Source organism: Elaeis guineensis, chromosome 6, assembly GCF_000442705.2.
Source record: "Elaeis guineensis isolate ETL-2024a chromosome 6, EG11, whole genome shotgun sequence".
NCBI classification, from domain to species: domain Eukaryota; kingdom Viridiplantae; phylum Streptophyta; class Magnoliopsida; order Arecales; family Arecaceae; genus Elaeis; species Elaeis guineensis.
In genome coordinates, this window is record NC_025998.2 from 130,147,977 (window position 1) to 130,220,065 (window position 72,089).

Here is a 72,089-nt window from a genome sequence, read left to right on the forward strand (position 1 = left end):
GCTGGTTGCTTGTGGACAAACCCGGACCAGGGCCAGATAAGGTGTTTGGCCCGACCGGCCTAGTTTCGTCAAGAGAAATATTTTGTGCATTATGAAGAGTGCAATTCCGCACGCATTGTCTGCAATGATTGACTTCTACATGAAATCGATGAATGAAAAAAAAAAAAAATTCGCACTGTACGTGACTCCACACGTGAGCCAATCATCACAGGTGGTGCAGCACATCCCTACGGTGCACAAAATATTTCTCTTTGGTCAAAGTCCAAACATGTCAAGTCTCATGAGACTTGCCTCAGGTAGATATACGAGACTAATGTCAGGTAAATAGATATACTTTTATCATTCATGAAAACTGATAGATATACTTTTATCTTCGGTTGGTGCACTTGTTTAGTGGTGAAAACAAGAGGGGTGGACTTTATTAAGTATGATTTATTTGTAAAAGAAGTGAGGAGATGAAGATGAATTTATCTGATGGTGTTTGCATTGTGATTTAAAGAAAGATTTTAAGGTACTGGTTTCATTTGAAGATGAAAGCATTTATCTGGTTCCTTGTTCTGACCGGATCCATGTGGTTGAGAAAATGAGCCAAGACAAAGTTCCAAATATGAGGTATGGATTTCTAAAATTTTTATAAAAGATGGTAATTAGTTCTCTGAAGCTGATCTGATAGTTGGGAAAAGACTAGACGGTCATGTTTATAGCTATTGCATACGCAACATGGTAATAAGAGAATGATATAGGAGCTAATCAATGGTTTGAAGAACAGCCATCTTGCAGTATTGACAGGTCCATTAGATGCTCTTGTGCATAAAACACATATTTTTGAATGTTAATCATTCGCGCAAACCAAATCGAAGAGGTTACTTAGCCATCAAAATGATACATGGTAGATTTTAATCTGTTTTAAAGAAGATATAACAAGCAGCATTAGCATTATAGATTGATGGAGATTGCCACATCCAGCCTCTTGGAAAAGTAATGCAAATATCAGCTCAACATTGTTACATATATAAGTATTGTCTCAAACAGCAATTTGAAAATCTTTTTTTTTTTTCAGGTTTTGTTCATTCAAAATCAGTTGAATATTTTTGATAGACTGCACAATCATTAACAAAGACTTAATGCAGATCCACTGAAATAGATGAAAACTTTTGAGCACATTTTATGAAAGACTGGTAATTTCTTACAAAATCAGAAACGCTCTACACTAGTTCTGGATGGAGGCTAATGCAATTCACCTCATTGTGGTAGCTGCTTCAGTGACTGCTCTGCTGGGTCTCTTAGAGGTACTCTTTCAATTTTTGAAGCTTGCTCATTGCCGTCAACAGATGGTTTAATGATTGCATTGAAAATTATATTGTTAAATATGGTAAGTATGAGAAGTGCAACTGCAACATATGAAAGGTATGAACCAGAAATTTCAGGCATTTCCTCAATCCTCATGCCGGTCATCCGATCTCTATCCAGATTAAGATCTGCTGTTTCACACATTGAAATTGCAAAATATATTAGGTAAACTGGTAAAAGGCAAACAAAGTACACTAGAAGACAGGATATTGAATTTATCTGGCAAGATGGAAATATATAATAAGCAGTTAGATTTTGGAGTGCTCATCTGCACTTCAGCATGCAACACACTGCCAATTTTGATTTTCTGATAGTCTTGGTGAGATGAGAGGATTATATGGAGAAAAGGAATATATTTTCTTAAATAAAAAAAAGAACCAGTTAGCTACGTAATATCTTGCTATTCTGAATTTGCTGGGCCTTGTACTGTTGCTTGATAAACTTGCAGTATCATGTGTTGTTCAAGCAAAAGATTTTTTTTTTTTTTTTTTTTTTGAGGAGGAAAAAAAAAGTGGTCTGCCCCCTCCTTTTCACTCCAAGGTCCACACCTGATGTGCCAATCTCATCAGAAGGCATCGTCAGGTGGCAAAATTAGCTGGGGCCATGCTAGGCACATTTTAGATAAGGCATGTTTTATAAGATGAGCACAACGAGAACACAAATCTCATGTAGAAGAGCTTGTTCAATTCTGCTATCTATTACCCACTGAAACCACAGTCAGGGGAATGGGCCCAGTATAACCAATGGGAAAGGAAAAAAAAAAGATATTAAAATTTATTAGAGAATCTTCATTGGTTTTATTGGATATGAAGAAAAAGAATGACGCGCAGAGATTGCAAATACACTGCTTGAGAAAGTTCAGCACTAGCAGTGGTGAATGTGGATGATAGGAGGAAGAAGAAAATGGGAGACTAACAATCCAAGGGCAAGCAGAAAAATGATGTATCAAGCATTAGAAATAAGATCAATGAAACCATTGGACAATCTAAAAAGTGAGCGATAAAAACTCGGTGGTTGAATTGCATGGCCAAAGGTCATCAATAAACAATTGTCCTACTTCAAGGAATGGCAGTGAAAATTCAAGGCAGAAGAGCTAGTATGGGAAAGTATGCTCTTGACAAGAAAATGAGGATCCACCATGAACAATCTCGGTAATGATATGGCCAACTGAAAAAAGGGATTCCTAATATTGGGGTAGACTAGAATTAGCACATTTTGGAGGAATCATGTTACTGAAATAGATCAACTAATTAATCAAGATCTGGTTCAGTTTCATTGCTTATTTGGCTTCAATCTGATAACTGCAGAAACTGGTGAACCTCCTGTACTGCATAGGTTTTGGCACACTCATTTTGTTTTCTTCTGTTATTCTGCTCGTTTTGTGAGAAAAAACATGGATCCACTATTTGATGCTTGGATCTTGTAGGATTGTATAATTCCACATAGACATGGCCTTCGGGTCTCAAGTGCACACAACACTGTCGATTTTTCCAATTTCACCCACCCAACAAATAGATATGCACAAAGTCTCTAAGTTCAGCTGAATTAATGTAAAACAATGAACAAAATAGGTTCTTTTCAGTTTTTCTCTTCTTTTTAATTAAAACTTTGGAACTGCACATTTAATATGTATTAGGATACTTCAGATTATCACAGGATACTCAGTGCATCCCCATAGTATGGAAATACACTAGAGAAACTCCACTTTGCCACTTCTTCCTCTCCCCCCCTCCCCCACGTAGTATGGAAATACACAAGAGAAACTCCACTTTGCCACTTCTTCCTCTCTCTCTCCCTCTATCTATCTATCTTCTTTTTCCCTCGCGTTCATCGTCTTTCTTGAACATGAAAGCTAACAACAACTCAAACAATTGTGGAAACCCAGTTTCTTCTTATAGATATTCATTTGTCCAAGTAAGAAACTCTAAACAAACAGGAATGCACTTCTTTCCAAATATAAGCTGCCATTTTAACTATCACCATCTTATCCTATACTTTGCCCAATATTTCAATTTATTGATAAGTAGAAGCTTTAAGCCATCATTAACTCTAATATGGCACTTTCTTGGGTTTCTGATAGCAGACCCTTTAGGATATATGATCAAGCTTACTACAATTTGTTCCAAGTTACATGCAAATAAAGGTAGCCCCCTGTTATTGACAATTCCATGCCTTCCCACTCATCATCATCATCAATTAACACTGAATTTCTTGAAATTTACTCACAATGCTTTGTACTATATGATAAACCAAAAATTCTTTTACTTAGACGCCTAAGTTGTCCTTTCTAGCTATCTTTTAGATAAAGTCCACCATTGTTTTCTATATTTTTTATGTAACAAACACCAAACAATGATAATAGTAGCACTAACTATGACAATGATGAAACCATAACCATAGGCATCAATCTTGTCCAACTGCTTGTGGTCAGCCTTATGACTCCCCATTTGCCAACATTTTCTATGTAGGGCCATCCCTGAAGTAATAATGATGATATAAAATCATAGTAAAGAATATAAAAATACATGAACTATATAATATCAAATTCTATATCCCTAACACCGTATTATCATCATCAGCATCATTGTTTTCTTTTTATACCATCGAGATTGTAAAATTTTATACTTCTTTTATAAAAAAAAAAAAAAAAAAAAATGAAAGTTCTCTAGGAATTTGAGTACAGAATGTAACCATGGGCATATGTCTTGCTCATATTCTTCCTTCCCTCTGTTCCAATAAATTTCAGCCTTACAATCTAAAGCATCCAATCCAATGTCAAAACTAACAAACCTCCCCTCTCTTTACCATACAAAGATAACACAAACAGCTATAGAGCAACTCCAAATTCCAGCATGAATACTGCCAAAAATCAGATGGATGGACTATACGTAGCAAAAAAATAAATATCCCAAATTTTTTTTTTTAAAAAAAAAAGCAAAACAGAAAAATAACGTTCCTTAAGTACTCAACCAGGCCAAGACAAGTAACAAAAAATTAAACGTCAAGAATTCAGCATCATGAGGACTAACTTCATAAGGTGAGAAACAGAGGATATAATAATGAAACAGAGAAAAGAAGTTCAAAAAAAAAAAAAAAGTACCGGAGAGGGAAGGGGAGGAGGGCCGCTTCTTCGGAAGGGATTCCTGCTGAGAGAGGGTCTGGAGCTGCTCGTCGAGCTTCTGAAGCGCTTCCCGAGCCTTCTCCCTATCGATTTCGAACTGGGTTTCTTCTTTCTCCACGGCACCACTCGGAGGAGGAGAAAGCCTTCTGCTGCTCCTTCTCCATGACAGACCAAGCCTTGTGGTGTAATTATAGTGGCTCACATCAGCATCTAAATATGATGAGAAGGCTGTGCATTTGGAGTTGAAGAATGGAGAGGGTGGTGGGATTGCGCCGCAGAAGATGTTTGTAGCATGGTGGAAGCAGCATCGATTACGTTTTGCAGCGGTCCACAGTTAGTGGCGCTGCGGGCTGACAACTCTTGAGTGGATATGGGTGAAAACTGATTAATTCTTGTCTTTTTTTTTTCTTTGTTGATATAAAATAAAGGTGGACTCAGTCAAAGGCTGGGACCAGACGTCCATCCTTTTATCCAGTGGCAAGAAAATACCATCCAATAAGCCAGGCAAGGCCTCGGTGGTGCCACTAGACTATTTGACGAGGCAAGTCCCAGGGAATTTTGCATTTCGGCACTATTTCTATCAGCATGTCATTAGTCAGATGAGTTGATGGATTTTTTTTTTTTGGTAGAGTTGATGGATTCAACTGATACCATGGTATACAACGTCAACTGACCTGTGCAACTTCGCTTCGTGAAATGGTTTACCAGGTCAAGTCTTTTTTTAAGCCGTTCAATGGAACCAACCTGCATCCAAGTTGAGACGGATTAGCTATGATGACTGATGAGAAGGAAAAGTTTTTATTAGGCGCATGTACCATATAATGTGAGTTTGAGATGTCTATGTGATGCTTGCAATCGATTGAGTAGCATGTATCGGAAGAGTGTGCCTGTGTCTCTCAGCTAGCATACTTTTCCTTCCAAGTTTCATCCAAATGCATGTTTGTTCACCCATCCAATTCACTAGATTTTTTCTTTTATTAAGATTTTGCTGTCTTTATGGGAAAGTACAAGTAACAAAAATACATAAAAATCAACATAACTAACAACTATTTTATTGGTCAAGTTGATTGTTTTTTTTTTTTTTTTAAATTTAACTTACACGCACCGAGGCTGGTTCTGGTGGCCTCGGAGGACATGACCGACTCCGACAGCAGAAAGCAAGGCATGTGGACGTTGAGGATCCGAGGAGAAGGGATGGGTTACAGTTTTGAAGCTTAGAATATTGAATCAATGTATAGAGGACGCATTGGTGGAGGGTGAAAGCTTTTAGGTGGCTTTGGACAAACACGAGGCCCGCGGTATTTTTGGAACGAGATGGAGGCCTGGGGGATAGAGATGAAGTCATCGTACGGAAGTCTTAAATCTTCATCCAAACCTTGACATCAGTGGAACAACATCATTTAAGTTACCATACAATGCATCCAAGAAGAGTTATGCCATATTGCTAACGAAAAAAATATGCAAATGAAAATTTCTACTTCTGGTACAATTTTTTGAACTCATGATTAATTTTCTCCAAGTGTCCTAATGAAAATTGGAAATTGACACAAATGCACATCTTCATACAAAGTTGATGATCATAATTAGTTTATCAGCATCTTCTGCCCTTCTACCAATTGCCAATGGTTGCTTCAAGGTGTAATCATTACTTGGCTAAAAAAGGATATCAAAGGATTCAGAGGTGCTTTCTCATTTTTTGATTTGCATCACAAATATGATCTTTGAAAGACAGACAAAAAAAAAAAGATAAAAAAAAAAAAAAGAAAGAAAGGACAAAAAAGAAAAACCCTAACATAGAGCATTTAACATGATTATAGCTCCAAAATCAGAGCGTGGATCTAAGATTCTCAATAATTACATATACACCTTGATAACAAGGCACCAACCTTATGACAGTGAAGCTGTAAGTAATGGCAGATTTTAGATAAGGCACCTGTGCATGTTGCTAACAGAGGACGTTTATATAGAATCTGTGGAGATCAATTTAGGATATAAATAGTGCCACAGAAGGAATTGGTGTCACACCAGATGTGCAAAGTTCATAGCAGAGCAGCACAAACTATCAGACGAAGCTTCACTTTCTCTTTGCAAACTTTGGATTTTTGCACATTCGAACACTTAAAGGAGTGACCTCTACCAATTCATCTTCTTCAATGTATTCGATGCAGTCATCCAAACTGTAACTTAAGGGTGTATCTAGAACCACTGCATAAAGATTAAGGAAAAACGAGATCAATTTAGCATAATTTTAGCAGACTGGTCTACCATGAGTGCTGGTGCATGACAATAAATAAAAATATGCAACAAAATATAGAGTTTTAAACATCATATTTAACGTTTGTGGTTGGAGAACATATTTAAGTTGGTATTTAATATATTAAGCATATGAATGAATACTTTGGCCAGCCTCTTCCATATTGATTATAGTATTTGCACCATTTAGCAAGCATGCATCACATACATGTATGTGTGTGTGTGTGTGTGTGTGTGTGGGCTTTATCATCTATGTTGGAAGAGCTCTCCATTCACCATTTGTACAGGCTTTCTGGTCGCTACGTGTTTAAATAATGTGAAGTCATAAAAGGGGCATAAACAACGGTAGTCTCGACCCCTGAGGAACGAAAAAATAAACATACAGAGAAGATGCCTTGATTCATTGCCTGCCAACTGTCATAAAAATATTGATAGAATGGTAGCTTCTCGATCCTAATTCCCAACTAACATGCTTTGTGGTCCAACCGTCTCTAGAAGCCAATTTATTTACAAAATTGCCCCTTTCTAGAGAAACCTGACTGTTCAAAGGCAACGAAAACCGAAAAAGACCCTTCCTTTAGAAACCCTCCCTCTAAAGGAAAAGATCCTTTTCCATATCTAAAAAAGATTCAAATAATTTCCTCCCTTTAAATGATTTGGTGCAGCTGTTTACTAATTGAAACTAATAATACTTTAGTAGTCATAATAAGATTAATGATATTAATAATACTAATAGTATTTTAATAAAAAATAATAAGTTTTAGTAAAAATAATAATATTTTATTAATAATATTTTAAAATATTAATAATATTTAATATCAATACATTAACAATATTATATTTTATAAAAAATCTAATAAAAATATTTATAAATAGAATAACTATTTTATATCCTAATATAAATATATTATTTTCTAAATAATAATGTAATTAGTAGAAAATAATATTTTAGGGTTGGTATGTTTCTAGATTTAGAAAAGATATCCTGTACATCATGCAAACTATATGCTAGTATTTGTCTTATTAAACGATGCATCTCTTACTAGTATTTACCATACCGACTGATGCCGATGCATACTGACACTCGGTATGCCAAACTGAATACCATATCGGGCATAACGACACTATTAATAGGGTATCGATACTGGATCCGGTATCGAGATGACAAATCTTGCATCTTACATATGGGATAAATATTTACAACTTTAAGAGAAATATCCCAAATTCCTTTCCTCTGCCTTTTTCTTTTAGTTCTTGTAAAATGCTCTTTACCTTATAAATTGCTGTGTGGTTATTAACCTCATACTCATCTATACCAGTGCCTATGATGGCTGCTACCCCCATATTGCATCTAAAATAAGCAAGATAACAAGTGACACCCTAGAATTAATTATTTTAATAATATCCCCCCTTACAAATATTGTGTTGTGCATCAAAAAAATCCATGCGAACCTAAATATGTGACAATGGAGAAGAATATAGATGGTCAGTTATCGCTTCTTAGATTATGCCGTTACTTTATAGGCATTCACTTATTGCCTGTAAAAGCTGAGATAAGAAGAAACCAGCCAAAACAAGAATACATGCTGATAGGGGTTAAGGTATATGCAAGTTTGGCATGTTTAACAAGCACCAGAACATTTACAAAGAAGTTTCTGAGCTGTAAGGTGAAAATTTCGGCCTACCTGTCTGTTCCTTGTTGGACCGTACATTTGTTGCAGCCTTCTTTTTGCACACATTAAGAGATAAATCACCAGGTCGTTGATGGATACCTACTATCTGACCTTTATATACTTCCACACCAGGACCAACAAACATTTGGCCCCTTTCTTGTGCACTAAAAAGAGCATATGAAGTGGTAGTTCCACTTTCAAAAGCAACCTGAAATTCAATTTTCATTTCTCAGATATTTTTTTTTTTTAAAAGTGCACACCATCTTTCAGCAATTTAACAATTCATGTACAAAAATAATGCAACTCATTATCAGATAGTAGCATTTACCAAGGACCCCTGATCACGAGTGCTGATATCACCAGCCCATGGTCCATAGCTATCAAATATCGTGTTGAGAACTGCTGTGCCCCGAGAAGCAGTTAGGACTGCATTTCTCAGTCCAAGAAGGCCACGTGTGGGAATCTTGTATTTAAGCAATGATGTTCCCTCCGACCTAATGAAAGCAAAGGACTGTAAGGATAACTCCTGAAAGTAAGGAATGGATAATGAACAAAATTTCAGAACACCAATCTTAACAAAAGATTAAAATTAACCAAACAAAAGGAAGATTCACATAATGAGTTAAATTTCTGTTTAATTCTTGTAAAACAATTGGAATGTGCTGGTCTGTAGGATTTATAGAAAATAAGGTACAAAGCCGACAAAATTCAAGTAGAAGTCAAGGAAACAATTCTCCGCATATCAAGATAAACCTTTGAAGGTCAATCTGAAAACCAAAAGAAAGTTACTAGTTGCCACATTATTGTCTACTAAGCCATCACATTTTGACTAATCATAAACCGATATCTATGGTAGATATTTTCAGTTCTTTTTTTTTTAATTACATCTTATTTTGATTCAACAAGCAAGTATTTTTATGAAAAAATAATGAAATCATAATACTTTAATTGACTCTGAATTTTGTAATGAAAGGATAATAGAAAATTTTGAAACAAACATTAGTAATGAAAATTATTAAAATACGACACATATAGTACAACATATAAGAGAAGTAAGTTGTTTGAGTGAATAAATACATGGAATCATGATCAGTAACACAGACAACAAGGATTTGGAAAATCTACCCAGATGGCATTTTAGAAGTAACTAGATTGCAGGTTGGATACAAACCCAGCTCCTTGCATATCAAACATTTGCCCACGCCTTTTTCCTAGAAGTTCCACTACAGGTCCCATGTATTCCTCTGGTACCTCCACAGTAGCAATCTGAATCCAAGACATGGAATATGGGTGTCGCAAATTGTAATGAAGTTTTAATAAGCAGTTGGAAGGCACACCGTGCATGTAACTTATCAAATTGGATTTTGGCTTTTTTGGCCATTCTAAAGGAAACTTTACCTCGAAAGGTTCCAGCAACTTATCATCTACCCTTTTATTTATGACCTTTGGTGGCCCCACCATAAACTCATATCCCTCTCTTCGCCTGGACAGATTTATGTAGAGTAAGTCATAACATGCGAGTCATACCATGTGCAAAAGGAACTCGTAAATAACACATCTATGCTCACATATTTTCAATCAAGATGGTAATATGCAGCGTGCCCCTCCCACTAACAATAAATGTGTCAGATGTTTCGCCATCTTCTACTCTCATAGCCAAATTTCTCTCAAGCTCACGAGAGAGCCTATCTCGAAGATTTCGGCTTGTTACATATTTCCCCTGAGAAAAGTGAAGACAAAACATCACTGATTATTTCACAAGTAATGCAAGATACCCGAGTAACAAAATAATGCTATACACTGTAGTTGCAGGCATGGCAAACATGCATGGGCATCCAAAGGAAATTGTGGTCCAATGAAATAAGCAACTCATGAATGCAACTAATATATGCACCAGAATAACTTCCTTATCTGAACATCAGTCAATTCCAAGCTTGAAAACCAAACATGTAGACAGTAATATACAAATTGCAGCATTCAAAAAGTTGCACATGTGATACATGGGTATCTGTCTCATGCACACAGCTATTGACCTGCTCCAGCATGTATTGCTGAGCTAGTGGTAAGAGAAGAAAGCAACAAGTGGGCTGCATGTACCACCAAATTTTGACAAAGCAAATAGACTATTAAAGGAAAATGATCATGTAGAGAGATAAGGATTAGGTCAACATGCTGCACATGTCACTGATGGTTCAATCAAGTGCAAGGGGATAAGCATGAAGGCCTATCTAGCTGACAATCTTATAGAATGCATAGACAGTAGAGTTCTAGTGAGAAAAAAATGATTGGTCTTTATCGACAAGAGCAAAATGTTATCATACATCGAAGGTCAAATGCATCTGGAGACAACAGGTCGAAGGAAACAGAAATGATAGAGACATAACATTCACCAACTGCTTAAACAGCGTGTTTACAAGGGATCTAATTATCTGATCAAGTGGTCATTCCTATCACAAGAGCAAACCAACCAAAGGCTGCTTCAGCCCAAGTGTTCACCATAGCTAGTGGCAACATACAAGGCCTATATCTGTAAGCATTGTTAGTCATCTAGAGCCATCACTCCAAAGGCTCAAGCAAGACAACAGCATCACTGGAAGCCAGTTAATGCAGAGGGGATTCGTTAAATCGGGAAAGATTGACCAGCAATGTTATCAAGGCTTCCTTTAATCTCAAGAGGAAGTCACTTTTTTTGCTACAAGCCTACAAGTCACTTGTACTATTAGTTGAGACAGGTCAATTTTGCATGAATTTACAATGCAGATGGTTCAGTCGAGAGACCAGAAATGCAGAGACATAGATTGTACTTAAGAGCTTTATAGCTTGCTTTTCTAGTTATTTGCATTGATTAATTTTAATTCCCTTATTTACCTGTAAAATACTTTGACTTGCCACAATAGCTTAAAATCTTAACACTCACTTCTATAAATTTGATATATCCATGACAAATGCTTTGCATTTCAATATTGACATTGATACTTTGTATAGCTACTTCTTATCCATGTCTTAACCTATGAGCTTCTCTCTTTCAAAAGGTATTTACACAATTATTATTCCATCTAGCCTCCTGGCTTAGATGCCACACCAGTCATGAACTATTGCCAACATGACTGAATGCAATCAATTCAGATAATATTTGTTCAAATATTGTTTATAATTAAACTAGTTTTTAAACACCATTCCTTAACTTATATGGTATGTCATTTTACACAAATACTTCTAAAGTAGTTCCTTTTCCTATTAACCTTCAGGATCACTCTTCCAGCTACTGCACCCAAATCTGCTCATGCATCAAGTCTCCATTTTGGGTGAATATAAGAACCTTTAGTCAACTTGCAGGCATGATACACATATAAACTAAATCATTCTTGACAAAACCAATCATATAACCATGCCAGATATTTTGCATTTGCAAGATAATATATAACAACTGTCTTTTATCAACTATTGTATCTGCGCATGTGTCTTGAATATTATACTAATTACATTGAAGATTTCCCAATTAAGAACCATACCTCTCGGCCAGCAAAAGGTGAGGTGTTGATAGAGAATGACATTCTCACTGTTGGCTCTTCCACTTTAATGGTAGGTAATGCCTTCCCAGAACTTTTATCAGCTATAGTTTCCCCAATCTGCAGATGAAGAAAAATAAAACAAACTACTTCTCATCAAGAAATCTAACTCCCAGCTTGAAAATTCCATATGTAATTCTTAAAACAATACTTGCACTTAATTGAAGAAAGGCAAATCTAAGGATGCTAACCATTATGTCACTAATACCGCATACAGCACAGATATCACCAGCCTCCACATCTTCAGCTGGAATTTTGGTGAAGTTTTCATACACAAAAAGCTCACTAATTTTTGCAAGTCTACATGTTTCATCTGATGTGCATACCTGCAAAAGAAAGTTGTATAAAGGAAAACTTCATAAAAATTAGTACCAAGAACACTTAAAATAATCACCATCAGGTGACTTGCATTTGTTCCTACTTCCAATGTGGCATGTCTCTAGTGATGCCTTACAAGTGCTATAGGATTTAACAGAAGCACTTGATGATAATCACTTAGCTGTATACATATGTATCCAAAAGATTTAATATGAACTTCTATGTTTGGCAACTACCATAGTCATACTACAACATATGACAACATATGATTATCTTATGCACACTCACTGGAGTTCAAGGGCAATAAACGGTCTCATACAAACCATAATCCATATGAACATCAAGGAAATCAGCTTACCTCAAGATCATTGTGCATTAGAAAATTGTTGCTTTAAGTTGTGCTAGATTGAACTTATCTACCAAAACTATTTAGGAAAAAATCCAAAAATTCTGTTATTGTTACTTGTAATAATTATTAATCACCTATCAAAAAAGAAGCCATCATTTGCACTAAAAGGTTCAGAATATTTTATGGTAAGAATGTAAGATGGAAGAAGAACTATGGCAAAATTTCTCCAAATCATGTCTAGTCCAATTTCAGCAAGGACCATTGCTTGGTGCAATGGTAAATGCTTGGGTTAACAAGCACAGTGGCACACATTCAATTCCTGGGATAGCCACTTTGCACAAAAAGGAAAAAAAAAATGCCAAAGGTCAGTTCTCTTCCCATTCTGCCCCTCCCACGCCCCAGATTGTCTAGATCATAACCAGGAAATGGTCCTTTTTATGTTTAGTCCATATCTAGCACATATCCATTTCATGTCAGGTACCAAAACAGCTTTTGTACAATAGGCAGATGCATGCAAAATGTATTTGCGACATGGAGGGTCATATTCTAGATGTGTCCATATTGACGATGTCAAACACTGGCGGCACAGTTCCTCTAAGGTGGCAGTCATGCTTTAATTGTAACAAATATTAATTTCACATAACTAATAGATGATTATACTTGTCTAGAATATGGTTCTGAATAATCAGATAAAAACAATTGAAATATCTTCACCTTCACTTCCAGTCCTCGCTGCAATACTCCAGCATGCAATCGTCCAATTGCTATTCTCCCTTTATGCTCATCATATTCAATATTTGTCACCTGTAGTATGTAGAAGTGAAAAATTAACCAATAATTCTGTATCTATGAGCAGAGACATGAATAGAAAACCAAATAAAATCCATTCACTAATACATTCTGTCAAATGACTGTGAATGGTGTTCTTCCACACCATTATGATTGCAAGCACTTCCAAGCTAGTAAAAGATGTCATTTCTCAAGCTTGTCATGAAACGTATAAGCCTAACCATACAAATGACAAAGAGCAACAAAGATATCAAACTATCGACAATGTTTCTCATAGGGTTTTACAAAATGATGTAACTCCTAAAGCAATCTGAGCCGATGACTCATAAACATGTCTACCATCTAGAAACAAAAGAATAATAAAAAGACCAATATATCCCTTTATCAATAGATTGAATCATTGCAGAAACTTGGTCAAATGTTTACTCTTTGCCGTATTTAACACTCAAATAATCTTTTTCTTGTCAAGCTACCAGAAAACCTATGTAATAAAAACTCATACATTACAGAAGCGAATGTGGCAACAGCTAATGGCCACCCCACCACCAAACAAGAGGAGGTTCCGCATTAGAGTTTTGACTCATGCACCCCCCCCCCCCCCAACAAAGTAATAGGAAATGGATAATCAAAACACAATGTATGTGTCCCCTCCCTTTTTCTCGAAAAAAAAAGAGAAAAGGTTGTATGTTGCACACATTTAAAATTAAACCAGACTCAGTTAAAAAAAAAAAAATGAATCAAAATTCAATCTCAAAAGCAATCCTGATGTTACTACCTCTTTATTCAAAATTTGGACTACTCAATGCTGCCCTTTGATGGCTAGGTTAAAACCATTTCAAATAAAATCAAGGTAGGCAAAAATTTCTGCACCTGTATGAGACCACTTGTCACTAATAATAAATTTAGAAAATAATAAACACAACATAGTACTCATGACAGAAATATTTTGAAAAGAAATTTTCCAGTATATGGCATCAACATGATGCCAAAATAAAACAAAATTCTGCCAACTAGAGAAACTCATCAAAATGACCATTCAGAATGACCAAAATGTTATTACTGAACGAAAAACAAGGAGAATCAAAAGATGATTAAACCCAAGTAATTCTCCTTTTTTTATATATGGAAATAAAAGAATATTTACTTGGGTTTAATCATTTTTTGATTCACCTTGTAAATATTCAACTAACAAGTTCAAGTACATAAATGAATAACAACACTGACAAGCATCTGTAATGCACCGTCTTTATCAATACTGGGCTCTGGTATGCATCTAAGAATAGCCTCAAAAAGAGGTCCAAGATCATCAGCCAGATTGTCTGGAGATAGTCCTGCCTTCCCTTTGATGCCACTTGCATAAATCACTTGGAAATCACACTGCATGCATCCAGAAAATAGTTAAGATGTCTCAACCATAAAGCAAATACTCTATTATGATTTTCCATTTTATACTCTAAAAGCTAAAGAAGGCATCAATTGAAGGATAAATTGACAGCTTTACCTGTTCATCAGTTGCATTTAATTCAATAAAAAGTTCAAATGTGGAATTGATCACAAAATCTGGACGAGCTGAAGGTCTATCAATTTTATTCACAACAACAACAACAGCATGTCCATATTCTAAAGCTTTCTTTAGAACAAATCTCGTCTGCGGCATTGGTCCCTCCACAGAATCTACCTACAAAAAGAGCATTACTCCAGGTGTCAGCCGACAAAATAAATCAGAAATCAAGAGTGCCAAAATGTGGTAAACATAGAAATTAAGCATGCCAGATTTTGATAACCATCAAAAGCATTTTCAGGAAGAAATGAAAGCACAATATGCTCTATGTGTCAATGCCCTTGTGATTGGGATTGTGATGGATTTTGAGTCTACAATAAGTGAGCAAAGAAACATCCAAGCCCTTGGATTAACTTGGATGAATTGATGCCATCACAAATATCATCAAGCATTATTGGAGTTTTCGTGAGTATGGGGTCTTAGTGTCATTTGTTTTTTTATCTCATTTATATTTTATATTTTACCCATGTTTTGTTTAGTACATTGTCGAAAAGACTGAATTTAAGTGACTAATTTAGTCAAATGTGTTATTAAAGAGTCAAGAGGGCATTTTAGAAATTAAATAAGAGGTGGGTTACCGTTTATGGTATTGTAGGGTGAAAGAAATGCTACAGTACCATATCTTTTAAGGCTTCTTTATTTTAGAGATTTTCATGAGCACTGTATTTAGAATTTTTCATCAATGAACTCATTCTCTTTTCTTTTTCTCTATGTGTGAGGCATGGAAACACCCCTCTATCCTTGTTACTGTTCTCTCATAGCAGTCACTTTACACCCATCAATCAACACCTACTCTAGGCCTTGATATGTCTAAACTCTGACCCATGAGAGTCCACTAAGATCTGAAACTTCCGCAGATCTGTCAGCCCTCTTTCTTTTTAGAAACTCTGGCAGTAAATCAGCAATCTTAAACCTAGTCCCTGGAGTGCATCAATTCCTACTATAACTGAAAAGGTCTCGGATTTTGGGCTGTTGTACATGATTTACAAGCAGGAAAGGGAAAAGACTGGATCTGGATGAAAATTGGAGTGTATCCACCAAGGCCAACAAAGATCCATTGCGTTGCATCCTCCAAAGAATTCAGGTAACTCTGAAAATTTTTTGCTTCAAGATCATACGCTTTATTCATGAAAAGTTATTGTCTGAATCTGATTTCAGCAAGTGGCATTAGGCATAGCTATCAAGCATCTTCTTTACATTATAATAGGTTGTAATTTGAGTCCTAAACCTGATAGTTTCTTAATTTTAATTTCAGATTGCTGTTTAGTGTTGCACAGAATCACATTTGCAGATATTTACATCCATAGAGTTTAAGAGTTTGCATAAGTTTGAGTTAGGGTTTATTATATTTGTAGCATTAATTATTAGGTTCCCTAGTATTGTGCTGCATCACCTTGATATGATGGCTTCATGTGGTATACACATGGACATAAACTGAGCATATTAAACTAACAGATAAAACTCTTTCTGCACTCAAGATTAGCTTATTCCACCCTCTATTCAACACCTAGGATAACCATACTCTAATGACAAGATTGCTGTCATAAATGCTCAACATTGGAAAATGATCTTTTAAGTTGCAAGAGTTTGAATCTAGAATGAAAGTTCCAAGAAAAGTTTGAAAGAATATCCATTTATTTCAGTTGCTTTGCTTGTTCATTCTGAAGTCTTAACTACAATAAGTAGCATCCTAAAGTTAAACAAATAATAAATAAATTAAGTCAATATTCCATAACAATGAAGCATCAAAAGACAAGTATAACTGGATACTACCACCCGGTAAACTTTGTCAGTTTGAGAATCATAAAAGCTCTACTTCATTGTGAATAGAAAATGCTATAGATATGAGTTAAAAAGTAAGTATTTTGCATCTAGTACCACAAGAAGTACTCCTTCCACCATGTTCAGGACACGCTCCACTTCCCCGCCAAAGTCAGAATGACCTGGAGTATCGATGATATTTATCTTAGTACCCTTGTAGGATATTGATGTATTTTTGCTAAGTATCGTAATTCCCCTCTCTCTCTCCAGATCATTAGAATCCATTATCCTCTCTTTTACAACTTGGTTATCACGAAAAACCTGGAAAATAAAAAGGAGAAGATTTAGTAGTCAACATCAAAGGAATTTGTAAATTGACAGTTCAGGCTAGGGGTGTGTGTGTGTGAATTTACTAAGCAAGCACTATGTTGGTTTTGTCACATTTGCTGTACTGATTCTGGAAGGTAATGAAGCATTGTTGTTTGAAATGTCTTTGGGCTCCAAAACTTATTTGGCTATACATCTTCTGAAAAGATCAAATCCTTTGCTTATACTATTGAAGGTTAATTCATTTTATCAATATGATGATAGATTATTTCTAAATTTACAAATAATGGAACAGATATCATCCTCATAATATTAAAGAGAAAGCAGAAAGACCCTTGAAAAACAAAATGTATCTTGATGGTCCCATGTAAAAAGTTCAATAAGCATCAAATGATGAAGTTAATTGAAGATGCAACCAGTGGTTGCATGCTTTGATGCTACCTTCGCTTGCTTCAACATTGCATCCACCAAAGTTGTTTTCCCATGATCTACATGAGCAACAATCGCTATATTCCGTACATCTCTTCTTGTCCTTAGCTTCTTTTTCCCTACTGCATCAACAAATCATATAGGTTACACTCAGAAATTGCCCACTATATAGAACAGAAGATCCAAGCTATCGCAACAAAACATATTTTCCTGACAACTACACACATATCAGGCCAACTAGACTCCACTTTTTCATTGTGACAAGAACATATGTGAATGAAAAGGAATTATTTTTACCAATGGTGGCATTGGCTCCCTACATGATTATGAGAAATAGTACATCATGACAAAACAAATGGTCAAACTGAAACTGAATAAACAAACAAAGTCGTGTGACCTTCATGCCAGAAATCTCAGGGTGCTAATATTTTTCAGCATTATGAGGGACAAAGACAAGCTTAACACTTGAGATACATCCTTTGATGAACAACTGAAGAGAAAAATTCAGATTTACAAGTACATGAATCATGACAAATTCATTGATGTTTGTCAATTCTGGGAATAGAGCTCCAGAAAAAGAAAAAGAAAATGTAGCACCCTGCAGGACAAATACATATTCTGGAGGAGGTGACCATCATAGAATGACATACAGAGTTTCACATCTAATCTTGTTCCTATTTAACTTGGTTTTGCTGCTGCAGAAAACGTATAGACCAATTACCTAAAATTTGAATATTTTTTCCCCATCATGAACCGAAGCCCAAACACTTTAGGTACCTTTTTTGAAGAAATAACAGACAGTTCCCTAGTTTGAAGGTTGTGCAAATTAAATATGACTAAGTGAGGCAAAAGTGAAATGGCGGTGGTATCCTTTCTTTGTTCCTTTCAGTTTTTCTTTTAATTTTTGTGGGAGAGTGGTGGTCTTCTTATACTCGAGCAGCAGAGCGTAAGTACTGAAATTAGGACATTTCTGCTGACATGAGCAAAGAACTTTATAGGTAGCTCAGCCACGCCGGCCAATTCCATAACCCGGGGAGTAAGAGCGAGCTTGAAATTGGAGAGGTGAAAGAAAAAGATTGTCAGGGATGAGGATGAAGCAAACCTTCTCCAAGAATATATCTCTTGGTAACAATATATATTGCTGACATTTGTTACATCATAAGCAAACAAAAATATTTAATAAGAGGCTTAAGATATTGCTCTGAATTCAGTCTCTCCATCCAAGAATTACTTTCTTTTCATTTTGTTCCCATAAAATAATAATAATAATTCTTGAATCGATCTACCATGATTTTCCTGCAAAGTAGTAGCAACAAAGAAAGAAAACTCTTGGTGACAAACATTACAAACTATAAGGCTATAACTGATAAATGTTACAACGTAATCAAACCAATATTCTTTAAGAAAAGGGCTTAAGATATCGCTCTGAGTTCACTCTTTCCATCTAAGAATCCCTTCTACTCATCTTTTTTATTTTGCATTTCAATAACTGATTCTTGAACTGACCTACCACAATTTTCCTACAAAGGAATTGGGACCAAGAAAGAAGCATAAGAGACAGAATTAGACAAACAAGAATCCCAACGATTCTCTAAAGATTGGAAAAATACCGGAGGTGGTTTCTGTTGTCGATGAAACCGAGCACCTGGTAGCTGTTCGACCCGAGGACCTCAACTGGATGCTGGGATTCTTCCGTCCTTTGATGGCTAAACATAGGCAAGGGCTACCGCCAAAGATATCTTTAGCGAGGCGGAGAGAAGGAGGAGCTTCTCTAGGGTTTGGAGGGCGAAAGGTGAGAGGAGAGCGGGAGCCCATAGCCAACTCCATTGCTCGCTCGTTCGCTCGCTCTCACTCGATCGGCGAGAGAGATAAAGATTAAAGAAAGCGGGCGGCTTAGGCAAGTGTGAGGCTCTCATCGGCGGAGGGTTAAAGGGAGGCGTTACTTTATATATAGGTTAAGTTCGGTTATGGTGTTCCGTCAGAACCGGTTAGAAAATGAAGATGGTGGACGTCTCTCAGGAAGATGGGCGGGTCGGTGATGCTTTTTATGGAGCTGTTAGCCGATTCCAGAGGTATATTGTCGTTGCAACTGACGTGGCGGCCGTGTGTTTAAGGAGATAAAAGATAGGCTCGGCTCCTCCCGCCTGCGCCTGTGGTTGGCGCGTCGCAATGGGGTGGCCAATACCTTTTTTTTTTTTTTTTTTTTTTTTGATATGCAGGTGGATGTCCATTATATTGTAATAATTTTTACTTGTTTGGCCGAAGATAATTTAATATGAAAAAATAAATCATATGTTAAATTATCATATTTATTTAATATGACAAAAGAAAAAAAAATGATAAAAAAAATGATAATCCATACTTATTTTCTAAAGAGAGAAATTAAAATAAATATTATAAAAAAATTATATTTGATTTTTTTTTTTTTGGTATGGAGGTGGCCAATACAAGGCCCAATGTAGCTTTCTGTCCCCATGGAAAAAAAAAAAAATCAATATATATGAGATGTCCATTACATTATAATGGCTTTTGCCTGTTTGGTTGAGGATAATTTGATATAAAAAAATAAATCACATATCGAATTATCATGTTTAGTATAAAATAAGGAAGAAAAAGATGGTGGCCTCATGCTTATTTTTTTAAAGAGAGAAGCTAAAACAAATACCATAAGGAGAATTGTAATTGATAAATTTTCAAATGATAGTAATTCATATTTGATGAAAATACCTCAATGAAACTGCTATGTAATCATTAGATTTATTTGATATTTTTTCAAATTCACTCAATAGAGAGATTTTGCAAAAAAATTAAGATAAAGATGGTATTATGCAAAGGGCTATATAATGATAATCATTATATTAAAACTGATGAAGATGATAATGCTATTGTAGTATTAAAAAATTATTTTATTTTGAAGGATATATTGATAAATTTTACTATATTCCCATATAGGATTACCTTCAGTCAAATATAATATTTTTTTTCAGTATTATTTTTTAGAGTAATTTTTTCATCAATCAAATATAGTTAAAGTTATCTTATTTGTATTTTTTTTTCAGATAAATTATTTTTAAGAATCGTTGAAATATCCCATAATCTGGACATCCCAACTAAATGGATCATAATTTATTTGGATGATTAGATTCAAAAATCTATAGGATTCGTGGGTTGAATAAATAGAACTAATAAAAAAATATTAAATTAGAGGCTATGCTAAATCTATGTCTACAATCATCGAAGACTATCTTTTAGATAGACTGGTTCGAATGCTATAGGAAGAAAAAAAATAACGTGTTGAAATTAGTTTTTTCTCTCTATAAAATTCGGACCAATCTACTTTAAAAATTTTTGGGATATTGAAAATATAAGCTTAACTTAGGTTTTCTTTTTTTAGTTGCACTACTCCAAACTTATGAATTTCATGGAATTTTGGGCTTGAATATCCAAACAGGAAGGAAAAAATTACTAGATTGTGCTTTGTAGTTTTGGTTACTTTAATTAAAAAAGGGAGTGGGGGTGGGCTTACCTTTCACCCAACCATTCAAGTACAAGTGAGAATTAACTTAATCATGACGTAGGATGGTTTGGTGATTTTATATTTCTGTTAGTATGCATTTACAATCATTAAGAATACTTGAATGATGAATGTCTTTAAAGAACAATGGTATGACAATTAGCAATCCTAAAAGATAATCATTAAGAAATATGATTAGTGCTAAAGCAATAATAGTTAGGGTGAAGGGCTATCTGTTTGGGCTTTCGTATTACTGATATTTTATTTGGCTTAACTTTATTCTATATTAAAGTTGTTGTTTTGCATCATTTTTTTAACAAAATATTTACTATTTTTTTGAAATAAAGGAGGACAAGATATGTATAGGAGATTTGCAATTTACACCGTAGAGGAAGGAAGGTGTCTACAATTTCAATGAGGATATTAGGCTTAGGGTATAGAAATAAATAACAAATTAATCAGAAATGTGTAGCGTGAGAAAGGGCTACATATATTTTTTGCAATCAAACTCTATCTAGTTAAGACTAATTAATGTTCCCTATAAGAGTATCTATAGCTGACAAAATACCTTCTTCTTTTCTTCTTCTTTCCCTAGTTGCAAGTAATAACCTTTGTTTAGGCAAAATTCTATCCTTTACTAATATGTTTTTTCTTTCTTTGGGAAATGATAACAATGTCTTGATTGGCATGTCGGACATATACTCAACCATTTTACTTTTTTTATTTCTTTTGAGAGAATTGGACCAGTCAAGTCGGTGATAAGTTCCAGAGTTTAAAGGCTTGGGCTTTTCTAGCACATAGATAATGTACTATATATTAGTGACATCACTGATGCCTATGCTTATATAACATTATATTCTGGATAAACTTTAATTAAATTTGAGGTAAGACACATCACATGCTTGTTTGTCACCGAGCTTGACGTACAATTATTTACCATATTGTGAATGACTATCTTTAGTGTGATTTTCAAGAAGGCAAAGTTTATAGCATAGTTTTTTTTTTTTTTTTTGGTAGAAGTTTATAGCATAGTTTTAACTTCATATCAACATCAAGGACCACATATAGGTTGGTAACAACTACCAATTCATTTGAGAATCCATAAGGAAGAAAAGGAAAGAAACTACATAAAGAAATAAGTTAGATACAAATTACATCAAGCCTATGCATATACTATTGTATATCAAAAATAATTGTAGAAGATATTGATCAAGTTTCTTGTTAGAAGTGAAAAATTGAGTTTTCAAAAAAGACTTGTCACACATTGGTAGGATCATAGGATGTTAAACTAAAGGCTGTTGTTAATTAATAATTAGTAGTTCTAGTGTCCCGTACAAAGGATTTGGGTAAAGACGGCAGCCTACCCACCGGATTCAACTGCTTAATTAATTCGCGTTGGAGCGGTACGTTGTTTCTAGAAAATGGCATAATGCGCATAACGTTCGTGGATGTCATGAAATCAATAGGTCTCCAACGAACCATGTCGAATCTGAGTCGTAAATTTCTTTACCTTCGCGAGACAACCTACCGGCTGCTGGAAAAGTAGCGCCGATAGTTCCCCGCTAGACTCCGCCCCCAAAAGGGGGTTTCAATTTAGATAAATTAAACTCAAAGGGGGAACCTGTAGGTAGTTCTCGCTCGCACTAAATTAAACTAACATCGGCATTCTATTCGCCGACATCCGTTGAAGGCAAAAATATTTTGGTACTGGTAGTTATCTAGATTTATATTTAGGTTCCTAACTTTTTGTTTATAAATGCTTAGGAAATATCCCTGTCGGTTGCGTAAATTGCGATAGTACCCTTGCCAGCGCCGGTATAAAGGGAGGGGATCTAACGTCCAAGAAGGCCCAAGCCAAAGAGAAGAGCCAATGGATTTGGGAGCGATGGAAGCAGCGATGGTGGGGAAGGAGAGCAGCGGGAGCTGGAGCTCGTCGACGAATTGGATCGCTGCCGAGGGATCCCTCCAAGACTCCATCTCCTTCGAGACCTCTGATGAGGACGCCCCCCCCTTGACCTCGAGCGGTCTTCTCCTCGTCCGGCTGCCGTCCGATGACCCCCGGCCCTGCGAGGTTACCAGTAGGTCCTAGATCTCTCCTTTTATTTGATCCTATGAGAATTTCCATGGGATAATATCGTCGTTGATGAGATCGAAAGTTTCTTCATGTTAACTGATGAGAATTCATTAGTTTTTTTGTGTGGATTCTTGATCTTGGATAACGAAGTTATTGATGTAGTAGAAGTTTCTGGGTTGTGGTGGAAAAATCCCTAATTTCTGGAGGAATTTCGGGACTTTATCGATGGATGTGTTTATTTGTTAGATTGCTGGTTTTTGAACTGCCTGTTAAGTAGATTGGACCTTTTTGTGCATCCAGGAAAAAAAAAAATCTTTTAAATGTGGATTTGGGTTACCATGTAAGGAAACTTGGCTATTTATTGTTTTGGTTACTGTCTGTCTGATTTTAATGGTTGAAGACGTAGCAGATTCTGATATACCCAAGAAAACAAAAAAACTTTGTTAGAACAATATTGCTGGATTCCTGTTACAACTTTACTTTCTTCTCTATGCCGACAACACCGTGTGAGGACTTGCCTTTTAAAAACAAGGAGATCTGGGAATTTTCTTGATAATGAAATTTTATAGAAACATAATTCTACAAAAAAAAAAAAAAAAACACAATTATACTTCTTCGTTTTGCATAATGGCTGCTCTACTGTTTATTGTTTCTTGCTCTGAAGTTTCAACAAGGTTGGGGATCCTAAGGCCAATGAGCTATTCAGTTTGTCAGTGTTTTTTTTTTTTTTTTAAAGGCTAACCAAAAGTTAATATAAATGGGTTTCTATGAGAATATCTTTTTTTTTTTTCAAGAAACTTTTTTGGGATAACTCATAGGTCATATAAGGAGGAAAATGTTTTTTTTTTTTTTAATACATCCCCAGTGTGTTACATAAAATATTTTTAACAGAAAATCAGGTGTTATGATTCTTTGTATTAAAGTTGCAAACAACCAAACAGCCCCCAAATATGATGCACCCACCCATATTTACGAATGTAAAATAGGATACATATGCCAGTTGTAAAATGTCTCATCTAAGTACCTCATTTGAAGTTTCAAACCAAATCTACACCATTTTAGATCAATATCTATCCCATTTAATTGTCCATTTGGTGCGGCCATGGGTTGTATATGTAATTAGTATCTAAATTGATTGAAATTTAGCCATCATGCATTCCAAATGCTATAGCTTGGGATCAGTGGTATGGGTTTTCACTTTAGAATAATTTGTTAGCATGTTCTATGCACATGACTACTTGAGGACTATATGCATGGCTGTGTAGTTATATGAGCTTTTTCCCTTTTCCATTTCCCATTCTCTAATTGCTTGAGAGTTGGCTAGAAATTAATCACACTATTATCAAGGAATGCTTGGCATACTTTCCATTGATGACCAATAGATGTGTTTTCTTTTCATTTAATTTGTTGTATATCTCCTTCCTGTATGAACAAAAACATATTAATAAAAAAAAGAGGCATCCTTTTCCACCCATATGTCTGTATCTAATTAGACTTCAAATAAGAATGGAAAAAAGAAGGGCGTTCTGTGTATCTATCCACACGTAGATTTTTCTCAACACTTTCCCATCCTACTTGTAGGGTAATGTGAAATGGTTGATTGGATGGTTGAAGGTTGTTCAGGAGTTCTCATCAGATATAGGAGGAGATGGCCTATTATGTTATCTGCAATAATATGTTTGAAGCTCAAATCCTACTTATGCATGCATACATGCATGAAAACGATTTGAGCTGTCATAATGACTGGAATAGTTTTTTCTGACATTACATCTAATGCATTCCTTACACAGTGGTATTTGTTTCCATACTAATGGTTTAAAAGAATGAGGCTTGAGATTGTAGCATTTCCTTTTCCTTCCGAAGTTGGTAAGTGCTTTGAGGATGCCATCAATGGATACAATCTAACTATTAGGAAGTAAAGGTGGTGGCCAACCATTCTGTTTGAAGGAAATATTTCAAATCTTTTGGTTCTTCTGGCTTCACGCCTTTTCTGAAATTGAGTTTGTAACTTGTAGGAATTGTTGGTATTAAAACTACTATGGAAATTATATATAAAATCGGTTGGAGACATTCATGGAGTTTTATGCATTGAATAGCATTCATGTGCCGCTTGGGCAATATGTTTGAGATGTACACTTATGAATCAGAAGTATGAGGTGTTTGTGACATGGAATGATTTATTTTTTTTTAAGTCGATGCAAAAGCACCATCAGTTCATACATAGGATGGTTTTAGTAATGAGTTTTAAGTATTTTGAGTCTTAGGAGCAATACATGGAGTTTAGTTTCCCGAATCAAGAGTGTGTGTGAGTGCAGGAGTGGCTGTGGGTGCGGGAGAGCAGATAATTTAGAAATATGTTTAGAAAGGAAGCGTTTGAGAAGCAGGTGCATTCTTGAGATTTGGGAAGATACTATAGTGTGGGTGTGTCACCCTAGGTAGTGAGATGAACTATTGGAGTTATTGACACAACGGAGATGATTACAATGAGATTTGACAGGCAAGTCTTACTGCATTGCATTTTTACTACACTCTAGAGTGTACATGGAATTGGTGATTAGAAGTATGGTAGTGCACAGAAACTTCAATTTGGGTTCAGCTTCATAGTGTGTTAAGTTATTAGATTGATGATAAAGAGAGTCTGAAGTGGTTAAAGTAGCTCCTTTGCAGACTTTGTAACAGTCAAACAAATCATACATCATCTAGTACATAAGAAACTAGTTTATCCAATACAGTTGTAGTCAACTGTATTGGCATGCTTCAGTTTCATACTTATCAAAGGCCAAAACTCAAAATGAGTTAAGATGAGATTTTATCAAATAATTTCTTAATATATCCAATTCTTTAGCCTCCCCACCCCTTTCTTTTTGGACCTTTTAACCTGATATTTTAATATATCTATTTCAAGGCAATTTAAGATCTCTTGCACAAATAGTTAAATCATCTCAAATGGTTTTCCATCTCTATCCTTTACTAAAACTAATCTAAATATATAAATGTTCGGTGCGCTCACTGGCAAGGTTTTGCATCCGGTGGGATGGGAGGCATCCCAAAACCCATCTACATGGGGAGAGAAGAAGAAAGGGGAGAGAAGGAAGGAAAGATGAAGAAATGGAAAAAATGAAAGTAAAGGAGATGAAAAATGAAAAAGAGAAAGTAAGGGAGAAGAAAAGAAAGGAAGGAAAGGAAGGTAGAGGAAAAGAAAGAAAAAAAGGAAGAAAGAAAAAAAAGAAAAAAAAGGAAGAAAGAAAAGAAAGAAGAAGGGGAGAAAGATGAAAGCTATCTACTAGGATGCATGATCAGGATTGTTATCAGGACAAGACAGGATGGGACAGCTATGCATCCTGTTCCATGAAAAAATCGGGACACTTTCCCCCTACAGCATTTAAAACCTTGCTCACTGAACTACATCATACCGAGGAAAGTTGGTGTTGGATTCAGCAAAGCTTATTGAGTTTCAGCCCTTTGAGATTCAGTAGTTTCATTTCACGTTCTAGAGTTTTGGCTGAAAGTTAATTAAAAAAGTCTAACAAGTTAGCAGTCTAAATTTTTTGAAAAAAATAGAATGTGGAAATATTTAAAGCAATTTACGAATATATGGCTTACCCATCAATTAATATTTGTTGCTTTGTCTAGAATGTTTGGCTATGTAGTTCTAGTTGTTCTGTTGAAACCATGGACTGTTGTATTACCCCAAACTGCCCACTTTGGGGCGTACTATACTACACCGGCTTGGAATTAGTATGAAAATTGTATTTGAGTCGTTATAGGCCTTACCCCGATTTTTACCGAAGCATACTAAGGTGAACTGGATTGCGTACCATGTCAACCTGCACCGTACTGAACCAATGACATATTCGTACAGTATCCAGTACCAAGATTATGGACCTTGATTGAAACTATTGAAAATATTTAAAATAAATATAGACAATATTAAATTGCTTATTTTATACCATTTAGTGTAACATGTTGTTTAACTGTGTTGCAAGAATCTAACACATGGAAAACCAGATGTCAATGAAGGTAACAGACTAGCAGTTATGTTGCAGTTCTTGTCTATTTATGAACATGAAGAGAATTTAAAAAAGACATTTTTAGGAAAATTTACAAACACTTACCCAAGTTTTGAACATTGACAAGATTTACACAATATGATTAATATATAAAATTCATGGGGGGGCGAGCCATAAATATAATTAGAAGTTGAGTTTCAGAATTTGACATATTGCAAACAAAATTCTAGCACAAATCTTAACATTTCTAGCTGAAATCCTGCAAATCCACTATTTAGAAGGTCTAGTGTCCTTTTGAATATCTTCTCCTTGCTCTCAAAAACCTTACAGAAAACTCAATATGTCAAATCTTATGATAAACTACCTTTGTGAATTTCTTGCAACCAAGAATCCAAATACTTCTGGTTCCTCAAGAGTTGCAATATGCAAGTTTACTTTCTGGAATTTAATCATATGAATAAAGACCAAAAGATAACACAAGTTGCCTATATATACGTTCTGTAGGTTAGTCTCCAGAGAAAGTTGTATTTGGCATAATAGAAACATTGAAACAGGTTTAATTCCAGAGTTCACTTGAAATTTGATATTCTATGTTGTACTTTTATGGTACATTCACCTAAATTCCTTGTGATTTCTGCTTTTCTTGCACTCATGTTCATTCTACCTCCCAAACAGCAAAGATGGTCTTACTGCTGCTCTCCAGTTTTTACATTTTAATTTGTTTTGTTTCAATTAACACTAGCATTTGCATAGCAGCCTAATACGTAGTCCTCCCTTTTTCCACCACAGTGCTTAATCACAGTATATAATAAAATATAGGAATCATATGCAGTTAATTAGGTAGTCTCATGTTTTAAATTTTAGCTGCAAATCATTCTTTTCCCAGTTAAGTTGTACCCAGTGTGATATTTTCACCCTAGTGAATTTTCAGTAATCTCCATGACTTCTTTTTCTTGGTGCAAGCATGTCCCTTTTTTTGCAGCATTTTGCTGTAATGCATGTGTAATGGTGTTGCTGATGTGGCTTTTATGAAAGGCCATATCATGATAGGCACGTTTTGAAGTTTGGACTAAAAGGCTAAAGCAATGGTCTGTACCATTCTGTAATTTATGCACACAAAAATGTATCGATGACATAATGCACAAACTATATGTGAAGTTTGTGAAATACTGTGATTCATGAACAATTTGATTATTCATGAATACAGAATCATTAGATTAGAGAAAAATGCAAGAATTATCTTTGATTTTCTTTTCATTAGCTTGGAAAATGTATTATGACTATTTCATGAATTACATGCAAAACATAGTTGATTTTTAATATATGAGGAATCTGTAGTATATGGTGCTTTGAAAAATAAATTGATGCAGATTGTTACATGCATGCTGGCTGCACAAATTGCTTTTAAAAAATTCTTAGCTGTCTAGATCAGTAATGCGCAACTGATTCGAAGCATCTGTATCAAAGAGTGTCCATCTCTTCTAGTTGTTGGATGGTTTATCTCATAATTGCTGTACTGCAGTCTTGTTCAGGGAAAAGCATGAAATTCACAGGGTTATGTACGAAGTACAGCCCGGGTGTATGAGATATACTATGCTGCTGATCAGCAGAATAAAAGTAACGAGTATCTGTGTACAGTACGTTGTGGTCCTGCTGCTAGAGAAGTGATGTCACCAAGTAGTTCTGAGGGAGCTGTTACCAAAAGCCAAAATGGTAATGATGGAACTATGGAAAAGCATGAGAAGATGGCTAGAAGTGATAGTAATAATAGCGATGAAGATGGTTGGGTAGAAGTGCAGGTTCCTGATTCTCCTCAGCAGAATGACCAATCAAATGCTCTGTCAAAAAAGATCGATGAAAATTCTAGTGCAAAATTTCAGGTTATTTTGTATTTCCCCATAGAACTATGATGCTTCTTTCTCTTATGCATATGTAAAGATTTGTTTTGTTGTTTCTTACTGAATATAACTTGCAGATCCATCATGAGGCAACAGCTGAGATTTCAGATGCTAGTCCTTGTGTGTCCCTTACAATTCGTTTGCTCTCACTTCAAACTAAGACATGTGTTCATGTAGAGGAAATTTACATATATGCGGATCCTGTTGATTCCTCCAATCCTGATCCTCATGTGAGTATGGAGGGAAACTTGAGTGGAAATCCTCTACTGGCCATGCTTGTTCCTGGTCTTCTGCAATTATCTAAATCAGGCACTGGCAGGATACAGAATAAGTATTTTTCTGTCGACTCAGGAGTGCAAGAACATCAGCATTGCGTGGATAAAGTAGCTGAACAAAGCAGGTTGGACATGTGTGGAATGGGGCTGCAACAAGCAAATTGTGCTATGATGCAACAAAATTTGGGGCAATTGCAGGAAGAAACCAAGGTAAAACCTGAAAATATACAGTTGGAATCTGGCCAGAATGTAATAGATCAAAAGCTGGGGCCAGTGCAGGAACAAACTGAGGTAAAACCAGAAAATGTACAGTTGGGATCTAACCAGAGGGTAACTGATCAAGCAGATCAAGAGTTGGGCCAGTGCAGACACAAACTGAGGTAGAACCAGAATATGTACAGTTGAGATCTGACCAGAAGGTAACAGATGAGGTAGAAGCAGAAAATATAGATTTGGGATCAAACCACAAAGTAACAGACATGGATCATGTGCCAAAATCTGCAGCTGAAGAAAATAATCCAGCCTCTAGTCACGTTGAGAAGGTATTGGATGAGCTAGTCTTAAGAATGGGAAGAATAGAAGCTTTCTGTTCAAGATTTGAGGAAAACATGATGAAACCCCTCAGCTGCATTGAGATAAGGCTCCAGCGACTTGAGCAGCGATTTGATGCATTTGCTGTGGGAAAGTATTCTGAAAAAAACCTTTGTTCAAGGATATCAGCCCCAGAATTTTCATTTGACGAATTGGACTCAGAGAACAAAGGCTGCAATACTTCATTCACAGTAGGGGAGGTGACTGTGTCTGATGACTCATCATTTCCAGCTAATGATGTTGCAGCTTCTGTGCCTGATTCAAAATGTGTCCAAGTCTGGCAGTGAAGGCACCTGAATCCCATAATGAAGATGACTTGTCATTATCAGCCATGGATGGTGCAACTTCTGTGCCTGAATCTAATATGCGTCCAGGACTGGTGGTTAAGGCACCTGAATTCCTCAATGAAGATGAAGAGTTTACCAACACTGATGATACTTCAGATTCAAGTGTGAAGGATTGCCCCAATGTTAATACACATCAATCCATTGATGGCGCATTAGCTTCAGCACTGGCAGCATTCCTGACATCAACTACTGTCAAATCTCCCAAACATAGCCCAAATGTGATGGAAAAACCTCATTGGTTTTCTAATGGTGTTAACAACAACTCAGATTCTCTCCTGTTAGTGTATCTTCTGAGGGATCTGATAAATTATTCAGCAAAATTGAATTGGAGACAATCAGCTGCAGCACGTTGGATGTAATAAAGGAAACCAATCATGGCGACTCACTGTCATCAGCTGATGTTGTGGGAACTCCTGATACATCTTTAGATGAATCTTATTTGGAGGATAAGGGTGGTGATACATCAGATGCAGTGAGGAATGTTGCTGCTTTTGATGGCTCATCATTGTTAGCTGATAACATGAACTCTTCTGTGTCTGCGCCCCAGATTTCAGGTTTGATATTTACAGCACCTGAATTTCCAAATGAGGAAGATGATTTTATTGACTGTGATGATACTTTAGATTCAGGTGTAGAAAGTTGCTTTAAAGATCAGGAGTCAGTGCCCACTTCTGGTAAATCAGGTTTAGCATTGGCAGCATTTCTCTCCTCGACAAAGCTAAAATCTCCTGAGCACAGTTCAACATTGTTAGGGGCAACATTTGAGCTTTTCAGTGGTGATAACAATGAGTTGGCCGGGTGTGATCACACCATCACTAATGACCTGATCCCATCATAACTCCAGATAACAATGAATTGGCCTCCTCTTCTGTTGAAATCCCCTGTGGAGGAGTTGGCAGAGTAGGTCCTACAAACCATGAAAACAACATGGAAAGCAAGGTTGATTTACACCAATTCTTCAACTCCTTGCGTCCTGATGGCGGTTGGAACAGGGTGAGTATGCTAAGCTAAGACACCAAAATGGTCCCACTGAACCAACCATAGGAGGATCAACTGCTGACTGCATGCCTCTCAAAGATGGCATGGAACAGAAGGATCATGGTGTAAAATGGGACAGATCAAGTTCCACAGAGGCAACTGCAATGGAGGAAGGATCTTTTGCACAGCTGGCACCTCATTGTATGGACTTTCAATCAAATGGAGGCATCAGCAGCAAATGGCATGATGGAAGCTGGGTAGATGATGGTGATGCTGAGGAAGCTGCACATGGTAGTCCCTGCTTGAACCAACTTAGCAGAGAGTGGACCGAGGACTGTAGCACAGATTCGAGCTTTGATGAACTTTTCATCAAAAGTAAAGTTCAGGTTTATTGGTCAGATGACAGCAGCACAGATTCCTTCCCAGTTAAACAACAAAGTGGACAAGCTGCTGACAACTACGAGGGTTCCCAAGCCTTAGTTGATGATCTTTCCAAAGGTATTGGCCTAAATTCTGCAGATTCTAAATTATCAGCAGAGGTCAAATGGGCTTCTGACTCGACACTGGATTTTGAAGATCGTATTATGGATTTCAAGTTTGTCCCGGCAAGAGATTGGGGAACTAGACTTCCACTTGAACTCTTGCTGGGTGAAACATCTGATGCTGAGGTGCAAGTTTCGACTGTCAAGGATGTTGATGATGGCAAATGCATTGCAGATGGACAACAACATGATTTATTTTCATTCCAGTGGGAGGATCAAAATTCTACAGCAGTCAATCAGCTTCCAGTGGAGGTGCAAGATCTTAGGGTACCAAGTGAGACATGCCTGTGGGATGCTGATCTGCAAGGTCGTGAAAGCAGCAACCAGCAGCCATTTTCCAGCCTTATTTAAGATGCACACGAACAACTGTACTGTATATAAAATAAAAATGGAACGATTTGCATAATTGTTGGTTTTCGCAAACAGCTCTACAGTATATAAAATATAAATGGAACTATTTGCATAACTGTTGGTTTTCTTTTGTTCTCTTATGGTTCTTTTATTTTGTATACTGATTTCAATGATTCCAGGTAAACTATGGAATGGAGTCCATGGTTGGTAATCTTGGGAAATCATCTGAATTCAGGGCACGCGGGAGCTCAGGTTTGATGTCATTTTACCCTTCAATGTCTTGTCGCAATCTGCGGTAATGGACCATCTACTGTATCCAACTGTCCGCTTCCATGTAATTTTTATTTGTTCCACTGAGGTTGTCACCAGAACTACATACATCTGCGGATGAAATATGCATATTGTATTTGTTATGAGGTCACCGAACTACATCTCGGATGAATATGCATATGTAGTACAATGATGACCGTCCTTCGTCAAAGTTAGCTTTCTTACAATCTTGAATTTATTTCATAATTGAACTGAGTTCAGCCAGCTCATTTAATTTTGATATAGACTCAAGCTGCTTACAATCAATTTGTTCAAGAAATTTGATAAGAGTTTGTGGTTCGTCGGGGATTTCTTATATATACTTTGAGCTTATCTCTGCTGGTGGATCTCAACATTATAGGCAAATTGCATCTTTTTGATGTAAATTATGTTAACTTTAAATAATTATAAATATAGTTTAACCACAAAAATATAAATATAAGAATATTTTATTTATAAATAACAATTACAATAGTATATATTATTTATTTAATATATATACAAAAGTGGAGACCATTTGTGCAAAGCTCTCCATTCAGCACATAGATGTCTATATTAATAACTTTATCAATAAAGCTCTTTCATTAGTAAAAAGCTTAGTAGCTTATTAAACTATATTGAAAATAAAAAGTTTTTCATTACTATTATTAGATTAATACTGAAATTCATAATATTGCTAGTACCAATAACAAGCATCCAAGGTCATCAGGAAAATGAAAATTTTTCAAAAGTTCTAACATTTTTTAGGAAGTTGAATAAATATTATGTCATACCAAATTAGAGGTGGAAATCCAGAGACTCCAGGCTAATCAATGGCTGGTGAAAAACCAGTCACAGATAATCTACTTAAAAAAAAAGGACCATTTTGATTAGAACCAATCAATTGCTAGAGAGAGCCTATTTTGACACCGACTACAAAATTTACGGGTATTCAAAGCAAACTACCACCCGTTGTGATCAGAGCAATGAAATAAACCGAATACAACATTATTTGAATTTTAACGGATTCTGGAGGATTCTTAAGTGTCTGAAGCGTAGAAGAGCAAAGGTCCTGAACAAAGATTTAGAGAGATGACCGAATACGATAATATCTGCATCCCATGATTTGCTCGTTAGGGTAGAAATCCGCCTCAATCTAGCTTTACATAAGATGGCAGTCATTAGCAAAGCTAAGCACAACACATTCAACTTAAGAATAAAAGTTTTATGACATAAGAACAGCCTTGAAGAATCTTTCACTGGTAAGAACACACTACATGATCCATTCCACCCTATAACAAGAACTTCATTGTTTCCATAATTGGCTACCTCAAGGTTGTTTTCTTTCACGAACAAAACCACGTTCACAGTATCATATGAAGTAGACAAGATACAAAACTCAGTTTCTGTGACTGTGAAAAAGGATGCAGAAGCAAGCACAATCTCTCATTTATAACTGTCAAAAAGAGTTAACAGAATTCAGCTTTGTCATTTTTCTCGGAAGCAACATAGTTACGGATGACTTCCATGGTCAACTGGTGAGGAGTTTTGCTCTGTAGATAAACAATCTCATCCACTGCTTCATGTCTGTCTGCAAACGTTTATTGAACCCTGATGGTCACTCCCTAATACCTTCCCATTTATCTACCATTTCCTGCAATTTATCAAAGCCCTGCAAAGTAGCGAAGAAAGAAGAATCACATATACTGCAACAGTGATTTACCCTCTTTTCTTTTTTCTTCCCCTATATTTCTTTTGTGTGTGCATGTCCGTGCATGCTTTGTGAGGGGTAGCTGTTCCCCAATATTTGTGAACACCCTGACCTTCATGAAGGTGGGATTTGAACCCAGGCTTCCGGTACAACCACCAAGAGACTCATCCAGCAGCCTCCATTTCAACAGTTTGAAAATTGAAGAACTAGATTGCAAAGTTTAAAGCAGTGCAAGAATACTAACTGCTTCTGTTCTTCCATGCTATATACCTTTGCATCAAAAGGGTATTATTCTGTCTAAAATGATTATACTAATACTAATATATTTAAGAAGGCACGAAGTAGGTTCACTAATAAATTCATTATTAGAGATTAACAATGGGGTTCATATATGAGTCTGTACAAGAAGCAAGGGATAATAAACCCTGACCAGAGATGGCCAAGAAGCATGATATTGTCTGTCTAGTTCAAGAACCAATCGCTTACAATTTACACCTATAATTTATCTACATCATCTATAATTATTAAAAATAACATTACCAATCAGAATACCCATCTCAAGCGCTAGATTCAACAAGTAGCTGGTAAGAATTAAAGATTTTAGCAGATAAGATATAGATAGGATACTCACTGTTCTGCTCGTGAATACACCAAATGGTTCGCTTTCCAGGCGTTTTACTTTCCAATTGTAGAACAGCGGCTCCAAAACCTTCTCTAGATCTTGGATCTTCACTTTATTCATAAAGCACTTTGCTAGAGTAGTCTGGTTAGGCGTCCCCCAAGCCAAATCTGTTTGTCACAGGCAGTAAACAAGAGCTTATCATTCATCTATTGTTTCAACTGTCAATTGACAGTTACAGCTTCAAGCTTCACGTTAACTCATTATGATATCCAGCATGCTTTCATGGCTGTTAAGGTACAACAAAACACCTGCTAAAAAGTGGTTTTCTCAATTTTGATGTAGGATATGGAAGGTTCCACCCATGTCCAACATGGTTTGATCCCTCAACAACTGTCAACATTGAGGTCTCCGCCAATAATGTTTTAAACTATATTGAAAAAGAATAAAAAAAAAAAAACTAATCCTCCAAAATATACTGTTAAACAAAGCATGTATTTAAAATACCTGGTAACTGTTGGGGCCATCACCAACAAATCCCAGCTCAGACATGTAAGGTCTGGCACACCCGTTCGGGCACCCAGTTACTCTTACCACCACTGACTCGTCATGCTCAATACCCACCTAAGAAAGTTTTTAATCTTCAGAACCGAAAGATCTGCATCTAAAACTATTTTTGCAATGTACTGAAACGTTGTACAAAGAAAGGCTGACTAAAGATATATACCTTATCAAAGACAGCTCTAACCCGTTTGAGGATGCTGGGAATTCCTCTTTCAGCTTCTGTTATTGCTAGCGGACAGAGTGGAAGAGCAGGGCATGCCATTGCAGTTATATTGAGAGGATCGACATATATAGGATCCTGTAAATATGGCGAGGCAGAACCAGATCAAGTTTTCTCAGGTCAAACAGAGATTTAATACAGAAATCCTTGTTATTAACCTCTTTTTGCTTCTATATAACTGCCTACTTCATAACATGATTTTAGTTTCAACTGAGATGTTTGACCCTTTTGTGTACTATAATGATAGTTCAATAAATTATGATGCAATGTCAATATTTCAAAAAATCCACAAGACTTCCAAAGCAGTTAATTTCCCCCAAGCCTCAAGCTGGCTAGTTTTATGCAACATTAAATAATGGTGACATCACATGGAATATTTTGGTATCCAAAAAGAGCAAAGGGGAAACAGTTTTACCAGCAGGCCAGCTTGGGTGAGAGCCGTTGTGATGTCCTCTTTCCATGTGCGGTCAATATCACACAAGATCATATTCTGATTTGGAGTAAGGTGCACATTCAAGTTATACTTCTCAATTATCTCTCTTAAAGTTTTTTTCATTGTGCCTCCAATACGGCCATTATCAACATGCAGTCCACAAAACATAGCACCATCACCCTGCAAGTAAATGTGTAACAACACAATAATAGCGAAAAGACAACAAGGAACATAATGCACTCCATATGTCTAAATATGTAATGATATGATATTGAATAAACTAGGACAATGGACTATCATTGAACAACACAGCATAACAAAATTGCAAAAAGAGAGTGAAAATTCACATATGTGAACAAAAGTTAATGAACCATCCATTTAGAAGTAGACTGTTAGTAAAGCATAGCCCATTAGTTTATATTTAGTAGTTTCTGTTTCTGGTTTTTAGTGTGTATTATAACTATGCTGTTATACTTAATATTTTTAATAGCTTAATATTTTCAAGATTTCCTTTCTAGCTTCAACAATCCAGAATTTCAGACATCTGACATGCTGACCTGTGAAATTCATGGATATACTATTTTGTAATGGACACTAGGTCAATGTAGTAATTGGATATACTTGATATATATAAAATCAAACCTGTTCATGCCACCCAAGATAGCTTTCGAACTCCCACTCTGGTAGCTCTCGGAAGGTCTCAAATTTCTTCCCATAATACTGCTCAACCACACTCCGGAACTTTTCAATTCCCCATTCATTAACTAAGTATTTCATTCTACTATACTTGCGATCATCTCTCCTCCCATTTTCTCTCTGTGTAACAACAATTGCTTTTACAGCATATAATATATCTTCCTTTGGGACATAACCCAGTGGTTGACCCAGACAAGGGAAGGTGGTCTCCACCCTGTGTGTTCTTCCCATGCCACCTCCTACCTACAAGTATAAAAATTTATCAATCAGCAATAAGACTCAAGTAGAAGGTTAGAAAGCTAAAGAAAGGATCATTGTTCTTAATATTGTAACTTACATATATATTGAACCCTTGAGGTTCTCCATCACTGTCAGAAATTACCACCACACCAATGTCATTGGTTAGAATATCAACTGAGTTGTCTCTAGGCACAGTGACAGCAATCTTGAACTTTCGTGGCAAGAACTGAGTGCCATATATAGGCTCTGGAGAATCAGGAAAGTTGGTTCCATGGGAATTATCATTACGGGCTTTAACTACTTCAGGAGGTTCTGCTGACATGATTTTCTCTCCATCTACCCATAAATCATAATAAGCACCAGACTGAGGTGTCAGAAGTGATGCAATGTTCTCTGCAGTCTTCTGAGCAAAAACATATTCTTTTGTAATATATGGTGCTGCAGGTGCAAGCACATTTCTGTTCAGATCACCACAAGCACCAAGTGTTGAGCCCATATTTCTGATGATGGTACTTATTACAGTTTTGAGGTTCTTCTTAAGGATGCCATGCAGCTGGAATGTTTGTCGGGTGGTCAGACGCAGAGTGCCAATGCCAAATTCATCTGCAAGTTTGTCCATAGCCAAATAGAGCTTGTTTGATACTTTACCGCAAGGGTTCTTAGTTCGAAGCATAAATTGGTAAGATCTTTGACCACGCTCATCTCGATTAGTCTGTTGATAGCTTCCATGAAACTTAATCAGTTGTGTGGCAGCCTCATTTATATTTGGAGCCTCTGTTAGCAGCTCCTCATTCAGAGGATATCTAAGAAAGTTACTTTGCTCCTTGAATAGTTCAACCTTGCTCCGTTTAACTTCAGAAGCATCTGTCTTTACAGGCTGTATAAAGATGCAAGTACCCACAAATATATGATCAGCTACAATCTAACAAAAACTAATGAAAATCTGGATAACTGGTTTCGAGTAATTGAGCATAGACGTGTCTGTCCTAGTGGGGATGAAAATAAAAACTAAAAATGTATATCACAAATGTCCAGAGAATTTATTGCCAAGAGAATTTATTACCAAGGAATCTCAAATTTAACAACTCAACTTAACATAGAATAAAAGTGTAGAAGCAAGAGAACAGACAAATAATTAGATCATCTTTTCAGTTTGTACTTCTAGATATAAAAAATAAAACCTAATATAACAACAGCATCAATAAACAGCTACAACTGAGCTTTGTTGACACCGTCATGTCATTTTATATATATGTCATCATGGAACACAGGCACCTAAATAAATCAATGCAATTTCCATAGATAACAAAGCTGCTGCAAACAATCCAAAGCAGGACAATTGGCCTAATGCAATGACAAAGAAGTTAACACAATATTCTTTGCATGCTTTAAAATAATAATATGATGCCAAAATGACAATTAAGAATAAACAGGGAAAATAAAATCCTAAGTCTGAACATTACTTTTTCAGAGGCTAACAAACACTGCTTAATATGGATTTCTTTAACACTTGTAGATGGTACAACTTATTTCCCCCTTAACAATATCTAATACTGCTAAAAGGGGTTACTTTATCACAAATTATGTGCTTTGAAGTATAGGCAACAATTTATCTTAAAAAGCTTCTCCATCAACATGGTTCCTTATGTTACACTATTTTGATTGGTGAGTGAGCTGGCTTTGAATACTTGATCTCAAAATTACACATATCACAGCCAACTTGAAGTATGGACCTAGATTCTTGCATAATACAATAAATTTAAACAAGCTTTATACAACCTGTTATATTATATTAATGAACCTTTGAACTACTAATTATAATTGTAAGTGAAAAGAAAAACTACATAAAAGCACAATGCTAAAGTAACAAAGTTTTGGTTTCAGAAAGAACATCATGCTCTGACAAGTAGGTTCTATCAGGTGCATGCTCCTTCCCCAGCAAGGAGATTTTTCTCATTATATTCCATCACAAAATTATTGGCATCTCACAAGAATTGAGAATTTAGCCATCCGTATGACAACAATAAGACAGCAGATATACGTAACAAGTAATCCCCCATAATCTGAAGATAGATAAATTTAAAAAAGCAAGAGAGAAAGATCACAGGGAAGTATGAAATGCTGCAAGTTTATGAAGAAATAAACTCAGCATTAAGCCATGGAAAATATCTCCAAGTTATACGGAAGAGAGGAACAGGATGGAGCTGATTGGAAAGCTTAAAATACCTTCTTGTGGTTGGGGCCTAGCTTAAAATCAAATTGATCAGTTTATTAAAGCAAATTGTGCAGCAGATTACCATCAAAAACAGTCGAGCTTATGCTCATGGATGTGGATTTGAACTTCCTTAAAAACAGGTAAATAAGCCGGAATTACTGTAACAATTGATGCAAGAAAAGTGCAAATCCTGCCATCTATCTGTTCTGATCTTATTTCCTGGTCAAGACCTGTTTCTCTCTTGTTTCCTTCAGGAGACACTTGCTCAAGTGCAATCACTTTAAAGACCATGGGAACTTATACTAGCTAACTTGATATGTTTAATGTCAAGTCAGAATAAGAAATCCTTAGTCATGCGATGAAATGGAAAAAGAAAAAATTAGAATTGATTCAATATAAAGACCATGGTCATGCAATTAAATGAAAAATAGAATTACAACATGTTTCATTTCATCATTAATAGTTAAAAAGGCAAGTGATCCACAAACAAAGGCTTAGCAGACAATCTGGAAAAAGGCAACTTGGCTAGCGATTTTAGAACAACACTTGGATCGGCTTCAGATATGGCTAATATAACACCACTTTGATATCAAAAGCCAATCAACATCTAATTTTTCATGAATTATACTAATTCCCTAAACAAAATCTTCAACCATTCATTGAATTATATCATGAGACAAGAGTCTATACCAGGAATAAACCACATGAATCGACCAAAAATGAAAACTTCTAGCACGATAAAGCAGCATTTGGTTCATGACTGAAATCAGAATGGTGTTAACCCAAGGATTGATTTTGATGATAACAAAATACTAAGTGTAAATGATACTAATTTTGTGTTTCAAGAATGGATGTAGGATGGATGTAAGATCTCCCAGTGCTCACAAAGATACATTAAACCGTAAAATAATTTTTTTTCAAAGAAGCTAAGTCAAAAGGACATTAAAGACAAATTACACAAGTCTTAGCTTAAAAGAGTCAACTCCAAAATTCATGAGTTGACTCCAACACGTTGGAGAAGACTAGCACACTACACTAATCGACCCCAGATTTTTAGATGTTGATCTCAGAATAGTTTCAGGCTCAAGATAGAGAGTATGAAAAAAATGACCATTTGAAGAGCCGACCCCACAGTAGCACGAGTCAACCCCTAACAGGAGGAGTCGACTCCAATTCCAAGCTTGTCGACTCCATGGTCTTAGGGAGGAGACAAAATACGAAAAATATTCTATTTGAGAGCTAACCTTAGTGCTTCAAGAGTCGACCTTGAGTGGCCGCAGATGCAAGACAGAGGGCAACAATTCAGAGTACTTCAAGAGTCGACCTAAGAGATGGCGATCGACTCCAAAAAGTGACGAGTCGATTCCCCTGCAGTTGATAGCCTAATGGCTTGTTTTCCTGACAGTTTACAACGGACAAATCTCACTCTCAATGGCTAGTTTGCCTTCTTCAATGACTAGTATACTTTTCCAACCAAGTTTAAAGCTATTTAAGGTCAGAGATTCAATTCAGAAAAATCTTTAAAAAAAAAGAAAAGAGAAAAATCTAAGTTTTCAGTTGAGTAGATTGAATATTTTTATGAAAGACAAATAGAGAGGATTTAAAAATTTAAATCGAGTGAGCCTCCAAGAGAACATCCACAGCGATCATAGAAAATCCTCTCATTCACTAAAGTGAAGAAGCGGAAGCCTCAAAGAACATCCATCAGCAACTTCACCATGCTTTATCGAGCTATTTTCATTTCATGAGCTTTTGCTTAATTCTCTACACTACATTACTTATTTTGCTTTCTTTACAAATTTTTTGAGATAGAAACTTGTGGGATAGACTTGTCCAAGCCCGTAATTGGATGTTGTATTGATAAAATCTTAGGATGACTTAGTTGAGAAAATTTTGGTAGGTGAATCCATGCAAAACCAACTAGATTGATTGTAAACTTACTTAAAACAATCAATTTAGAAGGTTTTAATTTATGAACTTGTGCAAAACTAACTGAATTTGATTGTGAGTTCGGACAAAATAATCAGACTGTAATCTAGTAGTTTATAGTGCAATTCTCAAATACGGATCTTGAAGAATGGATGTTGGTGCTAGATTTGATACCAAACTACTATAAAATTATTGTATTTGTGATTGTGTTTTGATTTACTCTCTTACTTGGCATCTAGTAGTTTAATTTTGCTGTTCTGTATTATATTTGCATCCCTTTCATATAGTAACACTGAAATTGGTGCACATACTTGTTCAAATTGTTTAAATTTCTACAAAACTCGATTCATTTCATCTCTTGGATTGTCATATCTAGGCAACAAATGGGAATAAGAATGACCTTATTATCTGATATGTTTGGTTCTTGACTGAAATCGGAATTAAAATCGAAATGGCATTTGAATACTAGGAGAGAGTCAAGATTGGATTTTGGGGGATTGGGTGACTCCCCCAACCAAATGGGCAAATAGGAGTCACTCATTCCCATTCCCATTCCAGAGACCAACTCCCCCCAACCAAACATGACCTAAACCTCCAAGGACATAAACCCAAGCAAATTTCACCAGAATGCAGCACTCACCGAAGACACCGCCCTTATAACAGCGGGAGAGCTCGAAGAAGGCATCAACGGTTGTGCATGCAGTGATCTACCAAGAGGAATCGATCCGGAAGGCCTCAGACCATGAAATCCATGCATCAGGACCACCGGATCCTTCACGGACCCGGCCATCCCCGTCGCCGCTGACGCTGCCATGCCAAGAACTCACAGAACCAAGAAGGAAGCAACAAGAAGAGCCGCGAAAAAGCTAGCGCTTTGAGGCGAGGAGAAGAAGAACGAGAAACAGAGAGCAGGAGATATCGACGGATTTAGAGGGAAGGGGAAGAAGGGTTGGATTTCTCCTTCGCCACCACGATGGCGCTGATGGAGGCGGCGAATATTTCGGGCTTCTGGCGAGTGGCGGCCACGCCAGAGCTGTCATCGACTCCTCGAAGCGAAGACAAAATGCCGAATCCTGATATTCTCACTCCAAGTTGGCCTTGGTACGATCTCTTGTTACTTGATGGACCTCAAGGTGACTTAAAAGAGGAGTGGTGATATCAGATCCAATTGGCAACAGGGACTGATGGCGCTAGTTAATGGATTGATTCCAGTGGGAAATTTTTTATTTGTATGTCGGTTCTTGGAACCTAGACATCGCTATCTTTTGCAGGTCACACGATTTCCTGTTTTCTAAGATGAGAGCGCGTTTGGTTTGCCATTGAAATCAAATTGAAGTGGTTGGAATTAAAATCAGTTTATATTTGATAATTATTTTCGGATGTTTTTGATTCGTGATTGGATTTAAAATTAAAATCAAAATAAAATTTGAATGTTAAATGAGGATCCAAATTAGATTTTGAAAGATTAAATTATATATATATATATATATATATATATATATATTTATAATTAAAATGAAAAATGAACTTCCAAACTACACAGTCAGATTGGAAGCTACTCATTTTAATTTTTATTTCAAAGCTAATTTCCCTCCAACCAAATATGCACTATGTGTTGAATGGATCTCACTTGAGGCATCTAATTAAAATTGAGGATAAATTATCAAATGGAAGGAGGGATTCACGATCTGATCCATCAGGTAAATGATTTTCTACTTTTAGCTGGTTTTTTGTATGTTGTTTTAAATAAAATTTATACTAACCATTGCATTTTAATTGCAAATGGAATATAATAAATAAATAATATATATATATATATAGAGAGAGAGAGAGAGAGAGAGAGAGAGAGCAAGTGAATTGGGTGATGAAGATGTATAAATGAAAGATTATTATATTTACATCCCTTTTTTGGCATGCATATTGACGCTTGAATTGCGGAGATATAGAGTCTGATACGATTAGAGTTGATCACGGGTGAGCCTTAGGTCTAAACTATATTTATTTTAAATAAAATTTTAAACTAAGGTTATTTAAAATTTAATATTTTTTGTGTACAAGTCCGGCTCATAAACAGCTCTAACATGGTCTATAAATCATGGTCTAACCTTAATTAATGGATTATGAACCAAATCATCAAAAATATTTTTTATTTTTTATTTTTTAGTAAAGAAGATGGGTAAGAACTATTGACTGAAATCTCAATAAATATGAGATTTGGAAGTATCCAATCCTTACTAAGTATTTAAGTGAGGATTTGTTTGGATGATTGGATTCAAAATTTTGTGAAATTTATAGATTGGACCAATACAACCATCAAAATTAGGCTGTTTATGTCCATATATTTATAAATATGCAAAATACTTTGGAGTAGCCTGTCCAAATTCTATAGTCGGTAAAAAAAGATCTTTGCAATTTGCACCCTTGATCTCATGGAGTAAAAATCATAATATAGTTGTGCTGTTGTTGTTCGCTGTCTCCACGCATTTCCTGGCGTCGTCCCACGTAGAAAAATAGAGTGTGAAGCCCTGACTTGACTTATAGGTCTGCTAACGTAAAGCGAAGAGTGAGCCTAAATCGGCGAACTGAAATTATTTTCGTAATCATACTTCCTACACAAAAGATTTGAGAAACTCGTAGAGCTGGTTGCATGTTATGATCTTTTTCTAAGAAATGTTTACATGTTATAGTCACAATCATCTTCTACATAGCAAGATGTGACTTTGTTGAACCTTCAATTTTATCACATATGGCAAGTTTACCAATGACCAAGCAATCCAAGATAGAGAATGGAGCTCAAGGCATGGTGAAAAATTGGTCAAGCCGGGTGCATTTCCTTCCAATTTCCTTCATTTTGTCAAACATTTCATTGAGCTCATCCTTCCAATCTTTGGGGTCCAAAATGTCCTTGAAAAAAGTTATGGGAAATTAATGAGATTGCAGGAAGCAATTGAATGCTGGATGCATTCAAGCATGCACTATAAATTAATCCAAACCTACCCATAGCGATTCAAATAATTCATCACAATTTCATGTCTATCCTTCCGATTAGATAACTATTAAGGGCTTGTTTAAATATCCAGACCCAAAATCACATGGGATGCATAGGTTTGGACTAGCACAATTAAAAAAAAGAAGTCTGGATAGGCTTTGTTGGGGTAAACCCATCGATCCCGATTTTGATCTCCACGACTCCGACTCGACAATAGCCGACCGACGGAATGTATGACTGATTGACTCTGACTCGACAATAGCCGATCGACCGAACTGACGACTCCAACTCTTCATCAACTGATTGAACAAATATCACCGACTTATGGCCGGTGACCGACGATACGACAGAATCATCAACTAACGATCATGCCTACTATCGACATACAGTCGGCTAATCTGCTCAATATGCCTTAACCGTCATGAACGGTTACCGGCCGCACATCACGGCGTCATAATTGAGAAATTAATGACCCACTACGTGATTATGGCTCGATGATTTAGCACCATAAAATACGGGACCGCATTCGATGGTTACAAGAACCTTGTCTATAAAAGAGGGTAAGAAAAACAGGGCTGGTAAGCCACTTCTGGTCAGAACTCTGCTAATTTGAATATTGACATTACTATTCATCAACTTCCCTCTCTAACTTAAGCATCGGAGGATCTCCGTCGGATACAGATCCTGTCAGTGCGGACGTTGTCTTGCAGGTGTTCGTTCTCGGCGATAGGCGACGGAGAGTTGGCCGCAACAGATTGGCGTGCCAGGTAGGGGGAGAAGAGAGACAATATTCACTATGACGAAAACTAGAGCCCAACATTCGACTGCAATCGGATCGGCGAGACACTCTTCCCATCGAGAAGAGATTCCTCCCCCTCCTCCAGTAGCAAAGTCTAGCTCCTCACGTCCTGTAGTCACCACGGACGTCTAGATCGCTGTACTCGTGTAGCAGATGACTGTTCTTATGGAGGCAGTCAAAAGCATCTAGCAGCAGCAGACTCAGCCACCGACGGAGCAATTGGTGGTGCAATCGATGCCATCTAGGCACAGCCGTCATCATCCACGGTAATCGCAATCTCCTTCAACAGAGTGACCATCTCGGCTCTCTCATCGGGACAAGCAGCGGCACTTGTGGCACTTTTGACATGCCACCCACCATTCACGACGTCCCTCTTCTTCTCAGTTGGATCGAGCAAGAAAGGGAAAGCGACCGCGAACACCATCTGCTTTTTCCTCTAACTCATCGGGGGGTTCCACCCCCAAAGTTTCCCAGCAGCGTCTTGATGATTACGAACGTAAATTTTAAGAGATTAATCGCCAACTTGCTCAACTTCAAGTGGAAGATCAGAAGTCCTCCAATGACTACGATTTTCACACCGCCCAGCCACTTTCTCGACACATCTTGGACCAACCAATTCCATCTCAGTTCAAGATGCCTCAAGTGGAGCCGTATGATGGATCCACCGACCCGATCGACCACCTTGAGAGCTACAAAGCTCTCATGACAATTCAGGGGGCCACCGATGCTCTTTTATGCATCGGCTTTCCGACAACTCTTCAGAAAGCTGCTCGAGCCTGATACTCCGAACTTCAGTCAGAAAGTATATATTTTTTCAGACAGTTAGAATATTTTTTCGTGGCTTACTTCAGCTGTCACGCCCCCGACCCGAGATTTTGAATCGAGGGTCATGGCAACCGCCACATACTCATAGAAAACTCTTCCTATAAGCATGCAAGGCATCTTATCATACTATCCTAAAACAACAGCAGAATAATTAGTCAACAATTTAAATCTAAAATATAACGACCTAAATTTTTTTCTTTAATATCTCAATAAATTCAATAAAAATTCAAAGGCTTTACATCAAATTCAATAAGCCTTTCAACCTAAAATAAAAGTATGAAGATTCTGCTTCTGATCACTCTTCTATTCATATCTTGTATCATCTTAATTTCTCAACATCTGTAAAAACAGTAAAATAAGAGGTAATGAGCTAGACAGCCCAGTAAGCAATGATCACTTTCAACAGATTTCATCAGGCATTTAAGTAAATAATCATATATAAAAAATAAGCATATAGAGTTCATCAATTCGAAATCAATTTCAATTATGCAATATAATTCATGTCAAATTCATTTCTTTTTCGAAAATTCAAGTTTCTTTCGAGATTTCAATTTCTTTTGTTCTTCAATTCTTTTCGTCAACCATGAGCTATGACCACATTTTTCCTATTGTAGGGTCATAATACCGCGTATCTACTTGCGGTGAGCTACGAATCATCTGGCAGCAAAGTCCTTCGGAACCGCTGGTCTTTCTGACGGTTTGTCGCTGGTCTCTCTGGCGACATGTCGTTGGTCTCGCTGGCGACATAAACCCTCAGGAAATGTAATGCATCATGAAATCAATATGTTTAATCATGCTTCATTATAACATTTCAAATAAGATATTTTCATAACAAAATACCATTCATCCAATTCATGCATTGTTTCACAAATCATGTCAGAAAAATACATTATAATTTGTCGATAAATCTAGAAAAAGTGAAACATTACTTACCTCGAACGTATTCCAATAAATCCACATAATTCTATAAATTTTCTTCCAAAAATTTTGTTCGTAGATCATATCGCGATATCCCATGATCAAATATCCACAATCCTATACAGAATCAAATTCAATAATTAGAAAGAATACGAATACCATATTTCAATGGTTTAGATTGGGTCCGATCATCTAATTTCATCTAATCAAAATCTAATTAGGACCTAAACGATCCAAAGTTTGACTATCAGATCAAATCGGATTCGAAGTGATAGGACCGAGGTTTCTTCATCGATTTCATAAAATCAAGTAGAGAGAGAAAATCAGAGGAGAGAGAATTCATGAGGTACAATTCGAATTGATCAGGTGACACAATCCAACATTACGATTGATCCAATATCTCGATTGGTGAAATCAACGTGATCAAATCAAGTCATGACTAGATCGGGATCATGGATGATCAAATCTAAAGATTCATGTTCTGATCAAGGTGGGTGCCAGTACGCTGTCTGACAATCATGGATCAGGGTTCTTCATTAGAATCAGATCAGAATTATTTAAAAAAAATTTTTCATTCACTAACCTTTTTAGAGAGAGAATCAATCAAGAGAGAGAATATTTTAGAGAGAAAAAATTTTAGAGAGAGAAAATTTTAGAGAGAGAAAACTCATCTTGAATTCTTCAGACAATATGATTCAACAGATCTGATCGATCAGATCAAATTATGCTCAGATTATCATGTGAATAATTTAATAAAATTATAAAAATTAAAATCTTAAAAATACCTGATCTGATCAAAGTGGATGTCGGTGTACCGTCCGATGATCACAGATCAAAAATCCATCACTAGGATCATTTAAATTCACATCATTCTTCTCAAAATTCTTAAAAATCTTAGGAGAGAAAAATAATCTAGAGAGAAGATTCTAGGGAGAGAAAGTAGAGAGAGAAAGTCCAATTCTAGAGAGAGAAAATACTAGTTCAGGCTGAAGAGAGAGAGGGAAGAGAGAGAAACTCTCTTTCTCATATTTTATTATTTATATCATTATTTATTAATTAATTTAATAATTTTTCTTTTCTTTTCTTTTCTCTCTCTTTTTTTTTTCTTTTTCTTCATGGAAGAGAGAGGAGAAAATCCTATTTATTATTATTATATTATTATTATTTTATTTTATTTTATTTTTGTTTTTTTTTCTTCATTTTCTTTTCTTTTTCTTTTCTTTTCCTTCTTCTTCTTTTCTTTTTCTTTTTTTCTTTTCCTTCTTCTTCTTCTTTTCTTCTTTCCCGTGGGTTCCTTTGGGCCAAAACAGGGGATCGTGAGGTCCCCTCGTTGGTGTTCCGACCGACGGTGCGGCCGGCGTGGGGCAGCCGTCGGCAGGAGGGGGGTGACTCGCCGATAAGAAGAGGGCCAAACCGGTGGTCGAAGGTGACCACCGGCGATGGAAAAACGGCAAAAAAGAAGGTTCTTCCGCAACAAAATCCGGCGACTCCGGTCGCCGGTGAGCATGCACATCGGCACGGGAAGGAAAGGGAGAAGAGAGGAAGGGGAGGAGGCTTACCTCCGTCGCCGGCGAAGCTTTTCTGACGAAAAATTTGACGGCACAGGGACGGTCTTCCGCGGGATTTTTTCGGCGATTGCCGCCGTTTGAGCTTAGGATTTTCGGTGGAAAGGAGAGAGGAGGGATCTCCTCCTTAAATAGGATCGGAGGGAACTTGTTTCCGACTCCGATTGGGAGCCGGCGAGAGGAGGAAGAAGACTCCCTTCGAGAGTTCTTCTCCTCTATTTTCCTTCCTTCTTTTTTTTTTTGGGCTTTGGCTGATTGTTGCATGGGCCAGGCCAGGCCATGACATTCTTCTCCTCTAAAAAAAATTTTTCTCGAAATTTTTCTTGCCTGAATCTTCATAGTTTCTTACTTGAATCTCATCCACAAATATTTCAATATTCTAATTCTTGATATAAATTCAGTCTTAAATCATTCCATAAGGAAAAAATAAATACATCAAATATTGATCTAAAATGGAACCATCTATTTTCTTATTTATCAAGATCAATATCTCAAAGATTTTCAATATTTCAAGATTTCGAAATTATGATCTCATTTCCTGTAAAAATTAATGTTCAATATCTCATGACTCAAATTAAAATCAAATCTATCTCTTGTAGGTAGAAGAAAATCAATGTCTCTATTTTTGCATAAGAACTTCATTCATCATCATTCATTTATTTATTTCAAAATATTAACCACTCTTAATTTCAACCCATCATAAGATAAGAAAAACATACTTCTATGAATCATATGATGACATCCCAATCAATCAAAATTCAAAAATATTTTCTCTTATTCGTACTTTCAAAAGTTGAAGATTTATCATTTCAATCTCATTCTCGAACTTTTGATATTTAATTCTCGATGTAACTTCATCATTAAGTCATTTCATAAAGATCAATATCACCAATATTGCTTAAAATTAATATCACTATTTCTAGTCATTGAAATTTTCTTACTCAAATCCTCAAACTCTTAAATATTCTAATTCTTGAAGCAAATTTTATCACTAAGTCATTCCATAATAAAAATCAATAACTCAAAAATTGATCTAAATCAAAACTATATTTTTTTTATAATCAAAATCAATGTCTCTATTCTAAGTATATCAATTTTCTTTATCTAAACATTAATAACTCTTAATTAATCGATTCATTATTAAACTAAATTATAAATAACTCCAATCCATCTTTTGTAGAACAATCGTCAATATTAATAGATAACCTTAATCTTTTCCATTCAGTCAGAGAAATAATAATGATCAAAAGAGTCCAAACTTCAAATTTTATTATACTTTGGAGATAAATATTTGAGTATAATAATCTAAGATCGAAATCATCATTTGATAAACAATCTCAAATTCTTCCTAATAAATAGAGAATTATAAAATTTAATTCTAGGATAGAAAAAATTTATCTCTAAATATTCTAAATCTAAAATCAAAAATCAAAGGTCCACTCATCCTAGAATTAGGATGCTAATTATTTTTGTAGCATAGTAGGTGGAAGCTCTACTTTTAAAAATCACACTAGGATATCTAAAATGATTCAAAATTTTAAAATATTATTCTTTCTAATGTCAATAAATTTCTTGTATCAAACCATATCATCTATCATAATTCTTTGACTCAAAGAATCAACATTCCTGACTTACTCAAAGTAATCCAGATTACCATGCTTCCGCTGCGCACTCTGATCTAACAATCAAAATTTCTTAGCTTCACCAAAAAAATTTTGATCAAATTATTTCTTTATCTTATCAATAGAAAAGATCTAAAATTTTAAATTTCAATTAAAGTCAAAGATTAACTTTCGATTCTCATTCATACTTTTATTGGTGTACAATAACCTTGATTAACCCTTGAGTCCAATATCATATTTAAAACCATCATATAGATTTACTATAATCAATATGAATCAAATCTTAATTCTCATATCAATTCAATTTGATTATTTCCAAACCAAAAATTTTTATAAATCAAATCAACGAAAAAAATCTTTCGATGCTCCACCAAATTTGGACATAATCAGAATATATAAGAATTTCAAATCATTATTTTTTTTTCTAAAATTTTTATCATCAGGATCTTCAATATCTATCAAATATCCTTTCATAACAATCATACAAGCTTCAAAAAAATCAAATCTCTATTTAATAGTAGATTCAATTAGGGACCTCATTAACAAAAGCAAAGGAACTCTATATCAATTCCTAAATCTAAAATTTTTAAATTGTAAATTCACATGGATCTCTTAATCTGAGATAAATATAAATCAGATCTTTTATCTTAATCTAAAGATATCAATTTTTTATTAACAACCTCAACAATAATATCAGAAAATCTCTTGATCAACTTAGATACGAAATCTTTAAATTGAAATTTCATACACATCATGTAGTCTTCAAGAGACATAATAAGATCTATTATCTAGATCTAAGGATGATGATTAAAGATTACAGTACGATGAATATTCTACAACCTCATAATCAATTTCATCAATAAAAAATAAGTTTCTTTGCAATATCCTCCAATATGTATTCATCCTAATATGTCACTTTATATATGATCCACATACCAAATTTAATTTCGATAAATATTCTAATCAAGCATCATAGAAGATTTTCTTAGCCCATTCTGAAATAATATTTTATTATCAAATCTTTATCTTGCCAATAATAGTCAACTTCTCAACTAGAAGTAATATCATAGTATTATTCTCACATCGAATTTGAACTTACGATTTACTTGAATAACCAATGATCAAATTAATAACTATAATGCACAATAAAATTTTATGTCAATCCTTTTTGTGATTACTTTCGATCAAGATCTAACTAATCATATCATGATCTATAGATTATACATCATATTTCAAACTTCATATGTCATAATCTCTTACGATCTTTTTATACGTAATCTCTATGTTTAATCAAAATTTATAAATATTTTTCCCACTACAATCATCAAAGATCTACACTATAATATCCCTGGTGTCTATCCACTTACACCCATTCTATATCTGATTCTATGTTTCATAATTCATCCACTTATGCTCTGATACCACTTTAATTGTCACGCCCCCGATCCGAGATTTTGAATCGAGGGTCATGGCAACCGCCGCATACTCATAAAAAACTCTTCCCATAAGCATGCAAGGTATCTTATCATACTATCCTAAAACAACAGCAGAATAATTAGTCAACAATTTAAATCTAAAATATAACGATCTAAATTTTTTTTTTTAATATCTCAATAAATTCAACAACAATTCAAAGACTTTGCATCAAATTCAATAAGCCTTTCAACCTAAAATAAAAGTATGAAGATTCTGCTTCTGATCACTCTTCTATTCATATCTTGTATCATCTTAATTTCTCAACATCTGTAAAAACAGTAAAATAAGAGGTAATGAGCTAGACAGCCCAGTAAGCAATGATTACTTTCAACAGATTTCATCAGGCATTTAAGTAAATAATCATATATAGAAAATAAGCATATAGAGTTCATCAATTCGAAATCAATTTCAATTATGCAATATAATTCATGCCGAATTCATTTCTTTTTCAAAAATTCAAGTTTCTTTCGAGATTTCAATTTCTTTTGTTCTTCAATTCTTTTCGTCAACCATGAGCTATGACCATATTTTTCCTGTGGCAGGATCATAATACCGCGTATCTACTTGCGGTGAGCTGCGAATCATCTGGCAGCAAAGTCCTTCGGAACCGCTGGTCTTTCTGACGGTTTGTCGCGGTCTCTCTGGCGACATGTCGTTGGTCTCGCTGGCGACATAAACCCTCAGGACAATCAATTGCCAATGTATATGCCCCCATTGGCGGGGTCCTTTACATAGTCAGGTTGTCAATTCATAATGTTTCTTATATCATAATTCTTCATAAATCATATTTTATATTCTAATTTCGATAATAAAATATATAATCATGTAGTATCGAAATCAATCAATGTAATGCATCATGAAATCAATATGTTTAATCATGCTTCATCATAACATTTCAAATAAGATATTTTCATAACAAAATACCATTCATCCAATTCATGTATTGTTTCACAAATCATGTCAGAAAAATATATTATAATTTATCGATAAATCTAGAAAAAATAAAACATTACTTACCTCGAACGCATTCCAATAAATCCACATAATTCTATAAATTTTCTTTCAAAAATTCTGTTCGTAGATCATATCGCGATATCCCACGATCAAACATCCACAATCCTATACAGAATTAATTTCAATAATTAGAAAGAATACGAATACCATATTTCAACGGTTTAGATTGGGTCCGATCATCTAATTTCATCTAATCAAAATCTAATTAGGACCTAAATGATCCAAAGTTTGACTATCAGATCAAATCAGATTCGAAGTGATAGGACCGAGATTTCTTCATCGATTTCATAAAATCAAGTAGAGAGAAAAAATCAGAGGAGAGAGAATTCATGAGGTACAATTCGAATTGATCAGGTGACACAATCCAACATTACGATTGATCCAATATCTCGATTGGTGAAATCAACGTGATCAAATCAAGTCATGACTAGATCGGGATCATGGATGATCAAATCTAAAGATTCATGTTCTGATCAAGGTGGGTGCCAGTACGCTGTCTGACAATCATGGATCAGGGTTCTTCATTAGAATCAGATCAGAATTATTTAAAAAAATTTCTTCATTCACTAATCTTTTTAGAGAGAGAATCAATCAAGAGAGAGAATATTTTAGAGAGAGAAAATTCTAGAGAGATAAAATTCTAGAGAGAGAAAACTCTTCTTGAATTCTTCAGACAATATGATTCAACAGATCCGATTGATCAGATCAAATCATACTCAGATTATCATGTGGATAATTTAATAAAATTATAAAAATTAAATCTTAAAAATACCTGATCTGATCAAAGTGGATGTCGGTGTACCGTCCGACGATCACAGATCAAAAATCCATCACTATGATCATTTAAATTCATCATCATTCTTCTCAAAATTCTCAAAAATCTTAGGAGAGAGAAATAATCTAGAGAGAAGATTTTAGAGAGAGAAAGTAGAGAGAGAAAATCCAATTCTAGAGAGAGAAAATACTAGTTCAGGCTGAAGAGAGAGGGAAGAGAGAGAAACTCTCTTTCTCATATTTTATTATTTATATCATTATTTATTAATTAATTTAATAATTTTTCTTTTCTTTTCTTTTCTCTCTCTTTTTTTTTTCTTTTTCTTCACGGAAGAGAGAGGAGAAAATCCTATTTATTATTATTATATTATTATTATTTTATTTTTCTTTTTTTTTTCCTTTTTCTTTTCCTTTTTCTTTTCTTTTTCTTTTCCTTCTTCTTCTTTTCTTTTTCTTTTTTTCTTTTCCTTCTTCTTCTTCTTCTTTTCTTCTTTCCCGTGGGTTCCTTTGGGCCAAAACAGGGGACCGTGAGGTCCCCTCGTTGGTGTTCCGACCAGCGGTGCGGTCGGCGTGGGGCGGCCGTCGGCAGGAGGGGGTGACTCGCCGATAAGAAAAGGGCCAACTGGTGGTCGGCGGTGACCACCGATGATGGAAAAACGATAAAAAGGAAGGTTCTTCCGCAACAAAATCCGGCGACTCCGGTCGCCGGCGAGCATGCACATCGGCACGGGAAGGAAGAGGGAGAAGAGAGGAAGGGGAGGAGGCTTACCTCCGTCGCCGGCAAAGCTTTTTCGGTGAGAAATTGGACGGCACAGGGACGGTCTTCCATGGGATTTTTTCGACGATTGCCATCGTTTGAGCTTAGGATTTTCGATAGAAAGGAGAGAGGAGGGATCTCCTCCTTAAATAGGATCGGAGGGAACTTGTTTCCGACTCCGATTGGGAGCCGACGAGAGGAGGAAGAAGACTCCCTTCGGGAGTTCTTCTCCTCTGTTTTCCTTCCTTCTTTTTTTTTTGGGCTTTGGCTGATTGTTGCATGGGCCAGGCCAGGCCATGACATCAGCACTAGTCAAAGGCCACCACGCACTTCTGATAGTCTCTTCTCGATTAAACAAGGAGAGACTGAAATACTTCGAGATTTCGTGGCTCGCTTTAATGCGGCCACGCTTGAGGTCAAAGACCTCAATGAAAATATGGCTATCTCGACCATGAAAAGAGGTCCGAGGGGATCTCGAATACATATTCTTTGGACAAAATCTCCCTCGGACTTATGTTGAACTCCTGGAGCACGCATATAAATACATGTGCGTAGATGAAGGAGCTTCTACCGACGCCAGACAGAAGGCAAAAGTCAGAAGAAGAAGAAGCAAAAGAAGGAAGGAGCTCCGGTCGAATCAAATCGGCCACCATCCAATAAGTAGGCTTCACCCCGACGATGGAGTCTAAGGTCGAGTTACGGTAGGTATGACTTCTGTACTTCTCTTTTCGCTCCTCGTGCGTAGATCCTCATGGAGATCGAAGGAACAAAATATTTATGACACCCCCCACCGATGAAGGCATTGTCGAGGAACCACGATCGAAAAAAATATTGTCGGTTCCATCATGATCACGGTCACGATACCAAATAATGTATTCAGCTCAGGGATGAGATAGAAATCCTGATTCGACGAGGCTATCTCGACAAATACCAGAGAGATCCACCGACTCAACCTTCTGCTGATCGACGACCTCAACTGCAAACTGAGGAGGCTGTAAATAATCAACCGACTGCAGGGATGATCAACATGATCTCCAAATGATTGGACAGGGGGGTAACTTTCGAAGACGAGTCAGCAAAGCGACGATGACTCGATAATGTAATAATTTGTTCAGAAGAAAATGTTTGAAAAATTCAGACTCCCCATGATGATGCTATTATTGTTTCAGCAACAATAGCAAACTATGATGTAAAAAGAATCTTTGTAGATAATGGAAGCTTGACTGATGTTTTATTTTATTCGACTTTCTCCCGAATGCGACTGCTAAATGACCGACTCAGAAGAGTCTCAACACTATTGGTCGGCTTCATAAGAGACGCTATCATTGTGGAAGGAGAAATCTCTCTCTTCTTAATCGTTGGAACCGAACCACAATAGAGCACTGTTTTCATAACGTTCACGGTAGTTCGGGTACCTTTGGTTTATAACGCCATACTCGGACAACCCAGGCTTAACGCCTTGAAAGTAGTGATTTCAACATACCATCTGTTAGTCCGATTCCCAACAAGACATGGAGTCAGAGAAATGCGTGGAGATCAACAACTCGCCCGACGTTGCTTCCTTGTCTCCACTCAGAATAACAAACCTGAAGACTCTTTACTTGTTGACAAATTGGATCAAAGAGAAAATCAGAAGAGGGGTGAACCGGCTGAACAACTAGTTTCCATCCCATTAAAAGAAGAAGATCCCAAGAAAATAGTCCGAATCGGATCACAATTGCCCGACTCAGAGTGGCAACAACTAATAAAATTGCTCAGAGCTAATGCCGACATTTTTGCTTGGTCGGTCACCGACATATCCGAAATTTTTTCAGAAATAATAACTCACCAACTAACATCAACCCAAATATTAAGCCGGTGAGACAGAAGAACCTTTTGCTCCTGAAAGACAAAAGGTCATTGATGAAGAAGTTGACAAACTCCTTGCAGTAGGCTTCATCAGAGAAGCTACATATTCTGACTAGCTTGCCAATGTGGTAATGGTGAGAAAAGCTAACGAAAAATGGAAGATCTGCATCGACTATACTGATCTGAATGTAATCTGTCTGAAAGACAGCTTTCTTTTGTCAAAGATTGACCAATTGATCGATGCGACTTCTGGCCACCAACTTCTGAGTTTTATGGATGCTTTTGTCGGATATAACCAAATCCGTATGGCATCAGAAGACGAGGAGCACATGGCTTTTGTGACCGACAAAGGCATATACTGCTATAAAGTAATGCCTTTCGGTCTGAAATATATCGGCGCTACCTATCAACGGCTTATCAACAAGATCTTTAAGATGCAGATCGGGTGAAATATGGAGGTATATGTAGATGACATGCTGGTGAAGAGTCTTCAAACTTTAAATCATATTCGGGACCTGGAAGAAGCTTTTCGCACACTTCGATGGTATCAGATGAAATTAAATTCGACCAAATATGCATTTGGAGTAACCTCTGAGAAATTTTTGAATTTTTTATTTCACAACGAGGGATCAAGGCTAATCTCGAAAAGATCAAAGCCATCATCAATATGAAGTACCCGAGTTCAAAGAAAGAGATACAGCAACTCAATGGAAAGATTACTGTGCTCAGCCGATTTATTTCTAGGTCGGTCGAGAGGTGCTTGCCATTCTTCAAAATTTTACGACAGACGAAGGATTTTTTATGGTCAGATAAATGCCGACAATCCTGTGAAGACTTGAAACAATAATTGGCTTCTCCACCTTTGCTCACAAAATCAAATGTCAGAGAAACATTGTATCTCTACTTGGCAACTTCAGCAGAAGCAGTTAGTTCGATGCTCGTCCAAAAAGATGAGAACTGAATTCATCGACCAATCTACTACACCAGCAAAGTGCTTCACAATATCGAAATTCGATACTCAAGGACAGAGAAAATGATCTACGTCCTGATTATATCAGCATAGCGACTTCCAAGCCCATCAAATTATAGTTTTGACAGATCAGTCGCTGAAAGCGATCTTACATCGACCTGACACGTCAGATCGGATGGCAAAGTGGGCAGTAAAGCTTGGTGAATTTGACTTTCAATATCACCCACGATTGTCTATGAAGGCATAAGTCCTAGTTGATATTATTGCCGAATATACCATATCCGATAATAAGCCAAAAGACACAGAAGGCAACACAATAAAAGAGGATACGACTCTCGACTTCGACCTAAGATCGACCTGGATGCTGCACATTGACGGAGTATCTAATGCACAGGGTAGTGGAGCCGGCCTTATACTCACAAATTTCGAAGGGGTAGTCACCGAATACGCTTTTCGATTCAATTTTAAAGCCTCAAATAACCAAACCGAATATGAAGTACTTTTGGCCGGCTTAAAGATAGCCAAAGAGCTCGAGATCAACAGTTTAAAGGTCTTCACTGACTCACAGCTAATTGCTGGACAAGTCAAGAGTGAATTTGAAGCCCGAGATCCTACTATGATGAAGTACCTTCAAAAGGTGAAAGATATTACGGTGAGTTTGAAACACTTCGAGATCTTTCACATCCCCAGAACCGAGAATGCTCAGGCCGACATACTTTCATGACTGGCTACTACTGCTTTCAACTCGCTGGATCGAATATTTATCAAATGTCTCGAGCAGCCGAGCATTGACAAAGTTAAGAAAGTATTGCAGCTTACTATCGAACCGAGCTGGATGGATCCGATCGTCCAATACCTGACTGATGGGACCCTTTCTATGGATTTCTCAGAGGCTAAACGACTTCGATGGATAGCCTCTCAATATATGATGATAAGTGATCATCTATACAAAAAGTTCTCTCTCCTCTTGCTAAAGTGTTTGGGACCTACAGATGCCGACTATGCACTTAGAGAAGTACACGAAGAGATTTACAAAAATCACTTGGGGGGCAAGTCTCTAGCTTATAAAGTCCTGCGACAAGGATATTATTGACCCACCATGAAAAAAAATACAGCTGAACTCGTCCGAAGATGTGAACCATGTCAAAAATATACGAATATACAACATTAGTCGACTAGTCAGCTAACATCGATTGTAGCACCATGGCCCTTCATACAATAGAGGATTGACATACTTGGTCTTTTTCCCCCGACATCTAGTCAGAAAAAATTCATAGTGATCGCCATCGACTATTTTACCAAATGAGTAGAAGCCGAACCTCTGGTGCAAATTACTGAAAGCAAGATGGAAGACTTCATTCAGAAATTCATCATTTACAGATTCAGTTTACCACACATCATCATCACCGACAATGGTTGATAATTTGACAACCAAAATTTCAGAGAGTTTTGTGTGAAATTTCATATCATGCACAAACACACTTCGGTTGGTCATCCACAGTCAAATGGTGAAGTGAAAGTAATCAACCGAACAATCCTGCATGGGCTGAAAATCTGACTGAACGAAGCTAAAGGCCTCTGGATGGAAGAGCTATATCCGATCTTATGGGCATATCGGATAACTCCCCGCATACCGACAGGAGAATCCTCCTTTAATTTAGCTTATGGAACAGAAGCAATGATACCGCTCGAGATTGGATTGCCATCAACAAGAGTCGAACAATACTGTGAACTGAGCAACTCTGAGTATCGGAGAGCCGATCTAGATCTCCTTCCAGAACTCCGACAGCAAGCTCAAATTTGGATGGCTGCATATCGGTAAAGGATAGTCTGGTATTATAATGTAAAAGTCAAGCCGAAGGTCTTCCGATCAAGAGATTTGGTCTTAAGAAAAGCAGAAGTATCAAAGCCTTTGGATCAAGAAAAACTATCTCCGAACTGGAAAGGACCTTACAGAATATCCGAGACTCTTAAACCGGACGTATATCGACTGAAAACTCTAGAAGGATCGGCGATTCTCCGAACGTGGAATACCGATAATTTAAAGATGTATCATCAATAAATCATCGATAAGTATATTATTTGAAATACAATCAAAATTTCAGAATCATAAATTTTTGACAAGTTTTATCAACTATCGACTGAACGTCGGCTTTCATTCCCAAAGTTGAGTTGTTTCCTATATTTAGACACAAAGAATCAACTACTTTAGTGACAATTGTATCTCGGTTCTCCTGCAATAACTGACATAGACTACAGGCTTCGCTACAAAAATCGAATTGCCAACTATATTTCGATTCTCAATGTCGACTTTTCATTGGAAAAGCTGACTATAGTTGAAAGACTAATATACCGACTTAGTCCCAACTAAGCAAAATGAAAAATGCTAAAATGATCAAGATCGGATTGAAATTATACCGACTAGACTACGACCAGTCGAAAGATATTCGGTTTACCACCGATTATCAGATAATTTGACATACAAGCCCGATCAAATGTCGGTCACGGGATATTCGACCTACAATCATTATCTTAATTTTGTTAAGTACGTCAAAATGATTATGCGACTAATGGATATTTTACAAGTTCTACTGAATGATTGGACAATCGATTAATGTTCGATGATTATTCTACATCACAGACATTGCAAGCATTATCAACAAGCAAAATAAGAGACAAAATTTGGAAGAAGATGCATTCATTCATTATCAAAAAGAGTTACAAAATTAGACCGAAGTCCGACTACAAGTATCAGATTACAAAAAGAGAAAGCAAAATACACCGACTAAGCTTCGTCATTATTTCTTTGTTCGGGTGTAGTATCCCCGACTTGAACGATTTTGGGCTCAGTCGGTGCTTTTTCTTGAATCGGAGCGGCTTTTCTTTAGCAGCTCCATCTTCCAAACTTGGAGGGACGATGCTTCTCAAGTCGAGGTCCGAGTATAATTTATCGATCGTATCTCGGCCATCTTCATACCCGACACAATATGAAGTGAAGCCAATTTCGAAGATCTCTTCCATGTATTCTTTCGAGCCTCGAAAATCCTCAACTACCCAATCCAGTGCTTCTCTTGCTGACTCTGCTTCCGCCTTGGCCAAATCAGCATCGGCTCAAGCAGAGGACAGTTCTTCTTCGTTTAGTGCCAACCTTTTCAGGTTGGCCCGATGACATCCACGTTCAGCTTCGAGCTCTTCAATGCATCCGTCTCACTCTCGTCGAAGCCGGTGGATGGAATGCTTCTTGCTCTTGACCTGTGATTCAAGAGCTGAAATAGCCCCATGAGCTGATGCAAGTTCGACCTCCGAGGATGCCAAGTCATCAGTAAGTCGGGAAACTTCTTCTTGAAGTTTGGCTTCCCGCTCCGCTGCTGACTTGAGTTGTTCAAGTGCAGCTGCTTTCTCAGCATCGGTGGCTGCCATCTTATTCTTCCATGCACTGTGGATGTTAGCGAACTTCGTGTAGTCGACCTCCAGATCAGACATGTCGTGGATCAACTACAGATAGAAGATAAGTCGGGTGAAAAAAAAAATTATCAAAGAGACTTACCCCGATGATGGTCGAGTAAAAAGACGAAAATATTTCGACAACCGACCGTTTCCTCCGATGCTTCCGATCGGTCGGAAGGAGAGTCGTTGGCACAATCGCTTGGCCAGTACAGAATTAGCCAAGGCCGATTCATCGACGGCCACTTGGAGGTCGAAGTGCACCGCATGACCCTCCGATACTGCATCATCCGCCGACGCCACTGGAGCTTTCCCCGGATCTGTTGTCAGTGGCCCCATGTTTGAAAGCGAAGAGAAGCTTGAGCTTGACTGCGCCCCGACTGAAGGAGTAACTGGCATAGCCACAGATTGTTCGGGCTCTCTTGCCTCAGCTCAAACCTCCTCAGGTAGCGGGACTATCGATGTTGTTTTGATAGCCCCCTTGTTGTCCTCTCCTCAGACGGTGTAGTAGGGAGCACTGTCAGAGCCGACAATGCCAGAATAAGTTCAGGAATTGATGCCGATGGGGCATCAGGTTCCACTGCCGATGCAGAAGCACTGACTGAAGCTGATGCCCGATGCCTCTTCGACGGTCGTGAAGGCCCGACTTCAGATACTACCCTCTTCTTGGCAACGTGCTGACGAATGTTGGTACTCGACACCTGCACCCTCTACTGCATGGCTGAGTACAATGGAGATCAGTACAATTCAGCAAGTAAAAGAAAAATCAAAAATAACTGACGAGCTATACTATACCTAGACGAGGAACCGAACTAAGGTCGGCGTCATAAAGGGCCTGTTCGGTTACAAGCTCTCTTGCTTCGGCACCGACATGTCCTTCAGCCGGTGAAAGTCCTTCTAGTCGTTGACTTCTATCCGGCTGTTATCGTTGGGGCCGGTGCGAGGATTGCCCCAACGAGAAGGAAAATCCCAAGGAAGCGAAGAAAAAGCAAAGAAAAACTGGTTCTTCCATCCATGAATGGATGATGGAAGATCAGTGATAAAGGAAAGGCTTTTTCGGGGGTTGAAGAACCACTACCCTCGGGCCTTCGGATGAGGTCGGAGGATAAAGAAGGCTCGAAAAAGAGAAGGACAGGGCATGGTCGACAACATCCGACACAGCAAAGCAAAGCTAATTATCAGTCGGACCGAGTTCGATGCCAGCTGAGCCGGACAAAGACATAAATAATCTAAAATATTTCGAATAAATTTTGAAATCAAAAATCGAAGATCCGCCCGAAGATCTTCGACATAGAAGGCCATCTGGCCCAAAGGTGGGTTATTCACCTGACCATCAGCTCCAGGGGCGAAAGTTGAAACTGCTCCGGATACAAAACTACCCCCGGAGCCGTTCAACATTCGGTCCCGAAAGTGAAGAGGACTCCACATCTGGACTCGACTGGGACTCATCAGTCGGATTCTCCGACCGATCTTTTCGAGAAGGAGAAACCCTAGCCATGAGAATTACTCTAAAGAAGACAGACGACTTTAGAAGAAAGAAGAAAAGACTTGAAAGAAATGCAAAGTTGACTTGAAAGCTAGGAGCGATAACCTTGGACATTGGAACAACAATCTGACAGAGTCCTAGCACCATCAAAGACAGTGAAAAATAAAAATTTGGCTGGGAGCGACCCTATATATATAGGATCCCTCAACGGTCGTGATGAGAGCGATCAAATCGAAGATCCACTAGATGACGACACGTGGCAACATATGGACCGATCATTGATCGGATGGTTTGACGCATCTGTTCCAGATTAAACCACGTTACCCCTATCCGTGTGAACAATTCCGACCCAATAACGTCCGAACACATAGAACAGATCTACTTATCAGAATCATATCATTTAATGCCGAATCGACTTTCTAAAATGACGTCTGACACTGACAACTGATATCGAATCGTCCAATCAGTATAACTGACGACTGTACCTATCAATACGATAAAATAGCCAATCATCCGTATCTCGAAGGAAATGACATCAAAATCGAGACTCGATGTGATAGAACTCTCTTCGTCTAATGTGATAAACCACGCGACAATTTACGTGTTGGATCACTTTAGACTTGAGAGTGGGGGGCAACTGTTGGGGTAAATCCATCGACCTCGACTTTGATCTCCACGATGCCGACTCGACAATAGCCAACCGACCGAATGTATGACTGATCGACTCCAACTCGACAATAGCCGACCGATCGAACTGACGACTCCGACTCTTCATCAACCGAGTAAACAAATGTCACCGACTTATGGCGGGTGACCGATGATACGGCAGAATCACCAACTGACGACTGTGCCTACTACCGATATATAGTCGACTAATCTGCTTAATATGCCTTAACCGTCACAAACAGTTACCGGCCGCACATCACGACGCCATAATTAAAAAATTAATGACCCACTACGTGATTATGGCCCGATGATTTAGCGCCATAAAACACGAAACCACATCCGACGGTTATAAGAACCTTGTCTATAAAAGGGGGTAAGAAAAACAGGGCTGGTAAGCCACTTTTGGTCAGAACTCTGCTGCTCTAAATATTGACATCTACTGTTCATCAACTTCTCTCTTTAACTTAAGCATCGGAGGATCCCCGTCGGACACAAATCCGATCAATGCGGACATTGTCTTGCAGGTGTTCATTCCCGATGACAGGCGACGGGGAGTTGGCCACAACAAACTTATATTCCCAATATCTAAGGATTTTTGGAGTGGATTGGCCTAAATTACTTAGGAAGAAAAAAAATGACCTGCATATAAAAGACAGTCTTAGATAGTTATTGACATAAGTTTAGTCCAACCTTTAATTCTATGTTGTTTGATGGTTGCACTGGTCCAATCTATGAATCCTATGAGATTTTGAGCCCAACCATCCAAACAGACCCTAAAAGTACAAAAGGAACAAATAAAATTGTAATTGAACATAAATAAGGTCTTTCAACTTGATTATAGATCCTAAGAAGGTAAAAATACTAGTTGAAATCCTTGAGCAAAATGCTGGGATCATATAGTATGTGAATAACATCGAGAAGCATTCTTGTACAGAAAAAATTTTAGAAAAAACAGCACCACCACCTTCATTCATGCCAAGAAGACTTCTTGTTGGATGAACTAAAACATACTCCTTACATTCTTATGCTAACATCAGGTGAGATTATGAGTCGCGTGAATTCATTAAGAGTTGTGGAACATCAAACATATGCGACATGAGCATGAATTAGGACATGGAGCCATTCGCAATCTTTCTTGAAATAATACATGCATTTGGCAGGTGCATGTAATCTTACCATATTGGATATGAATGCAACAAAGAAACTTGGGGAAAAAAAATGACAGCCATAGATAGCTCTCAAATCACTAACTGCGTGAAGCTAAGAAGGCCAATGGGGATGGAGAGAAGCAACCAATTTTGCCAAATGCGAGGAAATCGACCAACAAGAAGTTCAGAATTTATAGTAATAAAGGTTCAACTCTCTATTATGATTGTCCATATTCAGATTTGAGATTTTAGATGTAGACAACCATGCAAATGAGAACCAACTACATGCAACGTCAACCTAAAATCAAGATTTGCATGGCTTAATGCTAATGCTAGCAGCTCTATCAAGTGTGGTTTAATGCCAAAAGGGGTACAATTTTGGTGCACATCTAGTCCAATTTAGGCCTACTTTCCCTCAGCTTGGACTCCCTGCAAGAAAGGCCTAGCTAACTTAAACAACTCTAAGCGTGCATCTTTCATTTGCTTTGCTTTAGCATCAAACCTCAGGAAGAATAATCCAATTGATTTGATAATTATAACCATTTCATAAAGTAAGCTTCTGGCAAATTGGATTAAGCAATAATTTATCAATTAAACTTTATGAGAACAAAAGACGAGAATGAAGTAGTTGGGTCAATAAGCACTGCACAACGCTAAACCCACACGCCAAAGAAAATCCTAGGCCTATCGTAACAGGTTGGTACCGTGATGTGAAGACAACCCCAAAACAACATAAAACGAGAGGGATGTGGTTTGGCTGACAGGAGTAGGCTTACAACAAACTCTGAAACTATCAGTACAAAAGAAAATAGTTTAGATTCGCGGTGCACTTGCAAATAAAAAATATGTTATCAGCACAACAATTAACAAACTTCACCAAAAATTCCAAAGGAGAATATTTGTATAATAAGATTAGAGCATGCGTCTAGAAATACATATTGCTAGAAGTCTAATGAAATAATTGGTCAGACAGGTGCACAATGATGCATTAAGTTGAGCTAACTAGACATCACTCTATCATCAATATGACAATAAAAAAGGATCACTAGAAATTGCTCAAGAGAATATCTAAATAATAAGACAAGTTTTATTTGGTTCTCAGCTACATAATGCCCAAAGAAACGTTTATCACTAAGCTCCCAAAAATTTTCACCGTTGTGGTGCTACAGTAATAACCTGGTGCCCATCGATGCATTAGGTTGAACAAGACAGCCAATTAGTTTCAAAACCACTATATGTAACCTACAAGTCAATACAAAACTCATAGTTTCAGTAAGTAGAGGGGCTCAATGCAAAGGACTTCAAGGTAGCTTGATCTCATCTTATGATTCTTCATACGAGTCGATGGCATATATGCGGAGTCCTCTTGTCCGGCCAGGAGAGCCTCCTTTAAGTGAGGATACATCAAGCAGAAATCTACTCAATAAGGACAGAATTAGACCATGGGGAACATATGATAGAAACCAAAACAAGTCACAATGGTACTTACAAGCTAGTGATTACTTTTCCAAGTTCAGAAGTTCCACAGCGTATCAGAATTTTCTGGTCTTTGATGGATACTGAGTGACTCATTGGAATTTGGAAACTTCTCACAGCTGAAACATTACAAGATTACACCAATTGCCATGACTTCAAATATAGCAAACTTCAAAAGATCAAATACAGTAAACAACAGCCAAATCAAGAACTATACTTACTCGGCTGATAATTAGCAGCAGTGTCATCTAACATAAGTAATTTCTGCAAGAACAAGAATTCTGTGAGGAAAAGGAAAAACTTTGGAAGTTGGCTGAACTCTATCAGCAACCCAAAAAAAAAAAATCTGGAAAGAATGCATTATAGTTCATGTTAAAAGAATATAAAACCTTAAGATTCTCATAACATGTTTCAAGGTCATCATTCACCAAGATATGATCAAAGAGACCCGGAGATTTTCCTTCATCAAGTTCTGCTGTTGCGTTTCTAAGCCTCTTTTGTACCTGTTCCTCAGTCTCGGTTCCCCTATGTACAAAAGAATGAGTGCATTAAGATATACACACTAATATCAAAGTAAAGAGCAATGAGAAAAATTTGGAAGCAAATAATTTATAAAGAATTTGTGCATTTAAATACCTGGAACGAAGGCGCTTCTCCAGTTCCTCAAAAGAAGGAGCGCAGATAAAAATAAATAATGCTTCAAGGGAACTAGACCTCACCAATCTAGCACCTTGAACATCAATATCAAGGATGCATCTCTACGATTGAGGGCAGAATTATATATGTAAGTTATCCAGTTCGAGGACAAACTAAACTGGCACTCATCTACATGTTTGTGACCAATAGAAGAAGCAGAGCATTTAAATTTACCTTTCCAGCATCTGTAACTGCTTCAACTGCATCAACACTCGTTCCATAAAGATTTCCATGAACTAATGCCGATTCAAGGAATTCCCCATCTCTTATCTCTTCCTCCATGATGCTTCGTTCAGTGAAGTGGTAGTGAACTCCATCTATCTCCTTTTCTCTTGGGGCTCGGGTTGTGTGACTCACAGAAAATCCAAAGGTTGTTGGGAATTCTTTCATAAGCTTTGATATTAGTGTGCCTTTACCCACTCCAGAGGGACCACTAATGACTACAGGCTTTGGGCCTTCACCAACAACCCCCTTGCTCCAAGCAACCACCTCGGCACCAAGTAACTTCTTTTGTTCTTTTACATATGGGCTGTCCACCTAGCACATAATCCATATAGAGGTTCTTAATAAAAAAGGAAAGTAACACCCAAAAAAGAATAAAAAAACATTTCCTATGATCATCAATTCTAATTGTTGGAGTAGCAGCTTATCAGCAAGCATCTGCAACTAGTCTCCTCTGCAAGAAAATTATGCAGGTATTTTTTTTCACCTTTTTTTTTAAAAGCATTTCGAACTCAATGAACTTGACAGTAGTCAACATGGTCATTAGCTTGCCACAATCTTGTGTGCCACTGAGGTGCATCTAAAAAGATTGGCCTCACGGACACCGTTCAGTCAAGATAACACTGCATACCATTTCTGCTATGAAATTAAAAGTTATGGAAATGGTTATTGGAAAAGATAATTTTGTATTTCACTTTTTCATCTTCATGAATACAACTTTTTAAATAGACTAAAAAGAAATAGCTACTATGGTAGCTTTATAATTGTATCCAAACATATATGGAAGCATACAATTGTGTCTAATAATCAAATAAGTATGGTAAATTTGATCCTAGAATCTCTATAGTAATCACTACTATAATAATCATGATATTTATGACCATAATAGCCATGATATTCTGATCTTGAAATCTTTGAGAATAGCCATAATATTCTGACCATAATAGCCATAATATTCCGATCTTGGAATTTTTGAGGTCCTGCTTACCATAGTAGTCATGATCTTGACAATTCATTATGATATTCACCATGATTCTATGTTTTATTTTTAACACTCCCCTTCAAGCTGGAGCATAGATATTAATCATGCCCAGCTTGTCACATATGTAATTAATCCTAGTTCGGATAAGACTCTTTGTAAACAAATCGGCTAGTTGATCTTCTGAGTGTATGTAACTGGTGGAAATGAGCTTTTGCTGAATCTTCTCCCTCACAAAGTGACAATCAACTTTGATGTGCTTCATCCTCTCATGAAATATTGGATTTGATGCAATATGCATAGCTGCCTGATTATCACACCACAGCTTCATAGGAGAAGAATCTATAAGACCAATCTCTTCTAGAAAATGTCGAATCCATATCAATTCACATGTTATCTGTGCCATGGCCCGATATTCTGATTCTGTACTTGATCAAGAGACTATATTTTGCTTCTTACTCTTCCAAGATATTAAATTTTCTCTCATAAATACACAATATCATGTTGTAGACTTCCTATCATTAAGTGAACCTGCCCAATCAGCATCAGTGAACCCCTCAATCTGTATACCACCATGATCTCCATACACAATACCCTTTCCTGGGGTTCCTTTTAGGTATCTCATTATACAGATCAAGACATCCCAATGTACAGTAGTGGGTGCTGTCATGAACTGACTTAATATATTCATAGAAAATGCAATGTCTGATCGAGTGATTGTAAGGTAGTTGAGTTTTCCAACAAGTCTTCTATATTTCTCTGGTTCAGTAAACATCTCCTCCTCATCTACTACAAGTTCGACATTTGGATCCATAGGAGTTTCGCAAGGCTTTGCTCCAAGTAAACCAGTATCTGTCAAAAGATCTAGAACATATTTTCTTTGAGAAAGAAATATACCTTTCTTTGAATAAGCTAGTTCAATCTCAAGGAAGTATTTCAGTTGTCCCAAATCTTTTGTTTGAAAACTTGTCTGAAAAAACTCCTTTAGTGAAGAAATACCCAGTGCATCGCTCCCTGTAATCACAATATCATCAACATACACCATCAACAAAATACAACCACTGTCAATATGTTTGAAAAATATAGTATGATCACATGAACTCCTCTTCATGCCAAACTCTATCACCACACCAATGAACCTGCCAAATCAAGCTCTGAGAGACTGCTTCAACCCATATAATGATTTTTTTAATTTGCACACCTTACCATACTCCCCCTGAGCAACAAACCTAGGGGGTTGCTCTATATACACTTCTTCTTGCAAATCACCATGAAGAAATGCATTCTTCACATCTAACTGATACGAGGGCCAACAATAAGTAGCAGCTAAGAAAATAAATATACGAATAGATGTCATCTTAGCCACAAGAGAGAAAGTATCAGTATAATCCACACCATAAGTCTGGACATATCCCTTAGCTACCAAACGAGCTTTCAATCTATCAACAAAACCATCAGCCGTCATCTTCACCACATATACCCACTTACACCCAATAGTACGCTCACCTGATGAGAGAAAAACCAGGTCCCAAGTGCCATTAGCCTCAAGAGCCGACATTTCTTCCTCCATAGCTGTCCTCCAGCCATTGTGTGACAATGCCTTATCTAATATCTTAGGAATAGTCATAGAATCAAGAGAGGTAACAAAGGAGTGGGTTGACTGTGATAAATGGTTATAGGAAACAAAGGATGAAATAGGATGGGTACAATTGTATTTATCTTTTCTGAGAGCAATAGGTAAATCAAGATTAAAATCAGACGATGCGGAAGCTGGTAGGGATGAGATAGCCATTGGTGGATTTGCTGGTTGAGGACTTGCAACAACTGATTGGGAAAGTTTATCACGACGGGTGTAGACATACATAATGGGAGGATGAGGTAGATCAGATGAAGCTGTAGGAGTGAGATAATTGACTGTGTAGATCAAAAAATCCTCCATAGAATCCATCTCAGAAGTAGAAGGAGAGGGACTAGCAAAAAAAGGACTCAGGTGACATCTCGAGACATAAGATATCGACTTAGCATAAGAGAATAACATTGGTATCCTTTTTGTGTACGGGAGTACTCAAGAAAGACACTTTAGTGATCGAGGATCCAACTTAGTGACCTGGGATCACATATCCTGTACAAAACAAATGCAGCCAAATGTCTTTGGAAGAATGAAAAACAATGATCGAGTGGGGAACAAAACTATATAAGATGCACGACCATTAAGAACAGAGGACAGTATGCGATTTATAAGAAATGCAGCAGTATGAACCGCATCTGCCCAAAACATTTTAGGTACTCTTACTTGAAACATTAAGGCTCTAGCAACTTCTATAAGATGATGGTTCTTCCTCTTAGCTATTCCATTTTGTTGAGGGATAACAACACATGATGTTTCATGGATAATGCCATTCTGTGTCATATAGGTGTTAAATTGATCAGAAAAATATTTTTTAGCATTATCACTATAAAAATACGAACATTATAATTATACTGAGTATGAATCTCAGAACAAAAAGAAGAGAAAGTATAAAACAACTCAGATCGAGATTTCATTAGATATAACCAAGTACTTCTTGAATAATCATCTACAAAAGTTACAAAATATCGAAAGCCAGACTTGGAATTAATAGAACATGGACCCCAGACATCAGAGTGAACAAGATCAAAAGGAGACAAGGCTCGTTTATTCACTCTTGGAGGATATGACACTCGATGGTGTTTAGCAAACTCACACGACTCACAAGGCAAACTAGTTACTGAACTTAACTCAGGACATATTTTCTTCAAGACTTCTAGAGATGGATGACCAAGACGACAATGAAATTGAAATGGAGAGATGTCAGACCTAACGGTAGATAGAATATCAGATGGGATAGTAGTAGCAACTTCATCCAACAGATACAACCCATTTGACTCACTTCCCTTACCAAGAATCTTCCAAGTCGACAGATCCTGATACAAACAGTAGTCAGAAAAAAATATAATACAACAATTTAAGACTTTAATGATTTGGCTAATAGACATCAAGTTAAAAGAAAATTTAGGAAGATATAATATAGAAGACAAGGGTAGCGAAGAAGTAATGGATGTATCTCCACTATCTAAGACTTTGATAGTGGATCCATCTGCTAGTGTTACATTAAAGCACTTATCAAACAGTTTATAATGGGATAAGATACCTTGATCACCTATCATGTGGTCAGTGGCACCTGAGTCAATGACCCAGTATCAGGATGAGGATGAAAGGTAGGCGACGGGGTTACCTGTCTTGACTAGAGTAGCTTTAGAGGAGGATGTCGACTGTCGAGACTGTTGAAACTAGATGTACCTTGCAAACTCCTCGTCGGACATGACTACGGTGCGATCCTTTAGGTGATAAGTAGCTGAATCAGTTGGATGTGATACAGTATGAGCAAATCTGGATGCTTGATACTAAGGCTACATCTACTGTACTTGTGGAGATTTAAGACACTGAAGACGAAAATGTCCTGATTTTCTACAATTATAGCACACCCTCTGGCTCCCACGACCATCATATCCTCTACCTCCACGTCCTCCTCTACCACCACGTCCTCCATCTCTCCCTCCTCTATATCCACCACCACCATTATTCTGAGATACAAGGGCAGATCCACCAGACATGTCCTTAGTGCTTAAGGTACTCTCCTGGACTACACTGAGTATAGTAATGACAACATCGAACAAGAAATCCACATCTTTATTGGCCAACAACTGTGATCGAATCATCTCGTACTCTATATCTAATCCAGACAACCAATCAAATACAAATAGTCTCTCATGCTACTCCATCATAGCTACATCAGTGAAGATCCGTATTGCCGTATAAAAATCTTTTGTGGCTCGTTTATACTCATAGTAATACTCCATGATACTTCATCCATTCTGACTTGGACGACTCACCTCTTGAGCCAAACTATATAATCTTCTCATATTTTCTAGTCCCAGAAAAACACTGATGCAATAACTCTCATAACTCTTTTACCGTAGTAACATGCTGCATTGAGAGAGCCATCTTTCTATCAATGCAATTGACAATATGAGAAAATAGTCTCTTATCTTCAGCCAACCATAGTTTGGCTTCCCTTTCTCCCTCAGGACATAACTCAGTAAGGTGTTCTTCCTTGCCAAGTCCTCCAAAATTGACTTTGACAAGAAAACGCCATTCCACAAAATTGGATCCATCACCAGCTAGTATCATATCAATTAATTTCTAGTGTGAGGACACCACTTCAACACTCTTAGGACCCTCTCCTGACGCCATTACTCAAACATTTCACTAAATAATATCACAACAAACTACACCCTCACACCACAACTCGCATCATGCTACCACAAATAACCTGGGATCAGCCTAATCATCCCTATTAGAGACTTCTAATCCATAGATTATTATCACACAACCTACATCCCATCAAAATAAATTCCACAATCATTGCAAAAAATCTGCACTGAAAGGCACAAATCAGTAAACACATAAAGACAAGTAGTAGGCTGTAAAAGGACTTATCTGGATGGCGGTATGGCAGATCTGCAGATTTGATTATGGGGTAGATCTGGTGGTCGGCAGGGGCTGAAAGGGTTAGAAGATGATGGGAGGCGGAAAGAAGATGGCAGCTGGACAAAGAAAGAGGGTGGCAGCTGCTTGCTTTGGTTAAAGTTTTGGCTCTGATACCATGTTATTGGAAAAGCTAATTTTGTATTTTACTTTTTCATCTTCATGAATACAACTCTTTAAATAGACTAAAAGGGAATAGCTACTATGGTAGCTTTACAATTGTATCCAAACACATATGGAAGCTATACAATTGTGTCTAATAATCAAATAAGTATGATAAATTTGACATTGAAATCTCTATAGTAATCACTACCAAAATAACCATGATATTTACGATCATAATAGCTATGATAGTTTGACCATAATAGCCATGATATTCTGATCTTGGAATCCTTGAGAATAGCCATGATATTCTGACCATAATAACCATGATATTATGATCTTAGAATCTTTGAAGTCATGCTTACCATAGTAGTCATGATCTTGACAACTCATTATGATATTCACCGTGATTCTATGTTTTATTCTTAACAGAAATCAATCCCTTCTACACACTATATTCGTTATGCTCATCAGTGGCTCTCAGGTTATCAACAAAGTGGTTTTGGAACAATTATTTGGAAATAAAATATGATGTTCAATATTATGACACTTACAGAAGTGATCAGCAGTCACACAATTCAAAAATCCCATCAGGTAATATATGAACCAGTAGAAAACCAACTAAAATATCTGGCACCTATTGAAAATCTGTGTATTAATAACTGCCATGGTAAGTGCTTTAAAAAGTTAAAAGCATAGGCAAGGTGCTTCAGCCTGAAAATGCAAGGTGTAAGCCTCAAGGTATTTTAAA

The 72,089-nt window shown here is 36.9% G+C and overlaps 5 protein-coding genes across 7 annotated transcripts in view; 1 reads left to right on the forward strand and 4 right to left on the reverse strand.

Moving 5' to 3' along the window:
- Window positions 1–1,141: 1,141 nt before the first annotated feature.
- On the reverse strand, window positions 1,142–4,802 carry LOC105046525 (uncharacterized; the record flags this gene model as incomplete). Its single annotated transcript, XM_010925132.4, has 2 exons — window positions 1,142–1,481; window positions 4,451–4,802. Coding segments are annotated over 2 exons (591 nt in total), but the record flags the coding sequence as incomplete, so codon positions are not given.
- Window positions 4,803–6,265: 1,463 nt separating this feature from the next.
- On the reverse strand, window positions 6,266–19,427 carry LOC105046524 (putative elongation factor TypA-like SVR3, chloroplastic). 3 transcript variants are annotated; one of them, XM_010925130.4, is made up of 14 exons: window positions 19,111–19,427; window positions 17,513–17,622; window positions 16,862–17,065; window positions 14,924–15,100; window positions 14,647–14,799; window positions 13,348–13,437; window positions 12,158–12,292; window positions 11,910–12,026; window positions 9,966–10,117; window positions 9,796–9,880; window positions 9,569–9,663; window positions 8,726–8,891; window positions 8,410–8,605; window positions 6,266–6,676 (listed from the first exon to the last, which is right to left on the reverse strand). In XM_010925130.4, exons 1-14 carry the CDS (start codon window positions 19,325–19,327, stop codon window positions 6,546–6,548), a joined length of 2,028 nt encoding a protein of 675 aa, XP_010923432.1. In that variant the 5' UTR covers window positions 19,328–19,427; the 3' UTR covers window positions 6,266–6,545. The 3 variants fall into 3 exon arrangements, with proteins under 3 accessions (XP_010923432.1, XP_010923433.1, XP_073115974.1); XM_010925131.4 differs by having other exon boundaries at window positions 6,390–6,676; window positions 17,513–17,619; XM_073259873.1 differs by lacking the exon at window positions 14,647–14,799 and having other exon boundaries at window positions 6,390–6,676.
- Window positions 19,428–22,849: 3,422 nt separating this feature from the next.
- On the forward strand, window positions 22,850–32,195 carry LOC105046523 (uncharacterized). Its single transcript, XM_010925129.4, is given in 9 exon segments — window positions 22,850–23,092; window positions 28,621–28,650; window positions 28,653–28,978; window positions 29,074–29,623; window positions 29,626–30,120; window positions 30,123–30,476; window positions 30,479–31,027; window positions 31,030–31,188; window positions 31,191–32,195. Coding segments are annotated over 9 exon segments (3,561 nt in total). The 5' UTR covers window positions 22,850–22,884; the 3' UTR covers window positions 32,081–32,195.
- A 1,377-nt stretch (window positions 32,196–33,572) lies between these two features.
- On the reverse strand, window positions 33,573–42,023 carry LOC105046522 (sulfite reductase [ferredoxin], chloroplastic). Its single transcript, XM_010925127.4, is given in 9 exon segments — window positions 33,573–34,040; window positions 34,711–34,853; window positions 34,856–34,868; window positions 35,206–35,322; window positions 35,426–35,560; window positions 35,898–36,095; window positions 36,558–36,854; window positions 36,949–37,728; window positions 41,636–42,023. Coding segments are annotated over 9 exon segments (1,911 nt in total). The 5' UTR covers window positions 41,810–42,023; the 3' UTR covers window positions 33,573–33,986.
- A 22,338-nt stretch (window positions 42,024–64,361) lies between these two features.
- The window catches only part of LOC105046521 (guanylate kinase 1), a 9,864-nt gene continuing 2,136 nt past the window's right edge, over window positions 64,362–72,089 (reverse strand). The window contains exons 6-11 of the mRNA XM_010925124.3: window positions 65,643–66,005; window positions 65,409–65,530; window positions 65,162–65,297; window positions 64,994–65,036; window positions 64,786–64,891; window positions 64,362–64,712 (exon numbers count right to left, since the gene is read on the reverse strand). Coding sequence (XP_010923426.1) covers window positions 64,619–64,712; window positions 64,786–64,891; window positions 64,994–65,036; window positions 65,162–65,297; window positions 65,409–65,530; window positions 65,643–66,005 — 864 coding nt within the window. The 3' untranslated portion in view covers window positions 64,362–64,618. The remainder of the gene's footprint in view (window positions 64,713–64,785; window positions 64,892–64,993; window positions 65,037–65,161; window positions 65,298–65,408; window positions 65,531–65,642; window positions 66,006–72,089) is intronic.

What these genes read in the sequence shown, in the direction of transcription:
- LOC105046524 (XM_010925130.4), bottom strand. Translation starts at nt 19,327, where the DNA reads ATGGAGTTGGCTATGGGCTCCCGCTCTCCTCTCACCTTTCGCCCTCCA. An exon ending in TTTGATATGCAAGGAGCTGG is followed by an intron (nt 8,892 to 9,568) that starts GTTTGTATCCAA and finishes TGCTTTCATTAG; the next exon opens with GTCGGAGGGAACATCATTGC. An exon ending in CTCGTGATCAGGGGTCCTTG is followed by an intron (nt 8,606 to 8,725) that starts GTAAATGCTACT and finishes ATTGAATTTCAG; the next exon opens with GTTGCTTTTGAAAGTGGAAC.